The 71,883-nt window shown below is 40.5% G+C and overlaps 1 protein-coding gene across 12 annotated transcripts; it reads left to right on the plus strand.

The window, feature by feature from the left end:
- The first annotated feature begins 1,639 nt into the window (after positions 1-1,639).
- SUSD1 (sushi domain containing 1) lies at positions 1,640-48,532 on the plus strand. 12 transcript variants are annotated; one of them, XR_010069145.1, is made up of 17 exons: positions 1,640-1,966; positions 3,727-3,858; positions 4,979-5,134; positions 5,730-5,882; positions 7,188-7,364; positions 9,833-10,012; positions 12,011-12,190; positions 22,114-22,208; positions 23,834-24,023; positions 25,035-25,129; positions 26,237-26,423; positions 35,853-35,946; positions 36,755-37,010; positions 41,681-41,720; positions 44,421-44,514; positions 47,076-47,279; positions 47,380-48,531. XR_010069145.1 is itself a non-coding variant. In XM_063320871.1 (16 exons), exons 1-16 carry the CDS (start codon positions 1,894-1,896, stop codon positions 47,212-47,214), a joined length of 2,241 nt encoding a protein of 746 aa, XP_063176941.1. In that variant the 5' UTR covers positions 1,640-1,893; the 3' UTR covers positions 47,215-48,529. The 12 variants fall into 12 exon arrangements, 7 of the variants coding, with proteins under 7 accessions (XP_063176941.1, XP_063176943.1, XP_063176944.1 ...); XR_010069149.1 differs by lacking the exon at positions 47,380-48,531 and having other exon boundaries at positions 36,755-36,996; positions 47,076-47,121; XR_010069146.1 differs by lacking the exons at positions 47,076-47,279; positions 47,380-48,531 and adding an exon at positions 40,232-40,374 and having other exon boundaries at positions 44,421-44,507.
- Positions 48,533-71,883: the final 23,351 nt, after the last annotated feature.

Genomic DNA, 71,883 nt, shown 5'->3' on the forward strand with positions numbered 1-71,883 from the left:
CTGTCACTATAAAGTGCAGGTTAGACAAGTATGTCAGGAATCATCTATGTAGAGTTTATCTTGTTGTGGAGCAGAAAACCAGAAGAGATGACCTCTCATCATCCTTTTGACACTTATTTCACATGACTGTGCTTTGAATTTAGATATGCAAACAACATATATGTAATTTATAGTCTTTGTATTAGTTTAATTATTTGGTATTGAAGTATGTCTTAAACAGACAATTAGTTGCTGTTTAAAACATATTAGACTGGAACAAAACGATGAGGTTTTGTTCCAGTCTAGGTCCTGTATTTTCTTTTAATGATACCCTTCCTTGTTATTTTCTTTAAAGAATGTTTATATTACATTTCATAGCTTGTTCTCTTTATAAATATAGTGATATATTTCTTCAGGCTTGCTGCCAAAAATATTTTCACGTTGGCTGTGTGAGATGTTTATAAACAGTTGTTCCCACTACTTTTTATGAAAGAAACAGTAGAAATCACAGTGGTTAGTGGGTCTGCAACTAGGTGGGCTGCTAAGAGAGAGAAAAAATGTAATTTCTAAACAATTTTTAATACGTTGTGCAGAACAATCCCTCTCTGAATCACTCCTTATAGTGATAAACTCCTTACCACCATGCCTCCAATTTCAGTAATTTAAGATAGAAATATGCGGTACTGACATGTGTAGTGTGTTATTCCAAAACAAGGGTTGCTTGTGACGTAACTGGCCGCTGCTGAAGAATCCCGGCACTTTTTGTCCTGGTCAAGATGAATAAGGGTAACAAAGCTGGTTAAAAATGTATACATGCTTAAGTAGGCAGAATGGTAATTAAAAAACAGTGGAACAGACCAACTTACATAAATAAACCAATGAAGCTGATAGTTTTATGAAAATGGGTTTTGTTTCCATTGAAATTAGACACATTGTTTGGTCTTTTTCGTTATAACACAGCAGACACCAGTAAAAGACAGGGACTTGACTGTGTTAGCATTAATGTAAAGCCACCAGAGCACACAACCAAAACCTCTTCAGGAAGCTCATTAGAGCACATCCACGATGCCTCAATCTACATTTGTGTTAGGCTTCCCCCGTTCACCTCCTCGGCATTCCTCTGTTGTAGCTGTGATACCCGAGCAACTGCACTTGTAGATAAACACAAGTTTACACAGCTTTCTAAAAATGCAGGCTTGCAGGCCCGACTGAGCACCCAGCGCTTCAGGAGGATCACGTTTTAGGAGAAAACCCTTCAGGCGGCACTGCTGGTACTGATTAAAAACATTACGTTTTGGAATCCACCTGTACTGCAGCAAAGGCCTATGATGTGGAAGGCCTCCTTAATCTCAAGCACCGAGGGCCAAGCACAGCTACACCATTTTCACACACTTGTAGACCTGATGTGCCAGCTCCTTGCGGGCCCAAGGACAGAGGGGTCCAGAGCGTCCCTCTGGTACACAGGCGACACGGCTGGGCAGGGGCCAGCACAGCTGCCACCTGCCCACAGGTGCAGCCCTACAGCGGCCTTCCCCGCTCCCAGGAATCATAAATAACCCTTCCCTCCATTTCTTCCCCCACCCCCGGGGCGAGGGCCGGCCGCTACGGACGGCAACAGCCCTTATCAGCGCTGCCAGGCGGCGTCCTGGGGAAGGAAAGGGGTTGTGCCAGGGAAGGGAGAGAGAAAAAAAAAAACAAAACAAAAAAAAGGAAGAAAAGAGAGGGTTTTGCGGGCAAAGGCTCTTCGGCCGAGGGAGGAAAGAGGCCAGGGCGGGGGGGGCCCGAGGGCGCGGCGGCGATAAGGGCCGGGGGCCGCGGCCTGTGGCCCTCCCCTCCCACCTTCCACCCCGCGGGGAGGATGCAGAGGCACCGGGCCCGCGCAGCACCCAGGGGCGCGGAGGCGGCGGCGGGGACATGAGGCCGGGTGTCGGTCGGGCCTTGGGGCCGCTCCTCCTCCTGCTGCTGCTGCAGTGCGCGGGGCGGCGGGGTAAGTGCGGCCCCTCCCCGGGCCGTCAGGGCGGTGCCCCTCGGGCGAGGCGGGGAAGGCGCGAAGGGGAGCGGTGGGAGGGCTGCGGCCAGGCGGTGGGTGTCGGAGGATGTCGGGGGCCTGGCGGTGGTGGCGGAGGCGTCAGGCCTCGGGGCACCGTGTTTGGCCTCGCCGCCCGGTGAGGGCTGTGGCGGCTGCGGGCGAGAGGGGCCCGGCCTGGGCGGGAGTCGCGCCTGAGGGAGCGTCCGGGCTAGGACCGAACCCGTGAGGTTGACTTCAGTGCCGGAGTGAAAAACTGTGTGTTACTGAGGAGAAATAAGTCGCAAAGTTTAGTGTGTAGTAGTAAGGGGGTAGGGCGGGGGGGGGGGGGGGGGGGGAAGAAAACCGTTTTTTATCTCCCAGAGCAGCAATCTGAGGAGGACACGCCCGTGTCTTATCAGAAGATTGAAGCATCATGAGAAAGCTCTTACCATGGCTGTTTTCAAATTTAGTTATCTGATTTACATTATCTACCACTGTATGCCTACGGTTTTTGTTGTCTGTTCTTATAAGGAACACACACAAAAAAGTATATAAAGTTATATAAAAGCATTGAAAATCAGGAGTCCTAATGCACTCAGAAGTGCACCGTGAATAAAACTGGAACACTGTGCGTGCTGAAGGGCAGTTTTATCATGCTGATAAATTTGGTGTGTAAAAAAAGCTGGCTAGAGTGTTCAGCTGCCTTCTCCATCCAGTTACAGTTATGTATTTAGACACCATGAAAAGGCATGCAAGGTGGTGTCAGACCTGCTATATACACACTAAGATTTGTATTCTGCAAGAACCACACCGTCCTTACCAATCTTAGGTGTCTTAGAAGAGTAAGAAAATTCCAAACTGCCGTGTGCAGCATCATGAGACATCATCTTTTGCAGTATCAATTAGTTATTTAAAAACGCTTTGCCTGCATTCAAGCAGTCCATTCTGAGGTTTGTCATTTTGAAAGCCAATGCATGTGCGAAGGTAACAAAAGGAGCTTACAAAAAATGGAGAGAAATGCACATAATGCCCTAAAAGTGTGAATACAATTAAGGGTGTAAGTTTGTATTTTATTCTAGTTTCATATGTATTTATAGCCATACCAAATTACAGTAAATTAGGTTATGTGTCATATGCTGCTAAACTACTTCTAATATAAATTCATTTCTCAAATGACTTTACTATAAGTCATTTTCCTGCTGGCAGCATTCTCCGTGTTGTTTTTATGAATAACATTTATACCATGTACATATTGATGATATAAGATACAAATAGGCTGATAAATAGCCCAAATGCCTGTGTGTAAATAATAGAAACAAAATAACAGAATAAATGATGAAACAGAAATCAAGTCAACAGGGAAATAAAATGAATATGGAGAAAAGATTAATAATATTGGATAGATCTACTTACTGTAAGTCTCTTAAGCCTTACTAACTGCTGAAAAGCTGTTTTGTTTTTTGTCAAAGAATAGATAGGTGGAGAAAACTGTTCAGTATAGTTATTTTGTTTAATCCTTTCTGTTTATTTTTTCATCTTTGGTCTCTGAATATGATGGCTGTGGTTTTCCTGCAAATTTGAAAATGAGGTGGGAGGAGATGGGATTTTGTTTTATGTTTTTTAATCTGGATTTTGTCTTCACTTTACATTCTGTGCCAGCTACCTATACCAAACCACCTTTCTGGTCCTTTCTAAAAGAAAAAAAAAAAAAAAGTAATCGCGTCTTTTTGTTCTTAAAGCAATTGTGAACAGATCAGTTTCAGATGTCTGTGCAACTTGTCACATCCATGCTACATGTCATCAAATTGAAGGAAAAAGCGTCTGCATCTGTAACTATGGATTTGTAGGCAATGGAAGGACCCATTGTCAAGGTAGGCTGCCTTGGCAGGAAACTGTGTAGATTCCTAAAATGTTCTTTCTTGAGTAATATTACTGAATTCTTCAAAACATGGTAAGAGCTTTGTTTTCCTCTTTGTTTTTTTTTTTTTTTTTTTAACGGCTGGCCGTGGACTGTACTGTACTTGTATTTTATATAAGTACTGTTTTGTACTTAGTTGCTTAACTATTTTATTAATTTTCTGTTACATAATGAATGATTTAAATTAATTTTGTCTTAGAAAATATTGGGGTTTATCAAACATTTACTTTTTAAATATCACATATTGGAATGGTTTATTTAATATTTTTTATCCTAGCTTCAGCAAAAAAAAAAATAAATATGGTGGGCTTCACTTTGTTATTCTTTTCAACCTATGCATTTTTAAACTGAAAACTAGATAATAAAACTATTAAGATTTTTGCTTTTTTTTTTGCTGATTGTTCCGGTTATCTCAGATTACTAAGTAACTAAAAATTAATTTCAGAAGTTGAAGGTCTGTTCTTAATAACAGTGTGCATATATACAGAGTTCTTAAGTGCAAATGTCTGTTACATGAAAAGCATTGTTTAGCTTTATTACTGTAGCTGATAGTGTCTTTTTAATACTATCTCATACAAATCAATACATGAACTAAAGGATGATGTCAAGTGCTGCGTCTGAGCGTATGTAATGGCTTACCACTGCTTAAAGGGAAGGTCCTCCACCTCTGAGCTCTTGTGCTCCCATCTCTTCCCCTTCCTTCACAAGCACTGGTAGCTACCAGGCCCTGCACAGAGTTCAGTTGTCTCATTATTGTGGGAGAAGACAAGCTGCATATTTTGCCATGTTAATTTTCTGCCAGTTGAGTGAGGAACTGTAAGGAAGAGCTGAAGCAGAGAGCAGGGCCCTCTGGTTTCAACACCTCTTAGATCAGCTTAAGCAGTGTCATGAAACTTTATTCACAGTTTCATCCAGGGGCAACAGCCACTGTTGGTCTAAATCCTCCAGCTTACTAGCAGTGTTTACATCCCAAATAACTTAGAAAAACAGTAAGGGGAAGTCTGGTTACACAAGGATGAGTGAAGAGGGAAGGGTATTCTACTTTTCTTAATATGTTTTAAATGTGTTGACAGATAAAGATGAATGCCAGATTGGAGCCAGCAAGATCTGTGGAAATCATACACTGTGTCATAATACACACGGAAGTTTTTACTGTGTTTGTGTTGAAGGATACCGAGCCTCCAACAACAACAAGACATTCATTCCCAATGATGGCACAAATTGTACAGGTAGACATCACAAAGAATCTTGAGCATCATGAATCCAGAACTTAATTATCTACTGCACAAGTCTTTTTTTTTTTCCCATTGCGTTCTAACCACTATGAATTAGTTCCATTTTGCATTCTTTGCTGTGTTACAAATCATTGCTTCACAGTCAAATGCAAGCAGTAGTCTTTCCAGGAGCAGCAGCTAGATTAAAGAAAATAAAATGATACTTATCTTTCTGTAACAATGTCCTATTCATGTTTAGTGTAGAATATTAGGCAGTTTCTTATTACAGGAATGAACTGTTGTAACTGATTAAGATATTTGCAGATAGAGGGTATTTCTGGGATTGTTGTAGCAGGAGATAACATTGGAAACTATTTTTCAGGTAAAGCACAAACAATTTAAAAGGTAGCTACCTACAAAATTGAGAGTCTTCTCCTTCTAGATGCTTGAACAGCAGGCAAGGATAAGCTCCTTTGTTTCGCAGAAGAGCCATCAGAAGCTATGTGGAACTTCGTGGAATGCTCTATTTGTTTTAAGCTTGGATCCTACATTAATTAACTGAAAAACCCAACCTATTACAAAGTGCATGTATTTTTCTCTGAATTTTTAGATATAGATGAATGTGAGGAGTCTGGGCTGTGTGGTCACAATGCAAGATGTGTGAATACTGAAGGAAGCTACAGGTGTTACTGCAATGATGGTTATAAATTAGAAAATGGAGAGCATTCTTTTCATCCAGATGAGAACATAGTTTCATGCAAAGGTGAGAGTCTTTGGATGCTGTTTCTGCTAGCAGATAAAATCAGATCTTACACGATATAGTAGTACCTGCTCTGACCTGTGCTGTTAAGTGTGCAGGGCAGAACCCCTCTCTGTGGACTTTGCCTGCTGTGTGATTTTTTTTATTTTTTTTCTTCTTGCGTTCAGTTTGTTCCAGTGATGTTTGGATGGTAAGAGTCGACACCAGAAACGATTTCTGCATGCTCTCAGCAGGGGTTCAGGTGCAGGGTCAGAGAAACTTAACATTGCCATGAAGGTGATGTAGTTTCTGAGTAGGAAGGAAGTGTGGTATAATCCACTTGTAGAATCACACTGCGTGACTGGGAAGGGAAGAGATGAGAAATAGCTGGTAAGAGACGTCAGAAGAATGAAACAGGCTAGGGGAAAGGAATAATAAAATAATAGTTTAGCTATTTATTACATACTGTGCCACCTGCATAAACTGTTCTGTTTATCTTGCCATAAAAAAAAATCAATTTGAAACTGTTTCTCCTTTTGTCTCTAGCATAGGTTCTCACAGATGTGAAGTGCTAGCAGTGTATGCTGTAGCTGTCAGAGTATGTAATGAACTCAGGCATCCCAGGTGGAAGGAACTGCCTCAATTATGTCCAGTTCTCACTTCTGAATTATTGCAAGAACCGTCAGTAAAGCTCACTGCCTGTAGTTTACCCAGTTTTTCCAGCTGGAGTGCTCCTCTTCATCTTGCTGTAATTGCTGATAATCCTGCTTGTCTCACCAACTTCCCCCTCCACATGCTGTGGTAAAGTAGTGTGTCTGTACTGACGGTGTCACTTGCAGAGTAGGACGAGGGAGCCCTGTCAAGCAGCTGTGCTGCAGAAACGTAGCTTTTGTATGCAGGCTAGTTCGGTGAAGTGAAGGAATTGAAGGGCAGACCATTTCATTTCAGCTTATCCACGGCGCTTCACCTTTCTCACGCACAGGGAAATAAAACCTGTGCTTTGGGTCCTGAAATGGTATTGAGGGTTCATTCAGCTATTGGTGCAATGAGGCTGGCATGCAAAGCACCATCACACTGCAGTATCACTTCTTTGGCATTGTAAATGGCTCCGGCTGTATGTTCGTAAAGATGTAGCGGAATACCTGGATCACTGTGTTCCTCCAGCTCTGGCCAGCACAACTGTTCAACTCTTAATCTTCTACCTCTTTGGTGACCCCTCACATTCATCAGATTGGGTGTATTTTGTGTTGTGACTGTTCAGCTCATCTTAAAGTGGTCATGTGTTGTGATTTTTGTACTGTGAGATCTTTTAACCCAATCTCTTTGCAGAAATTGGATGTGGTTCCCCTCCTGAAATGAAGCATGGCTACATTGTGGGGAACTACAGCTTGCTACCAGGAAGTGCGGTTCATTATGAATGTGAAGAAGGGTTTTACAGCAATGAGGGAAAGTTCTCGTATTGCACTGCAAATGAAACTTGGGAACCTGCCACTTTAAGCTGTAAAGGTGAAAAGAGTCTTAAATCTTTCTTAAATTCTTCATTAAGGGGGCTTATGCATGGGAAAGTGTGTTTGTGAAAGACAGTACACTGTTTCCTCAATCTAAAGGATAATTTTTCAAGATCTGGCTATTTGCAAAAAAAAGAAGAAAAAAGAAGGACAGGTTATAAAATTGTGCCACCTCTTGTTAGTGTAATGACATTTTTGGTGCTGGTCCTTGCATTTTTACAGAAACTGCAACATGTCCTCTTGCCTGTGAATCAAGGCCTTTAAAACAACTGGGTTTCTGTAGCATTTCATGGAAAAGGCCACAGAGTTGGAAGGCATTAGTGACCTCTCATGAAAAGAACAATTTTTCTGACAGCTTATGAAGTTTTTTTCCAAAGGTTGACTGTAGATGCAAGAGAGAGGCATCGTACCACCCCTTGTCGCTGGATAGCCTTCACGATTTCAAGAGCATTTGTGCATGAGCAAACACTTTTACATCCCTCAAGTGTTAAATTTCCTGTGAGAGCATCTTTAGAACTTCGACTTGCTTTGGTGTTTTACTTACAAGCGTAGGATTTATTATTCCTGCAAGTAGTTAGAAAGTCTGTAGATTAGTTAAATGACACTTGAAGTGCTAGCTAGTAGAAGCTATACTGTCTAACGATTCTACAGGGGAGAATTGTCATCCTGAAAATTACCACTTGGTGAGAGGAGTTCCTTATCTCAAAATACAAAAGCCTTCTTGGTTTCTAATTCTTTCCTATTTTATTTTTTTCCCCCGTTGATGTACTGTTTGTGTGTGTGTCTATCGGAAGAAAATAAATTACAATAAGGATGCTAAGTCAGTGTGGCTGGGAAAAGTGAAATATTAAATAGCAGTAGAAAATTCATAAGAAAATAAAGACAAAAAAAATATTAAATTACTGGCATCAAAAATAAAAGAATTCAAATAACATTTTTCCCCCAAAATTAATGAAGGACAGTGAATTTGAAAACAAAAAGGAAGTGCTCAAAGTCTCAAGATGGTCCCAAAGAAAGCTTGTGTAATGCAGCCCTTGTGAGTTGTTTATACATTTGTTTTTTATTAATACTTTTCAATGATTGCTTTTTCATGTGATATTTTTTTTTTTTTTAATTTCTATGGTCAAATGGTAGGTCAGGTCAGAGTTTCTGAGCACATGTCTCATGGTTAATTGAAATAAAAGACATCAAATACCAAGAGGCAGCCCATGAGTCTGAAGTGACGAACTTATTTCCTCTTTGTATTGCAAGCTCCTTTCCTGGATTTCAGTTAGGACTTCTCGTTTTGTAAAACCTGCAAGTCTGATTTTTATTTTTTTTTATATTAGGAAAGGCACCTTTAAATAATTCTTTAAACTCTGAGAGCTTCCCTGATAAGTATTTATCACTAATTTAAGAATTTCTTCTGGCCCAGTGTAGTGTTGTCTTTTTCAGGAAAATCAGTAAGTTTGTTGTTTGTCTTCCTTCCTATGGTAATTTAGGAGTTTGTTTTGTATAGTCATGATGAAACTGGCCATTGAATGTAGGTCAAACTTGGTAAGATGTGTGACCTAACATCAGGGTGATGTAAGTGGAGCAGATCCCCTTTTTTTACTTTAAATATAAGTATATGGATTGAAGAGTACAGCTTCCCTTGAATATTAATAGAAGAATTGTCTTGAGATGAAAAGTCAGATAGTTTAGTGGGAAGATCTGATGTATGTGAAGTGGCGTAGTTAAACTGTTGAGTGTGTGCATTGTGTCATGCTAACGTGAAAGCTTTCTAGATGGTTGCTTACCTTAGGAAATGGATATCATATCACACAAATAGCTTTTTTGTGCTACTGGAATTCTTTGTTTTATGCATTTGTAAACGACCACTCAACGTGTTCGTGAATATAGCAACTATTGCAATGCATTTTGAACACTATGTAGACCCTTGCTTTAACAGGAACTTTTTGTGTTGTATGTTGTAACCTTTTCTATGATTTTGCATTTCTCGGGTCCCTGCGCACTTTTAAAAATTTTGATTCCTAAAGGCAGTTTCTGTTCACCTGCCTCCCTCTTGACTGTTGCTCACTGCAAATGGTATGGAACCATCTTCCCACCTGTAATCAGGTTTGTAAAAATGAGAAGGGAGAATCTTAAAGATTAAAAAAAAACACCAACACCCCCCCCCCAAAAAAAAAACCCAGGACATTTTCTGTATACCAGCAGCTAGGTTGAGGAAGGAGTCACAGATTTTAGCATGCCATTCTGAGAGAAAGGCAGAGAGAAGTAACTTTCATTTGAAAGCAGCTCTGGAGTAGCTACAGTGCTTGGAGTGGCGGTGGGGATGTCGGAGGGGACATGAGGGAGCGTTGCCTTACCACAGGAGAAGAGGGTTAGTTTGTAACAAAAGAAATACTCATGGGTTTGCAGACATCATTCTGCAGACTTCTGCTGCTTGACTAACAAGTCTGTCTTCCTCTTTCTTCTTCGCCATAGGTGTGGATTGTGGGGTTCCACCTTCTGTTTTAAATGCGCATCCAGTATCTCTAAGTGGGACCACCTATGGAAGTGAAGTTACTTACAATTGTGATCATGGTTACTTTATTGCAAGCGGCAATCAGACTGCAGTCTGCAATGCTGAAGGGCAGTGGGATGGTGCTGATTTGGTGTGCAAAGGTAAATCAAATCTTGTCTTCAGATTTATTTAGCATAGATACTGTTTCAGCCACCATAAGAATTAGCAGTCATCAGTTAAAGACATCCTCTTTGGGCATTCAGTTTATACAGTCTTCTGGCATATGAAGTTCAGTCACAAAACAAAGGCCATATATTAAACAGGGGTTTTTTTTGTCTGTGTTGCTAATGAAGTTGCAATAAATTGTTAAAAGTTAACATGCTAAGGACAAAATCCCAGTGCGTGGCAAGCATTGGGATTACCATTAGATGAAAACTTAGCCTAAATTGCTGCCATTTTTCTAGCTCAATATCTACTCTGTGGTTGAAGCCACTACCCAGAAATTGAGCCACTATTAGCAGTTAGCGTTCCTTTAAAATTCCCATATTCGGACAATTTCCAGTTCCAAACTATGGTTGCTCAAGCATGCTATTGTTATTTAACATGAGTCATGAATGCCTTTTGTTACTATGATTTGGAAGAATGTAGCCTAACAACCTCCTTGATAAGTACATCCACAGAGGTACATTTAAAACAAAGTATTTTTCCTAACAAGATTTCTAGTGTATTTTAACTCTGAGCTCATAATACTAATTAATGTGACCTCAGGATAATTACAGTCTTTAGTCAATTTTTACATTGTCAGTTTTCACTTTTCCATTCACTGGACGATTAGTATCTTTTCAGCTTGATCCAGCAGGGTCAAGTCTTCTGTTCATTGCAATCAAATGTATTAATTTTTTTGAATGTGCAATTTGTATGTTACAACCACTCTCTACTTTTAGAATCTTCTTTAATATTCTTATTATGGGTTGCCAGTATAAATAGAAGGTTCGCTATGTTACACAGAAATGCACTTCTGCATTTCTGCCTTGCAATCTCATTACGGGATGGCCATGAGCAAATAGCTGGAGTTAAGCAACAGAAATTTTTTTATCTTCTGACATACTGTCCTGTAAGTTAAGCATATTCTTTGCATGTGCATTTGTTATTCTAAAGCTTTTTCTAATGATTTAGAATAGATACGTACATTCATACACATTGGAATATGAAGAGGAAGGTAGTCATGGTGGTGGATGTATTGCCCACTGCAATTCATATGTTAAACTTTTCCTTTAAAGATTGTACAAATCATGATTCTATAAATTTTGGTTTTTACTTCTTTTTTTCCTTTTTTTCTGAGTAGAATTTCAGAATCACCTAAGATTATTTAATAAACAGTTTTAAAAACACTTGTTTTCTGTATATAAGCTTTAGTGAAGGTAAGATTTTAATTCCTACATTGTTTACTTCTTTTAAGTGAAGTGATGCAGAATCTTTTGTTGGGGCGTAACATTCTTTGTGGATTTCAAAGGGAATTTTAACCCTAAGTAGTATTCTTCCATTGATTTGATCTTCGTTCTTTATTCTTTTCTGTTCCCTAATTTTATTATGAAGCCCCTGAAAGCAGCTGAGCAAATGAATTAATTTGTAAGTGCATTACCCCAGCTTTCTAATTATCTCCAAAGTGGTCTGAATAATCCATCATATTTTCCCCCGGAAAATTTTCTACTTTCTTTCTGCTTGTCTGTAGCAGCTTCACCTTTTTTTCAAAGCTTGAATTAAATCCCCTGGCAAAGGAACATAACCTTCTTGATGCTGTTCTTTCGTGTTGTTCCTTGGACTGTGTGTCATTTTTCAGGTCTATTGTTAGTAACAATACATAAAATGAAGGAATAAATAGCATAAGAGAGTGCTGTGAGAAGATAGATTTGTCAAAATTCGCTTAGAGATCCTTATTCTCCATTTCTAAAAGGACAAAGTGCGCCACCCTTTGAGAAAGTCTCCAGTCACAAAATTCTGAGTTCTAAAGGGCTGGCCTGACCTCTAGAAATCACTAGGAAGTGAAAAAAAGTGAAATGTTACTTACTGGGACAATTCATCTGTCTTCCTTAACCACTTTTGATATGCCTTGCCTGTTTTCATTTTCAGGTTTTGTTATCCTGTTTTTTCTGTTCCAGGAACAGACTGCGGCAAACCTTTGCTGATTCCACACACAGAAATGATCTGGGACAACTCGAGCACTCTGTGGAGCAGAGTGTACTATCAGTGTATAGAAGGATATTATTTTAATGGAGACAGGAATTTTTCAGAATGCACAATAGATCAGTCATGGGAGAATATTACATACATATGCAAAGGTAAATATTACTCTAGGACGTTGCTGTGGGATGTGCAATCTAAATAGTTTCTCATTCCTGTTCCAAAGGTAGGAACAGGAGGAAGGCTGAAGGCAGTAAATCCTTTTCTGATTTACGATGTATGGAACATGGTTGTACTTCTGTGTGGAAAGGTCATGGAAGAGAATGTTAGCCATGCAACAGTTTCTAGGGGATGCCACAGATCTTTCTGTAGCTGTCTTGCTTTTTATTTCAAACAGAAAGGGACTAAAGTAATTTGAGTTTCATTGTTGCACTGAGAACCTACAGATTTAAAAGCAAGGGGAATGTCACCGGATGAGCAGAAGATGTTTAACAATATTTTATTGTGGGCCTAATACCCTCAAGTGCACTGTGATGAAAGTAGGGCCAATGGAATTCAAAAGTCCCTTTTCTTTTTTTTTCTTCTCTCATTTTGCCCAAACTCGTTCATGGTTGCCTTTCCGGCCTAGATCTAGTTGCCTGAATTTCAGTCCAGAAGGATTTTCTTATAAAAGAATGAGTCCTGAGAAAGAAAATTTGTAGTGAAGGTGGTGTCATGCTGTGGGCTTGGAGACAGGATGTACTGACATTTTAATAATAGCAAAAAAATAGCAGATGTTTTGGACTATGGCTGTTGTGCTCCTTAGTGTTCTGTGTCCTTAGAAAGACGTGTCACAAGATAGCTCTACGGCTTTCCATCTCTTGTTCCTAAGTAGCAGTGCTGTCTTTTGCAGATGGTAATCTGTCCTTATGTTTTTCAAAAGGACTGGAAGTATGTCTTTGACTGCTACCACTTCACAGACCAAGCCTTTTCACAGAGTTTCCATTTGATGCCTCCCTTGCCTCACTTGATGTCTTGAGCATTTGCTGCAAATATAAAACATCAAGTAAAATGAGCATACAGAAAAGCAGTTCTCTCACTTTTTTTGTAGTGCCCTAATAAAAGTAGAACTGCTCGTGTTAGAAGTCATAATTCATGTTTAATTTAGGCAGTTCGCATAGCTGTACTTTCTAAATTGGTTTTGAAGCAAGCATTGTGTAGAGTGGCTAAATTAATCAGGCATGTCCATCGTTACAATGCTGCGAGTTCTGTCTTGAGCACTCTGAAGCTTTGAAGGGCCTGAACCTGCAGACTGCACCCACAGGATTACCAGTGATTTCAGCAAGAGCTTTGCCAGGGGCCAAAATGTAGACTACAGCTGTAGCTGTTGGATCAGAGGGCCAAAAATGAGTCAGAGTTATGTCAAGTAGAATAGAAAAAAACTTAAAAAAAACCCGTCTTAACTAGTCCAGGCCTCTTTGAAAAAAAATTAAAAAATCATGAATAGGAAGTTAGTACAGAGGTCTCCTGTACTACTCTACAGAGGTCTTCTACAGAGTTTCTTAACTGCTATGTTTTTCACACTTATTAGAGGTAATGAATGACTTTCAAATCTCTGTTTCAGTAATGATGCCTTTCAGATGTATAGGATCCTAAGGGTATGTGTAATTAATTGGTAATTCCCATTAAAATGAGAGAAAATAACTTAGGATAGAAGTTGGAAAACCATTTGTCTTTTCCTACTGCCTGAAAAACCTCGTTAGAAGTAAGGAAGGTAAGAAATTCCCTTGAGTATGTTCCCTTTGGCAGATAGTCACTTCTTCATTTCTTAGGCAGTGATTGCTGTGGAAAGCCCTTGTCTGCTGCATTGTCTGTTGGGCTATATAGTAAATGTGTGTGTGTATATATAAGTACATATTATAGTAGCTGGTTTAAATATTAAAAAATTGCTTAGCAACATTACTGAGAGGCACTGGTTGGATTAAGTCATCAGCAATGAAGTGTGGCAATAGTCAGCTGGATTACAGTCTTCCTTTCCCAACTGTTGATGTGTATACATAAACTCAAGAGACTGAAGTGCAGAAAACATACCAGCAATTAAATACCTGCTGTCCAGTATGCTCAATGTGTGAGTCTCGCCATCCTGTACAGCTTGTCCTAGAACTTCTTTTTGCCCTGCAGAGTAGGGATGTGTGGTTTCATTTCTTTTCATTGCAGAAATAGTGTGCTGTTATTCCAGGCACACATTGTGTTGAGCTCTGATGGGATTTCATGGTAAATCTGGGAAGCTCTTTACGGAATGAAAACAAGATTCCCTTATGGGAATAATGTTTCAGTTTGTTTCAGGGAAGGGCTTTGGCTATGAAGCACTATAGCATGTAGTCTGAAACAAGAAGCTTGGTTTTCCTGTTGTGAATTTCAGCGGAGAAATTGTCACCTTGAGCTTTTTTGATAGTAATCTTAGTGAGAGAGGTTGTTCTGGTTGTGTGCTCAAAATGCAACATAAGGTAACATAAGACTTATAGTTCCATTTTTCTATAAAAGCAAAAAGTATAAAAGGGAGTCATCCCCTTCATGTTACTCTTTTTGAGTGGATTCCACAGATAAGGGTGGTTTGTTTTTTTTATTTATCGTGTCTGTCAGAAGGCCAGAAAAAAAGGTGATTTATGCCTTGGCTATCTATCTGAGATGCTTGTTCCTAAATCTGCACTTGCAGGTGGGACAGTGTTCGATGTATATGGTAAGCTGCTACCAAGTCCATGAAGTGTATCATTTTGAGAAGGGCAGGGAGAGGAACTGGAGGGTGTCTGAAATGAAAATGTATAAATGAGTTGGTTTTATCTTTCATTGAACTTTCATACAAATGTTTCATAGTAAAAGATTAGGAAGGGCTAACATAGATGCTGAAGTAAAATCTTTTCCCCTTGTAATATTTGTAGATTGTCTGTGTGCATGCATGTACAGACATACACAAACACACACACACATAGAGCTTAACTTTTGAGAACTTATTTCTTGGGCATCCAGGGAAAGTTAAGATGAATTATGGAGAATAGAGTGATTACAGGGTAGCCTTACTCTTAATACAATGTGTAGCTCTAAAACTGGTACTTTTTCCAATCTTCGACACAGTTATGAAGGGGTCAGTTCATGCACAGAGAGGGGCAGTGTCTGGTGCAGTTTTCTATGTTAATTGGACAATTGTTAGGGGTATTTTGAAGGGAAATAGTCCCGTTACCTACTGCAGCTCTTTAACCTATTTTCAGAGTCATCTCTTCTACTATTCTTCAGGCTTTTTCCAATTTTCGGGTCCCTAGTCGTAGAGATGTCCTTGTCATGGAGAGTTTTTTCACGGTATCTGATCTGTCCTTTCTATAACAATTGGCTCTAGTCAATGGCTGTAAGCACATAGGCTGGGTTGGCTGCTGCTCATTATCTTGCTCCTAGAAAACACCTTCTCTGTGTTTAGCATCTATTGGTGTGGATAGCAACAATATGGTGTCTATGAAGGATGGTTTGTCCAATTTCCTTATTTTTATCCAAGAAAAAGAAAATGTAAGTCTGCATTACAGAATAAATTCTCAGTATTTAATAACTCCCCAGTACCACTATTCACTATATTATTAGGAATGCATTTATTAAAGTGGTTTTTTATGTATTAAGTGAAATATTGTCCTTGCAAAAGAGGCAAGTGCTGCACGTGGGTGGGAAAAGTCCATTGATACGTAAAAAGGTTGTGGAGGGAATGAATCTGACCTGCATGGAAAGGTAATGCACATTATTGGTAAAACATTCCAAAACTCAGGCAGTGAGAAATAGCTGTTATAGTCAAAAGGTAAAACTGACCTCTGTGTCCCTTTAATGGTGAGTCTGACAGCACAGCAATTGTTACTGGTTGGTTGTGAGAGCCTTCCAAAGCAATGTTAGGCAGTACGGGCTGTCGGCAGATTGTAGGTGTCATGTGTATGGTGTACAGAGAAAAAGATGATCCAGTCCCAACGTATTGTGAAGCTGGAACTCAAATATGGAAAAAAAATAATTCTTCACAGCAATTCACGTTCTTTCTAATCCTGAGCTTGGAGCTTCTGTGTCATAACCTCTTGTGTCCATGCTTGCTTTTTTACGTTACCTTTTATGAAATGCAATGTGAACTGTCCATCTTTGACTAAAGATTGATTTTCTGTTTCAGAATGCTTCATTTTTCTGCGTTATTATTCCCCATCCACAAATAGAGTTTAGCTGCATGTCTTGATCTTTGGAGATTTTGTTGAGGTAATCATGTGGAATTTGGGTATTATGGTACTGAGGAGTATCTTCAAAGCATCAAGAGAATAAGGTGTTGGTGGGTTTTGAGCCATTTCTCAGAAAATGGGTGCACTGAAAATCCTAATGGATGAAGAAGGTGGAGGATGCTTCAGAGATTTGAAGGTTTAGAAGGAAGAGTGGTTTGATGAATCAGTCCAGAGAAGGCATAGCAGATTGTCCACACTGTGCACTTTAAAACATTGCAGAAGAGGAAAAGAATACTTACATCATAAAAAACAAAAAAACCTTGAAAAAAATTAAAAGCAAAATCTGAATCCAGTCAGGAATAAACAGAGCAGGATCATCCTTCAGGTGTAATTTAACTGTAGACCTACAGCAGAGATAATGTCATGCAACTGAGAGGGTCTAGTTCCTTTCTTTTTAATCCAGACTTGTTTTCCCCTTGCTTTCACTTTCCCTTCTTCTCCTATGCTTTATCCGTATTCCCAATGACTGATTTCCCCTCTGGAATGTCAGTTTTTACATCCTCATGTGTGCAGTAAGAGATGGTATAGAAAAGCAGCTGGAATGTTTGTGTGGTGGCAGCATCAGTGATTTCCACACGACACTGAATGAGTTAACCGTTGCTGTCCTAACTTTTATTCCCAGCCATGTGTAAATAATTCATGTCAACAGTTATGAGCTTAATAGAAAAGGTGTCACTCATATCTGTGGGCATTGATTCAAAACCCGTGGTTCTGTAGGAATAAGAATCCTATCAAACAGTTAGGATAATTATAGTCATCCGTGAAAATGATCTGATTTGCCTTAGTTCTTATAGAGGCCTAATTTGATATGTTAAATCCAAATTTCTGGTAATTTCTTTACGTACCTGGAAAAACACAGGTGGAGGTTTGTGTTATGGGAAATTGTACTTAGATCAAAGTGATGCAACCCAGTGACAGTTAAAACGAATGAAAAAGAAAGTGTAGCATTTTACAGGGATGTTTAGGCTTTTGTTTGTTTGTTTGAACCCAAATTAATAATTACACAGTTTGTGGTGGCAAATACCAGTTTTGGGAGCCTCTTTCAGCTGGGGATCATGTGCATTTCTAATCCCAGCCCATGTAATCCTGTCTGGTTTGACACCCTTGATTGATACATCTTTGCTTTGTAGGTATGTTCACAAGTGCATCTCTTACACTTTTGTCAGTATGGTTCAATACATGAATTACTCTGTTCCTGATTGTCTCCTGGTAAGATTTTTCAAACAAAGGAAGTAGTAGATCATTAGCTATCTGTCTGCTCCTTCCTGCCTGACTGTCTCTGCCTACAGCTTTGCAGTTGCTTTGTGGGCTTCCTCTGTAAAATTTAGGACTGAAGGTGAAAACCTGCTGAAATTTTGCAATGCTAGTTAAACTGGAAGCACATGCGTTACTCAAAATGTGAAAAACTTGTAAAAACTTGTCATGCTGCCCTAAAAGGTATAAATACTGAAGATGTCTTTGTAAAATAAATTCCATATGTACTTGTGAAAGCTACTGTGTAAGAGCAGTTTGCCTGTATGGTATGGACAAGTGCTTTCAACAGTCTGAGCAGAAGTTCACTTTGAATTGTTGTTCACTCTCTTTTCATTTCTGTGTCTGAACACGTGTGTGGTGTGTGTTAGCAGCAGATGGCATTTGCACCATCATTCACAGTTTTCACAGAATTGGAACAGGCAAAACCTACAAAAAAGCTAATATTTGGATTTTTTTCTTTCCCCTAAATTGCATGTTTGTGTGGGGATTGGTGGGAAGAGCTCTGTAAGTGAATTTGCACATGTGGATGCTCTTTAGCTACCTGCAGAAGATGAAATGTCAGATTGGAGCTGGTTCTGTCCGCTTTCTGGTAAACACAATTTTTTCATGCAAGTTCAAAAATACTTCACTGATAGGACGTATCTCAAGCTGAGGTCAGTGGTAGTCAAGTGCTCCTTCAACTGAGGACTAGTGGATTGTATATGTGGAAGAAGTTGTGGGTTTAATGACTGTTCAGACATAGAGTTGTCTGTCTGTTACCTTTTTTTTTTTGGAATCAGCAAATAATAACACTGAGTACTGGGACCTGAACTCGAAGAGGCTGATAAACAAAAGGTTAAGGTTGATCCTCACAGCACAGGGTTAAGGCAGAACAGCCTGACAGTACAGGCATTGAGGCACTGGATGTAATTACTATGAAGATTTTCGCCACACACTTAAGCACAGAGAGAGGCCCTCCTTCCTAGCCGAGCTTTTTAAAGTGGAGTAAAGGAGACTCAGACCTCCACTCCTTGTTTTCCTTCTTGGAATGAATTTCTTTGTCTTTCCTAATATGAGTTCTCCGCCCGTCCCCCGTCCCCCCCCAGCACTGACACTCACTGGCACTGTTGCATCACTTTGTTGCTCGCTTTTTGTGTTCTCCTATTTGTGTTCTATTTACAAGCATCTGGCTTTCCTGTCTGCTAACAGCCAAGTAGTATTTGCATATCTCTACCCTCTCACAGATTTGCCATTCCGTATTTGACTCCTCCGGGGTATTTTTCCACCCTTCTGCTCTGGTCTCCAGGCATTTGCATGTTGTTTCTAGGACCCTTTCCCTTGGGACAGGAGGGAGACTGTGAGGGTAAGCTGGAGGTCAGTGGAGCAGCAGTGGCATCCAGTGGCCTTCTCCGTAAATCACAAGTTGAAATTTCTAGTGCTGAATTGTGGGAAGGCTGAGGGTCTTCACTTCTCCTGTCTCATTTGTGAGTCTGAGTGAAAGCTGTTGATCAAAATCAGATATGTTGAAGATCTGGGTGCTACTGTCTGCTAAGACTTCACACTGAGGTCAGGCACATATAGTGCGTTTCACATCAGGAGTTCCCAAGCTCTGGAAGTCACTGTTGAATTTAACAGAAGAACTAATCTGACAGGGAACCTGTTTCCCTCTAGGTTTGAGAATATTTTTTTTCAGAAATACATTTGTGCTGTTATTGGATACTGTGTTTATGCTACTGGAATTAACGTTAAACCAAGCACTTACTGTACAAATGAAAGAACGTGTGATCAGTAAGAGTAAGGGAGAAAAGCAGTCTCTTCTAAGTCTCCAGGACTTTGTTGTGGTGGTCACGTTTTTTCAGCATGTTGCAGCTTTTCATCCTCTTTCACTCCTACCCATTTAGAGTGGAAACCTTGAGAAAAAGTCTGCCAGCTCTTCTGTGGGTAATTGCATGCTGGCCTTGTCCTTCTGAAAGTTCAGAAGGCACGACAGAAAAAATGGCATAATTACAGAAGAAACCGCTACTAGTTCTGCCTTCTTCCTTCCAAGGAGGCCACTGTATAAGATTTTTTTTCCTTGCCTGAATAGCTGGCATAATCACTTTTTTTTGTTGTTTGCTGCTTTATTTTGCTTTATTTTTTTACTGATTGTTTTATAAACTTATGAATCAAGTGCCTGATTATCTGCTGAGCAGTCTGAGAGATTACCTTTTTTTTTCCTCGTTACGCATTTTAATTCAGATGTCATGAATATGCAAACATTTTTCCCTCTGGCTGTGGTCTAATGAGTCTTTTTTGCCATCCGCTCTTTTAATATAAATGTATCTGATTTAAAGAACACAACAGCTGAACATACTCTCTTGCTCTGTGTTGGTACAGAAGCCTTAATACTGTGAAGTTTCTAGACATCACTGTGAAACAGATAATAATAATAAGCAGCAATTAAATACAGTTAATCACACAGTCATTTGTAAGGAAATTTGTTTTTTAGAGGACCCGCAGATTAATCTCTTTCTTCTTCTGCTATGTAGAGGGTTTTCAACAGAATTCCCATATTTAATAGCAGTTTGGAGTGGGGGAATTAAAATTAGTTGAGGGAGAGAGAGTGAGGCATCTGTTTGTTGGACATGTGGAGGGAGATATCATTCAAAGACAGTTTTATGACAGTTTTAATCAAAAAAAAAAAAGGAAAGGAAAAAGAAAAGTGCTGCAAAATACATAGACAGTTACACTTTAGTTCTAAATAACTGCCTACAATTTTAGAGATGGTTGATGTACTCATTTATTTCAGTGACAGCTTCATGTCCATGTGCTACAATGGTGTCCCTGTGAAATGGTAATGAAGTTTACATATGGAGTAAGAGTGCCGGGAACTAATGCTTGCTTTTACACCAGACTGTTAACACCAACTACTTTGTGAATATTTCTGAAGTATGTACCAAGACTGTCCTATAAAACGCCTTCATAGTTTCACCAGTTAGTAAGGGCTTTTCAGCTTAAAAGCTATATGAGCTTGCATTTGTATGACCTTTGTCATGTAGTGAATGTAATAAGAAAATCTGGTATTGGGACAAAGGAATGACGATTTGAAGGCTGGTGAAGGAAAGAAAAGGAGCAAATACGTTCACTGTCAATCTGAGTTGTGACCAGAAGGAGTTTTGTTCTTAGCTCTGGGAGAATACTTGATTATCTTGTCATGTGAAGGCAACTGCTCTGTGTCTGATGACAGCAGTGAGACAACTGCCTAAAAAAAGAACGGATGAGTTGATCTTCCTTGCTGTGCTTTTTCTCTGAGGCATAAGCCAACTCTTAAAAGTGTGTAAATTAACACAGGTATGTTGAGGGATATATCCCTGGTTGCTACAGCTGTATTCCCTACAGGCTTAGTTTTGTGGGCTTCATTCTTTTAATCTAGTGTTTGTTCTGAAAAGTGTTTTACTGTGGCTGTGTTATTTAATTTTATTGATTATAAAACAAGGAAAAATATCAACACCTTTTAAAAAGCAACCCAAACAAATAATGAACCAAAACATTAATTCAGCTCCAAAAATGGTCTTTTCCAGTCTAACACAAAAGGCTTCTTAAAATGATTTAATGCAGGTTTTTGTATTCAGGAGAGCCTTTCTTTCTAAGTTTGTTGGCTTATTGGTAGCGTCTTTTTCTTACAGAGAGCTTTTTAAAATCTGCTTGACTTTTTCAGTTGCAATTTAATGACACTTCTAATCCACGAGGTACAATGGTCTACAAAGTCTTCAAGTTGATTTGTGAGTGTCTCATTCTTTAGAAGACAGACCATTGTGTGTCACGAGATCTAGATGCTGGCACCCAAGTTCAAGGAGAATATAGGACAGGTGGCAGAAGTAGTGGAATTGGGATGTTATTTATCGTTCTTCACTTTTGGTGGTGTAATACTGTCATAAGTACACTTTAATGAAAGACTTTGACCAGGAATGCCTATGCATAGTACCAGTTTAATGTGTTACGACTAAGAGGAATCTCCGAAGCACAGCAAAATGTCTTTTCTTATTCGCGCTTTTGCTGGGATTGGTCACCTGGTATGAAAGATTCTAGTCTTTAGTACAGTATATACTGAAGAGTCTTGTGTAACAAACAATGCTATTGTATATGTATGCTTTTACATATAGAAACATATGAGAAGTCTGATGGAGTTAATAAGGTTGTTCCTTTGCTGTCAGGAAACTGTAATGTGGTTTTAATGTCCTCTTCAAGAGCTATAAAGTCATTAGAATTAAAATTGTTCTACACTAAAATGCAAGCCTAGCAAAGTATTTTGTTTTCATTAGTCATGGTAGTTTATCTAATGCTGGCTGTGTGTTTAAGGTCTTCACAGTCATTAGCTCAGGACATGCTTCTTCAGTTAGCTTTGTATTTTAATTCTAGGAGCTGACACAGTTAAGGGAAAGCTTAGCTACCTAACTTCTGCCTACCTTGTTTTATTTTTCTTGTTTGAAAAAAAACCAAAACAAAACAGAAAAAAAATAAACAATTGCTCCAAATATATTAAGATTTGCATGAGAAGTAATAACTGTTTCATTCTGTATTCATGTTTTTGCTCACAGAGGAGGAATTATTCGGTAATTTGTCCATATTCAATGAAACGTGTTTGAAGTGGCAAAGGAAAACTGGAAGACTGGGAGTGCAGGAAACGTACACAGTAAGTGGGGCAGTATTTGAGATTGGGAGTAGCTTTGTCCTGGTTAATTGTGGTGAGTCAGCAGTGGAGATTTGTTTTGTGAGTTTTATTTGCATGGTAATTTGTCTCACTGCTCCCAGTGAACTGCCTAGAAACCCAAAGGTGTCTGGGTTAGGAAAGAAACAAATCCCTGTCCTGAAGTTAGGTGAAAAACTAAAAAGCCATTGGGGTCCCATTCCAGTAAATCACCGACACACCTGCTTGAAACTATAAGAAGCGTTTCAGCTCAAGTTTATGTTTTAGTTAAATGCTGTTGTAGAGCTCAAGGTCACATTGACATAGAAAACATTGCAAAACTTGAGCTCTTGTCCAGTCTGTGATGCAAACATTTCAAGTAAACAGTGTATCATTTGCACATACTGGATGTAACTTGTTTTAGAAATACAAGGTATATTGAAATACCCTGCCTTGCTCAAGAGATTCAACCATCTTATATTTGAACATTTTAGGATTGTTTTTTAAAGAAAATTGTAAACAACATTGGTAACTACTTTTTTTTTCCATTTTTTTTTCTTGCTATCTATTTATAATCTAGAATAAAAGATAAGATATAAATTCTCAGAAACAAATAGTTCAGTCAGCATTATCGAAAGCCAGAACAGTATGATATGAATTGCCATGCTTTGAGAATGATAGCATCCCAAGAAAGGTTGTTTTTTTGAGCATGTACACATAGGGGAAAAAGAAAAAGGGGATTATTTAGGGTCTCCAGGGTGGGTAGGTTAATGTGAAAAATAGGTTTCAAGATTGGGTAATAAGTTTGGAAAACAATCTGTCTTTCTCCTCCTGTCTTATAAACCAACTTATTTTTACTTTGGGTGCTTTTATTGAGCACTGCTGAGATGGAAAAATCAAGTTCACCATTACTCTTAACAGTTCAAAACCAGTACCAGTTTTTCATGTACCCAGTGGTAACTAGTGAGCTGTGGATCTCCGGTGTAGTGTGCTCTGTGCATGTGCTTTTGTGTGAATTCAGCTGTCTGCAAGACACTTCAGAATAGTCAAAACTGAGGATGATGTGGACATAGACTACATGCAGTAAAGTCCAGAACACAGTGTGGGCTACCTTGAGCTCAACTAGATAAGTTTAGTCTGTCCCTTCATCTCATTCAAACAACAGGTTTTTTTTTTTCACTCCACTGGGACGATCTTAGGGCAGCTTGTCTTTTACTGTTGTTTGGCATTCAGTCTTAGTACTGATTCCGTAGGGCAAGGGGAAAAACTAGAAATAAGAAAGTAGCCAGCAGAGGTAGTTTCCATCTGTGTGCTGTAAACAAGAAGGAACATTTACTTACACCTTACTATTTGTGTTGGAGATGTTTGTAGGGTTCACATTATAGATTCCTTCTATTTATTGTAGAAATACATGAAAAATTATTCATAATTTTAACAGTCAGAAATTAAATATCTAATTTATTAAGCCATCTTGTTGCACCAAAACAGTGAGTCACAAGCCTATTTTTTTGATTGAGCTCATATTCTAAAACAGATGCAATACTAGGTTCTCAAGGCTTAATTGAACTTGTATTCTGAATTTTGGAGAGCCACAACCAATTACACCATCATTTTTGTTAATCCTTTAATAGTTTCACATAGTGGGCCAAAGATGGGATGAGAAGACATTCTCGGAAGATGCGATATTTAATATCACTACAAGCGAAGATAATCCAAAGGTGTGTTTAGATCTCAGCTCTGGCAGTAACTACGTGGTGAATATTACTACCATCTCTTCCACAAACATCACCGTCTCAGTTACAGTGGCAGTTCAGACAAAGGGTAGGTTGTGCTTTGTATTCTCTGTGCTTATAAAAGAACTTAACTATCCTGCAGAATTCACTGTTTTGAGTCTAGCAGGCAGTATAACAGGCTGTCTCCTAGACTATATCATTCTTGATGCTGACTACACACATGTAGCCACCGTCACCATCCTCTTTTTCTGGAAGACATCTTTCTTTCTGCTCACTGTGGCCATTGAGTGTATGAGTAAACAGAGCAGTGGCAGTAAGTCCCCTTCAGAAAGATTTGGCAAACTTGCATCTTCAGGATGTTTGTCTTCTGTGTGAGGCAGGATTGGTGCAGTGGCATTCCTGGCTACACGCTGAAATTTCAGTCCATGGTACAGTGCTTACTGGTTTCCATTCCTTGCCTTGAAAACTGATTCTCTGCCTGTGGGAGAATTCCCAGCTGCTGAGCTGTATGGTACTAATCTAAGTAATGTGAATATTATAGATAATGTTCCTATGTTTAGCAGTGATGAGCAGTGTTCTGGCAGTTTTTCAGTAATTGTAGAGAAGGCATTTTCTAACAGCAGGTTTCTGTAGTATTTTGGTTGTGGAAACTTTAAGCTTGCCTTCTGACATACTAATTCTGATGAGACAGACCTTAAGAAATAATTGCCTTTGCAATCCACAAAAATGCCTTTTCTCTTGTGCTTTTTCCTAAAGGGCATCAACTGTGACAAATTGTTCTATGATAACTTTATTTCCATCAGAAGGTCTAAAGCCCTGGGTCTTTCTGTTATTATAACCTCCGTAGGTCTGGACAAATAAATCCTATCTTGATTTGCTGAATAGCCTGCTTGGGTTTATCTGAAAGACATTTTTCCTGGAATATGTTCATTTATTTACTGTATTTGTTCATTCAAAAAGAAATAAGATTCTGCCTCCTTCTCAGAATAGAATTAAAATAAAAACCTTTTTATTTTTTATTTTCAGCTACTCATTCAATTAAGATGAAGAAACTGAAGTTTTTGTAATAAGTTATTCCCTTTTTTTATTGTCTCTACAGTAAAGGAAGCTTTCAATAATGTATTAATTTTTAATGAGACCTGCTTGAAATGGCGGAGAAGTGTCAGGGGAACTGATGTGGAAGACAGATACTCAGTAAGTGACAATCTGTATTTTGAATCTAGAAAACCATTTACATCTATCACCTATGTGAAAAAAGCCCCTGTAACTTTTCAAACACTTGCTGCTGGCAGTGTTCCTTATCCTAATAATGTCTCTCATGAAAACACAGAGAGTAAGCTTCCATAGCAACCTTCAAAAAAGAAAGAAACCACCATGCTCTTTTGTAGTTTCCTGCTTCTAGCTTATTTTCCACCCTGTTCTACTCTATTTTGCCTTCCCTATCTGTACGTTCAACTTTGTCAGGCCTCAGACAGCTCTGTTCCAATTCCACGGAGTCAGTCCACTGTGTCTTGTGACATGCCTTCAGTCTTCCCTCATCCCAGCAGGGCATTTCTGTCTCTGCCAGACTCTTGACCACCTGCTGTTGTCTCAGATCTCTGTGTGCTAAGAGGTGCTCAGAGGTTATGTAAAGGCGTGGTATGTCTTTAAAGGAAAATTAGCACATCATTAAAATACAGTGAGCATTTTAGTTTTCATTAATAGAGAAATGATCAGGAGAGGTCTTAAGTTAATAACTTCATGATCATTTGGCACATCAACAACAAAACAAACACATACAAAATCCAACTGAAACAATAAAAAAACCAAGGTTCTGTAAATACGCCTGGAAACATAGCTGTCCGTAGGCAGGTCCTGGAGGATACTTGGCATTTTAACATAGGTCAAAATTACTTGATTTTGACTTGATCCTCAGGGTCAAACCAGAGAGGTGTTCATGTGAGCTTACTTTTAGAACTAATCACTTTGCACTATGAGAAAATAATACAATGAAAGTGCACTATTACTGGAAGCCTGTATGTTTGCAGGAAATCAAGAATTGGGGGAAATTACAGTACTAATAAAAAAATAGGATAGACTAGGAGGAGGAGAGGTGAAAGAACTAGGACAATGCCAGAGCTGATCTAGAGGACTGCAGTTGTCGAATTTTGGAAGCATTTGAATTTGAGTAACTGTCAGCACCAACGTTTTTGGTACTCTGTATGCAGTGATGTATTTTTCTGCTTTTTCTCGTACATGACATGACTGAGTGCAGATATATGAAAACATTGCAATTTCTATGCCTTGATTGTTTTGTTACAGTTTCATGTGCAGGGCCAGCGCTGGTATCAGAAGGAGTTCTTTCATGAAATGACTTTCAACCTCACCACACACAAGCAGGCTCCAGAAGTTTGTTTTGATTTGCAGCCAGGCACCAATTACTCAGTTAATATTTCCATGGTAGCTTTGAATTTTTCACTGCTCGTTTCCATGACAACACAAATCACAGGTAGGTCCTGCCATTTATTTTATAAATTTACAAAAGCATCTGTTGGGTGCAGGAAGCTCAAGTGAAACAGCATTGTTGATCTGTGTCATGTAGTGGGTTAGCAAAGTGCTCTTTCCATACTTAGAATTGTTCATTGTTTGATTTCACAGATCTCATAGGACTGACAGTCCAGCAATAGAAGGGGGAGAGAAATGCGGGTACAATGTTTTGAAGTGTCATTTTGGCGCAGCAGGGAAAAGATACTTCGGTGGGTTAGACACGAGATGAGTAGATAGGGGAGCTGCATTAAATTCCCTGCCGTATTAGAGACTAAGTCACTTTTTTTAGTACAAGTTCTCACCACTGTTAAATGTAGATAATAGCAAAACTGCACTTCATGTGAGTATTCAAGACGACAGATATCACGAAAGTTTGCAAGGATCCAAAGTACAGAGAGTCCTGCAACTACCTCAGACAGATACTTTCATCTGCAATTGTTAAAGTACAAAACCTAAAAGGCATTTGAGTGATTCTGTAGGGAAGAGTCTCAGCTTCACTATTTAGCAAGATACTTGTGTGGCGCTAAGGTGCTGTGATAAAAAACAGACGTCACTTTTTAGCTCGTTTTTGTTTAGAACAAACAGTTCTGAACAGTTTTGCACCATCCCAATACTGTCAGACTTTCTGAATTAGGTTATTACTGTTACACTGTTAAGTGCAGTGTTTGGTGCTGGTGTTGTTCTTCCCATTGGGGCCACAAATTGGAATTCCAAAGAAACAAGCTCTCTGAGTGTGTAAAATTCTGTTCAGCCACTAGATGGAACCGGTTCTCTTCTGACTGCTCATGAAGAATGAGATTTGTGGTGGTTTTGAAATTGATAGTATTACAGTATTTGTAATAGTAAATCTAAGGTTTTTAAGCTTCATGAAAGGCAAAACATCTCTCGTTTCCTAAAGCTACTGCTTAGGATATACAATGACCAGGGTTTTTTTTAATTTAAATGCAATTACAGTAATGATTTGATAATACATTTTCAGAAGCTTCCTAGCTGTCACTCAGAAGTAGCATCCAGGAGTTCCTAAGTACATGTAGTTTTGTAAAAACTAGTAAGCTGTCTCAGAATTTGGTTGAGTGAGGTAATTTTTCAATACATACTCAGAGTAAAGGTGTAGCCCTTTACACTGTTGTCCTGTGGTATTTCCTAAACTCTGCAGGATTGCATCAAGTCAGTTGCTCATTAGAGCTACAGAGAACACTTTGCAGCAGGTGCTTGTGAAATGGTATTTGTGCCTTAGCAGCTGGCATGTTTCCCTCTCTGCTGAGGTAGTGCTTAACAAATGCATATACATAGCCCCAGAAAAGGTCTTTGTGTAAAAGTTAGGTCATTTCTGTTTTGAAAGATCCTGCTACACAAGCCATTTTATATCTGGTAGCTACTTTTTTCAATAAGCAATAATAGGTAGGTGTTGCTCTGTTATTAGCAATCTTCATGCAAAACTTGCCGTGCAAACACTCCATGTTGTGCCTTTTTAATAGAAGCCAGAGAATAAAAGTAGATCTTTTTGCAGTTGAAATTGAGTGAAAATTAAAAAGCCAACAGTGATCATGCTGGAAAGCTCACCAAGTAATGATAATTTAAATAAGACTTTAAATTTGTTGCTGTTTCAGTTTATCTAAAATGAAAAGGATACAGTTAAAATAATTTTTCTGGCAGTGTCCCTTTGAGTTCTGTGCCTTATGTTTCGGGAATCACATTATCTGTACAAGCAATTTAATTTATATAAAAACTATTTATAATTTTAGAGTAGGTGTATAATTTGCTTCTTCATTTGTCCGTTATTTTGTAATCATGTACGTTGTTGAACCAGAAGGTTGTGTTTCCAGGATGGGTGGAATGATCTCAATTTTTCTGCCAGTTTAAGTCTGAAAACTGGTTTTTGGCTCTGGGGGCTTTCTGGCTAAATGGTACTGCTTACATGCAAGATATGCCTTAAGCCCAGAGGCTCTAAGGAAGCTGACTTATGAAAGTGTTTTACTGTTAATGTACTGGAGGTGGCCTCATTTGTTGTCTAAGGTTCCATACAGCATCCTTTAACAAATGCACAGTCAGTCGGTCTGTTTCCCCAGCTGGGGGTGAATCTAGATGTTGTATCTCCTTCGCTTCCATACACCTCCCACATTTTGAGAGTTCGGGAAATCTTAACTGTGGAGTTTCACCTACTCTGAAGAGACATGTCCCAAACGGTTGGCTGAACACTGCCTAACAAGCTTAATTTCCTGACAAGGATAGTAATCTGTGTAAATAAATAAAAAAAACAACTGTTGCAGAATACAATAAGCATGTATAATGCTAGCGATAAGTTTGGGTCTTCTTTCAAAAAGCAAGATTTGTAAATGCGCGTTAAGAAAGCTACTTCTATATCCTGAATATCTATATTTATATCTATGTATCCCCTAAATGAGGATTTGTTATATCCATAGTATTTCTAAAGAAAAAAAGCAAGAACTGGGGACTTAAAAGCCTGCATTTCTCCCTGGCAAGTAGCATCCTTTAAAAATAGTTCTTTGCTGAGCACAAGGTTGGTTTTGCCCATCATCTTGTGGATGGTAAATACAGCCAAGTAAATGCTTCATGGATCATTGAAATTCTGCTCCTTTCACACTTCCAGTAGCAGGCATTTTGCACAGTCTTTCATGTCATCTTAGCTTATTTTAGACAAGCTCTCAGCACCTGTATACTTGAGATAGGAAATCGAGTCAATTATGAAAAATGATTAGTGATTATATTGTAGTTGTAAAAAGATGGTAGCAAGACTGTCTTTTAAGCAAGAAGGGAGTTCATGTCTGTTTCCAGGGAAGGAAAGGAGTATCTTGTGGGTATACTTTCTCATTCATTATTTCTGTTGGGATTACACTATTTACAGGTGGCTCTGTTCATTAGCCTTTTTGAAGATCATTTATTAAGGCATGCTCAGGCAAGGCATTGTTTTGTTATCTGGTTTCACGTAAGAGTTTAAGAAGACTGAATTTTGTAACTGCTTCCTAGTGTTTGAAGACCAGGATAATAGAGAAAGAGCTAATGCTCTTTGGCTTTTGTTTTTAATATCCTAAGTAAGAGTAACTTCTTCAGTTGAGTCACATTAAAATACTATTGATATTTGAGTCTGTTTGCAAGGTTTGCTTTGGGATAGATGTGTTATGTGTTATGTTGGATGTGACAAAATTGTGGTCTTTGTGAAGTCATGAATGCCTGCTTATTTATGGTGTCTGGCTAGGTTTTTTTACTTTAGAGCAGTTTAGTTTCTGTCTGTAAGACAGAAAATTTTCTGGACACTAGAAATATCTCTTTCATGCCTGAATTGCTGAATTACATTTCCTACTTGTAAAAATAATTAATATTAGATTCAATGATGATTTCACATTACTCTTCCTCCTCTCAACTTTTTGCTTAGAACCCAGGTGTGTTTTGAGTTTATTCTATGGTTACTGTTCACACTTGCTGCCATTTCTTACACGTTTGTACGTGCACTTTCTGGTGGGTTTGACCTTGAGCCTGTGTAGTTCAGACAGTTGTAAGAGTTCCTATGTTTCTCAGCTGCTATTCTTTTTGTTTTAGTCCAGGATATACATGCAGGCCACAGACTCTTGTGTCTGTATCCTCTCTGTCTTTGTATGAACACGTAAGTCAGAAAGTTGACTCACAAGCAGGGAGTCTAGAAAGTGATTTGAATTAGAAGAATGAATTCCATCACATGCTAAGTATATTCTTCCAGAGCCCTGCACTTTCATCACGGTATTTGAAAAACAAATTACATTACAGATCAGGTTGTGATGTCTAATTTGTTTGCCCACCCATGGATGTACGCACACACACACATAAAAGATACATTATTGTTCTGCTCTATTGTATAATGGAAAAGATTTACACTTGTTCTTTCATAAAGGGACTTCTTTAAGGTCTGGCAAAGGAGGGAAAACCCAAATCTACTTTCCAATGAGGAAGTGAAAGACTGTTGGAGATGTGGTGATTTGACAGATCTTACTCTGACAGCACATCATGTGTCTCCAGAGAGACAGTCCATTTCAGTGTGCAGCTTCAGACCACGAGTATTGCAAAGAAAGGAGTTTCTGAATTATGTAATGGGGAAAGGGGAGCGATTGAAACCTGATTTTTTGTTTGCTTTTTTTAACGTAGGGAGGAAATTAGCTGCCAGTCCTTTAAACACTTTCATACATATATTGATGCATGCACTTTGTATTTTTATGCAGAGGCTATTCAAATGCATGATGTTTAAGTTCATATGAACTCTACGTCTTTGTCATTATGACCTCCTTCATAGCAATAATTTTTTCATAAGTACTTGTGAAACCATGAATGTTCTGATCACCTCTATCATTATGTTTACAGAGCACTTGATATAGGTGGTAAAGTCTATGCTTTATAGTCAGTGCTTTACATGCTGAACAAAATTCTTTGCTTTTTCAGTGGGTGTTCTTTAGTACTTCAGTTCTTCAGGTACTCCTTTAAAAATTTATAGTGATGTATCTGTCTCAGTCTTTATGTTGTTCTCACCTAGTTCATGTAATTAGCATTAAGTAAAATAAATGAAATGCAAAACGGAAAAAAAAACCAATATAAGAATAGGCTACAATGGGGAAGAAGATAGATCGTAAGGTCTTTTCAGCTATGAATTTACACATGAACAGATCACACATTCACGCTGCTAGTATATCCATTTTTAAGATACGATCTTTAAAGAAGATTTAAATTATCATTTTCTGTAGAAGTGGTCTTGATTTATTCAACCTCCTTCCTTCCATCCCATCATTCCTTCTTTAAGAAATGTCTTTCTCCAAGTTAAAAATCACTTCACTTTGTTAAAACAATTATACTGTAATATGTACAGTAAACTTAATTACACTTCAGACAGTAATACAAATGGTAAAAACCCTTGTCTATTCTATCAATATTTCTACCTTTTTTTTTTTTAATTTTACAGCAGTATTCTTGACTTCCTTGTTTTAAAATTCAGTAAAAAACTTTTTGGACATAAAGCCCTCAAAGCCTTAAGAAAAATCCCTGTTTGCAGGAAACTAAGATCATGCAAATGTTGTTATTTCAGTGAAGGGTTGTTTCAGTTAGAACTTTGCTCTAAGAGGAATCTTTGATTTGACTTCCCTGAACTTGGGAAGAGTTGCTATCTGGTTTTGGAGTTTGTGGTTCAATTCCATTACTATTTTTAAAGCTTTATCATCATTAGCCGAAAATGATGAAGGGAAGCCATAAAGAGGGCTATGCTGGCACCAAGCAAAGGTTTTTTAATAAGGTACAAATAATTCAGTTTAACAGGTTTTCTGCATATCCATATATAGGGTGGGATAGAAATGGATTCGTGCATTTATTTTTAACGTGTCTGTGTACATGAAACTTAAACCTTTCTTGCCTGGGTTATATATACAAAGGCAAGTAGTACAGTGCTGTCCAGAGTTACAGCTTCAGAGCTGTACAAAAGGTCAGGTGACAGGAAAGGCATTAAACTTTGCTGTTACCACTACTGGAGAATGTCATAAAAGTGCTCATATTCCTTGTATTGCAGCAGTTTACCTCTGAAGTCCACATTCTGCAGCAGTAAACAGTATTGGCAAAAAACAGGGCTTTAAAACAAGAAGTAAACAGCTCATTTCCAGGATTATAGAAAGAAATGCAGCTGTTCCATTGAGAAATCCTTTCATGATAAGTAACAGTGAACTGCTTCCAACATGCTAGCTTTTTCTGAAGAGCGTGATTACAGTATAACACCAAGCAGGCTTTTGCTCCAGCGTTCAGGTGTGTGCTGTTTCCCTGTGCTGTTGCAATGGTAGGCACCTCCTGGTGTGCACTTCATTCCTGTAGCCTGCCTCTGTGTTCAGAGGGAGACTCAGCGGATGGATTCTTATCGTGGAAAATGAGACTGTGTCTGAAATGTCCAAGTGTTAGTAACACAGCACTGCTGTGGCAAGGAAGCGGTTAGAGTGGGACTATCTCTGGATATACTTGCATTTCTTGCTGCATTCTTCTGTGTTTTCCTGGTGCTGCTACAGATATGTTAGTCTGTTCTGCTGGTGAAGTGTTTAAAAAAAAACTCAAAAATGTTTAACAAAGGCAAAGTGCTAACAGCGCCTGAACAGATTGGAAGACTTTGCTTTCTTCTCGCAGCCTGCCTAGTGCAAGTCCTCATCTCTTTGTAGCATTACCCTTTTCCCTCCACCTGTTCTAGATGGTGTTAAGTTAGTATATTTTCCACGTGGATTTTTAAATCTGGAACTTATGTTGACCTCACAGAAGACTTTTTTTTTCTTTTTTTTTCTTTTAAATATTAAATTTCTGGAGAGATGCTTCTTTTACTAAAAGTTTGTAGTGGCCAAATACTGCATATGGAATAACTGCTTCAGAGTTTCCTTCCTGGTCACTGAAGCAAAAATGAAATCCATTCCTGTTATTTATTACTATTATTAATATTAATTATTACCATTACATTAAATATATTATAGCATTATAATTAACATTAATACTACTTCACATTGTTGCAAGTTGTTCACTTTTCTTAAAACAGGGAGGTTGTCTTCAGCGTGCTTGATGTTTGTAGTAACTTGGGTTTTTTACCAGCAACTAAAAATGGCAAAAGACTCCAAGCTTTAAAAGCACTGTGTGTTTTTTCAGATAACTGCTCTCTTTTGACCACTTACTAGGGCTGTCACTGCTGGATGGCTATTTATTTTCATGTTTTGCATTTTTCCTGTCGAATTACAGAAAATTAAAAAAAGTAATTCTTAGGAACTTAGCAGTCTTTTTGTCCCCTGTTCCCCTTGCACTGCTTATCTGAAAAAAAAAGATGCAAAAACGTTGCATGCAGTGTACATTCTGGGTAGCATTAAAGAAGAAAATCACAAGTTTTTCTTGGAAATGGGAAACTTCTCAAGACAAATTAATAACGATGTCTCCTGGTAGCATTGGATGCCTAAGAAAGGAAGATAGGAGAAATGTACCAGATAAATCTACCCTGACACATACATGTTCTTGTCACTCTCTTCACTAGCAATGTCTGCGCTGAAGAACCGTTGAAGTTAAGGGAGGGTTTACAGGTCTTAAGTTCTGTTTGCTTTGGTTTGCAAGGTGCAAAAGACATAAAGGTTGGCTGTCAAATATTACTTGTTCATTTATTTTGTTCAGATAGAAATACTATCTATACATTTTATAATATCTGCAGTTGCAGAAGTATTGAAAAGACCGTCTGAAGTAAATACCATTTCCTGTTCTTGCAGCCAGACATGCAGTACACTTCGTTAACTCAGAAGACTATGTGAAAGGGTTTTCTGCCCTGTCTGTTAGAGGGAAACCACTGTAGAACATTAAGGCTTTGCTATATATAAATCTTATTCTCTTTTCAATCTTAAACATTTGTAGCTATTTTTTTCGCTAGTAGTTCACCCAGACCCTGATTTTTGAAGACAACCTGGTAGAGGGGAACTACCATCATGATTCATTTGGCTAAGTAGGCTCTCAGGAGGTTCTCTTGAGGATGATCTTTGCAAAGGGCAAGGTAGGATTTTTATTGCCAGGGGTGCTTGTATGGCCTGTTGTCTTTATTTTGGGCGTACAGTGCTTAAATTGTTCCTTTCCTGTGTTTCATCTGTTTAAAGCAGAGATCATGTAGGCTTTCAAATTCCTTTTTCACTGTCTACAAAGACAAGATTTGTTTCCCTTACATAAGACAATTTCTCCTTTATTTGGATCTTTCTTGTAGTCATCCTCTGCACTGGTTTCACTTAGCTCTGTTGGACTAATGTTTGCAGCTGCAGACACTGTGAAATAATCACACCTGGGCTTTTTGTACCTCTGGTGGTACTATTCTGGTGTTACAGAAATCTGTTTCTTATGCTTTTTAGAGCAGCCTTGTCCTTTTTTTTTTTTTTGTTACCATTTTGAGATGTACTAATATACTCTTCCTACTACTCAAAAGAATTTAGAACAAGTAGCAGAAAAATTCTTGCTAGTAGCAAGAGGTTATCTTGTACTTTATACTGGTAAATTTTTATCCTGTTTTTGCAAAATAACAGCTGTAAAGGTGATTCAGTTCTTCTTGCATGATGTCTCCATACTGCTCAGGTTTACAATGTCTAACATGGTTTGAGGAGCAAAATTCATCTGTATGCAGATTTTGCACCATGATTGTTTACAAAATGCCAGACTTAGTACTTACTTTTTTTTAGTCTTGGAGGAACTCCTCTAATAACCTTCCTGCAGCCCAGCAGTTCCACTTCCAACATCCTGTATTTTGCTAGCTCTCAGTTTACCAGTTTTTTACGCACTTTACAGTTTTTTCTAACAAGCCTCATTTTCTCCTGCTGAACTAAGGAATTTCTATGTTTCAACATACATGTGCAGCTATCTGTATTCCAGCTGTTTGAAAAATCCATGCTTTTCAGCAAGATCTTGCCTGACATGACTTAACTTTGGCAATCTGCATTGGCTTTATTTTGTTTGTCACCATGACATTGATTATTCTTTCTGACAGTGCTCTGAGGCCTTGGTTTTCTGTATACAAATACTGCATTTGTTACTCTTAGTCAGATGCCATCTCAGCAGCTTGATATACCAGTTTTCAAACAGCCTAGCAATACCTGTGAATATCTGCGCTAGTTATTTCTGACTTCTGGGATGGACAGAGTCTGTGCTTCACACTCTGCTGCCTCGGTTGTGCACACTGAAGCTCTTTTCATTTTTGCTTCCAGGCATACAGTGGTATTTTTCATTATCATAGCACCAGTCTCTGTGTGTGTGCAGATGTCATCATTGCCATTGAAATCAGAGGCAGAAGTGTTTGTTCAGGGTTGGCCTTGATGCAAATTTCCACTAAAGCAAATTAGAGCTCTGTACCCATATTGAAATCCAATTTAAGGGGCTGGATATTGCTAGCTGAGTGTGAGCAGTAACTAAGGAAGTTGCTTTCTTGAAAGCGTTTTTGGCGCTAATAGATTCTCCTTTATTCATTTTATTTCTCCTGGTGAGCTGAGTGCCTGGAGTTTGGGGGGTTTTTGTGGGTATTTTTTTTTTTTTGTTCTCCTTGACCATTTCAGTTAGTCTAATAAATAATACTGTTTATTCCAACAAATCTTTCCTGTCTCATTTCTCTGTAGTCTACCATCATTTTTGGGCATCTCTGTTTTGTTTGTTTGTTTGTTTTCCAAGCTAGCAGATATGTTTCAATTTGGGGGTTTGAGCTGGGGCTGCCATGCCATCATGCTTCTATTTGTTCTGTGTTTTTCTTGACCAGACTCTGTGTTGTCTGCAGACTTTAGCGTCAGTGGTTTGAGACTCAGTTAACAGAGGGGAAAAAATAGCTAGGAACCCTCACGCCTGAAATATTTGTAAAACCTCTCTGAAGCACTGGTATCTGTTTACTTTTTAGATCCCCCTTTCCCAGATGTAGAATTTGTTGCAGTAAAAGGTTCTGCACCCTTGCTCCGACTCCGGAAAGCAGAAGATCGAAATGGACCGATCAGGTTTGTCTCTGTGCACTCTTCACCCTTTCAAAAAACATTCTGCAGATTTATGTAACTTACATATTGGAATGTTTTGTGGGGGTTAGATTATTTTTGTTAGCGATGGGAGAAAACTTGAGCTGTAACTCCCAGTTTCTCCTCCCTTAGCAGAGTAATATTTGGCCTCAGACTCTTCCCTGCTTTCTGGAACAAAATTCTGTTTTTGATAATTCTGAGATTTCACTGTTGGTTTTGGTCTTTTTTCCTTCATCCACGGTGAAGTCACAGTAGATTTTTATTGATGGATCCAAGCACAGCTCTACCCATGTGATTTTTTTATTTTCCAACAAACTCATGCAGCCAGTACTTGTTTTTTTTTTTCTAGGAGCCAGACGAAATGGTGAACATTGTCTGTATTTACGCCTATTCTGAATATTTCATATTAGTTACAGAGAAAGTCTTGTTTCTGGTAAATTTTTAGAGGCCAATGATGTATTGTTTCGTAAATGAACTTACGCGTTAGATGAGAAGAGTAAGAGATAGCCTGCAATAACTTAGTTTGATGCTCTTCTGAACATGAAGAAACAGGTGAAGTTAATGGGCATGTGATGAGGAGAACCAGCTCTAAGCTGTGCATACAGTGCTTTTGGTTCAAAATGCAATGGAACACAGAGAAAGATACTTTAATATAAGAAGTGTTTGTCTTGGACATTGGTAATAAAAACCACTTAAAAGGCTACAAATAGAAAAGACAATGTGAATTAATGAATGTCTGATGCTTCGTACACTGAAGTGAGGGCTAACATTTACTTTTTTTGTTTCACTCCAGTCTTTATCAAGTGATTGTGCTTCCTCTGGGTTTGCAAAGCACTTTTATTTGTGACTCCTTTGCTGCTGCAACTTTCTTTAGTAATACCACTGAGGCTAAAGGATACGTGGCAGCTGAATTTCGGGCGAAGGATGTTGCTGATAACATGTCAATTGCTCTTGGAGACAGACATTACTACGGGAAGTTTTATAATGCCCCTTTAAAGCTGGGAGAAGAATATTGTGTTTTTTTGAGAATAATAAGTGAGTGGAATAAGGTAATGGATGTTTTAAAACCTTTTCTTGACACATTTTGAATGAAATGTTGCTGGGTAAACAAGAGGAAGATGTTAGCTTTGTATTAAATTTTTTATGATGTTGCAAGGATCTGTTAGTTGACAGAATTAGATTAAGTCTGAAGCTCTCTAAATAACTCTTGTAATTCCTTACAGATATTTATGTCATTATAATGTTGGAGCAACTCTGGATTCCACAAGGCAAACAATGGAAAAAAAAAACTAAAAACGAATGACCATCGCTGCCCTCAGTAATTGAGGTTGTCTTTACTGGGCTAGAATTTAGTGAAAGAGATTAGTATGAGAATCTGAAAATTACTCCTTAGCAATAAAAAATCACCCATTGTAGTTTTTAATTGAATATTTCATAACAAAATATTCCAGTTCTCCAAATGACAAGGAAGAACATATTTTATCATGTGTGTTACCTTCCACGTAGCAATGAATCTCAACTCAAGCTCCTTTGGGAAAGCCTTGTGGAAAAAAGGGCATTACTATCATTTTTTTTTTTTTTTCATTTTAAAGTAAATACTTATTTTAATTAGAAAAGTAAATATGTATTTTAATTAGATACAAAGACTTTCTGAAAGGTGCATCTCAGCTGTTTCATGCTCCAGTGTCTTACTTCTCATGATGTCCTTACGCCACTTGTTTTCCAGTCATTATCTATCTGAGGGGTCAAGAGCTTGTAATGTTTTCATAAGTCTTAGTAGTAGGAGGCTTTTCTCATATGGGCCAGGGGATAGACTTTTCATGTGCAGACAATTCCTGAATGTCAAATGTAAATAAAAACAGAATAAAGCAACCCCTACTGAAGAAAAAAACCACCTAAACAGTGCCTCACCCTGCCACCCAAAAAAATTAAAATGGAGTTTTGTGGCTTTGTGTCTACAGCACGAAGCAAGGAGGCATGCAAAAACTGATCTGTGAGTCACTTATAAATAATTCTCTACAATTTTGGAAGCCCACACCCAAATCTCAGTAAGTGGAAACAGCTTCTATTAGGAAATGTAACTCTGCCTGAGTCCAAAGTGAGTGAAGTAAAACAAGTACACGTAATAGCCATTACTGGCATCTGTGTGCAGCCTGTGTTTTGTGTGGTACCTACTTTAACAATAGTCTGAGAAGATTTTATAGCACAGATAAGGTGGTTTCTGATCCTGATATGAGTCTGTTGTTTGTCATAGATTTTTAATTAATTGTGTGAGGGAATAAGTAGGGAAATGACATTTGAAGGGATTCAGTTCATAAATAATGTTAAGTTAGCCCAAAATACCCTGGAATTTGGACAACAAACTGTATTTTTTAGAAAAATTTACTCTGTGGAACAGGACTGTTAGTGAGTCAAATGTATACAAGTTTAGCCTCTTCAAGCATTCCTAAATAAATCCTTGAATTCAGTTTATATATCCTTGGATTTTATACATTGATTTCCCTAGCTCTTTCCCTTCAATATTTTCTGATACTTGGGAACACTTCCTGTTCTTGCTTGTATTGAGTCTTTTCTTGCACAGAACAGTGCTTATGCATCTCTGCCAGTTGTTCGTTAAACTGATTCTAAGTTACATTATTCTTTCATATAGATTATTTCCTGTTGTTTCGTCTCTAGCATTGCCAGAAGTATTTAATGGAATATTATTACTGTTACTTGTAGAAGTCACTCTTCACTTCCTTCCATTTAGAATGGATCAGCTCCTTAATATACACTTTCCTGCATGGCTTTTGTTACTTGTTGAAGTACACAAAGTTACATACAAAGTTTATAAATCATTGTTAGGGTTGCAAATACCAAACAGCTTTGGTTCCCAGCTCTGCTTCTTTGAAATGGAACATAGATCTGTGACTCAAAAGTAGTGGTTTATCTTCAATTCCCATGCTATTGTATTTTGTGCAATTGTTGATATTAACAGGTTAAAGACATTCAGAATTATAAATTATGGGTTGTTGGGTTTTGAGAATTTATGAAAATCTTATTACTTAAGTAACTGAATTTGGATTCAAGAGTTAGTATTTAAAAGTCTGCTTTTTAAAAAATCTGTCCTTTTATTTGCCCTCAATTATTAATGCACATTAAATCAGCATTTCTGTACTGTATTTTACTTGTGAACATATTTCCATTTGAATACAGACACATTAGAAATATATGTCATAGACTGTTAACTAATGTTCTCATTATTATACTTTAATGTTCTGGCATCCTCCAGTGTCTCTTCTGGCTCCATGCCCCTTCATACTGAGAATGGTACAATTTGTATCATACATGCTGCAAAATCATTGCTTGGTTCTGACTTTTCAGTGCCATTATTCCTCAACATACCTGTGGGAAGGGTGGGAAAATCAGTTCAGATTAAGTTACGTGGACACAGTTAAGAAAAGTTAGCTGTTCCATTTTATTGAGTCCATATTCCTTTATCCCTTTCTCAGATTTGGAGGTCCTGAGAAAGGTGTCTGCTGTGCAGTTTTTACTTTCTGTTTATTTTTCAAGATGGAGGATTTGAAGTGCATATTTCATTTGTGCAGGACATTCAGGTGTGTTAAAAGGCTGGTCAGGTGATCTTGAGGCGATCATTGGAGGCATGTACATGGAAAGCAGTGAGGAAGTCAGAGATAATGGAAATTACCATTTTTAATACTAATGAATTTGGCAATTTGAATATAGAGATGATGGAGACCAAGAGAGGATTTGGGAACAAATGAAAATTTACTGTCATTATCATAAAAATCTTACATAACAGGAACAACTTGTCCACCTTTAGAATTGTCCTTCTCCATGAGGGATACTGCTAATTAAATAACTGAAACCCATCTGGTATCTATTTTAATCTCCAGTGATTACTTTATGGATTCCGTGCTGTGCAGGGAGCCAAGGGTCATAGTGAAGGGCAAGAACTAAAAAAGGTGTTTGGAGTTTAAACTTAATTTCTTTAGCATAGCTTTTGTTCAGTGTCGGCATTGGCTTTTTTGGATCAAACTGTTGATGTGTGTGACAGAAGTGAGAGTGGGCCTCTGAAAGGTGAAGATGACACACCATCTTTTCAGGAAAAAAGCTACGAGCTTTTGGAAAATTGGAATCAAAATGACCCCTACTGTGACAAAAGTCTTTAATTAGCCTAATAAGAAATAATTTTTATTGTTTTTTATTATTACTGTTTTTATTTTTTGAAGGCGTACATGCATGGCAAAATGTTTTCTCTTTTCTCCAGAACTCCTTTAAGTGTGCAGCTGTGGAAGGGGTTTCTATCTCCTGTTTAGCTGGCTGTGAATAACCAGGTTGAAGTATGGACTTTGAGATCTATGGATACTCAAGTATTTGGAGGAGTAATTTCACTGATAGCTTTCTGGAAAGGTGCTAATTCATCAGAGGATGGGATTTATAATTTGATTTAGTATAAACTACAGATCAGTGAACTTTGCTGCTGAGATTATTGGGAGCTCTGTAACGTCTCTGATAGACAGGAGTTGACTGATTTCCTGCAAACTACAGTATACCATGGAGCTGGCTATTTCAAGATGATGGCACTCATACCAGTGCCCCCATAATCAGGCATTTGCTTGAGTTTTTAAATCCACCCCTTGTTCTTTATTTTCCCTCTCCTAAGAGGATTTTCTTTGTTAGTGTTTTGTCTTTTTAAATAACCAGAAAATTCCCTATAAAAAACGAGTGTAAGAGATTCCACAGTTCAGCATGCAGACACACAAAAGTAAGATTAAGCATGCAAATGTGCCTTCGTCCTTTTGTGCAAGTACTTCAAAATGCAGCCTTCAATTTCCTAGAAACCTACTGTTATGCAGAGCAACATAATACGCATTTTGCCAAAGCATGAAAAACATACATGTATGTATTCTATGAAAGTCTGTGAAAGTCATTTAGCGGGAAAGTATGTGTAGAAGCACTGCAAAAATAGACTTCACAGCAATTATACAATAGACAATCAAACTTAGAATAGAACATCTTGTGTATGTGCGAGTCTGAAGTGCTGGGGGAAGAAAGCTCTACAGGGACCAAAGCTTATTGAAAAAAAAAAAAAAACAAAAAAACCAAACCAAAACAAAAAAAAACCAAACAAAACCAAAACAAAAACAAACAAAAAAACCCAACCAAACCCAAACTTGCTAACCAATTGCCAAAGCAGACCCCTGATAAAGATTTATTCAACTCCTGTGACCATTAACTACTGTAAGTATTCTATAAAAATTGTTAAAAATTGCCAAGCAAATTGTCATAACTGAAAAACCCCCTACATCTAGTATTTGAAAAACATTCCATTTAGTACCTATTTTGACATATATATTCTACATGGGGATAGAGTTAATACAGGGTATACAGCCTTATCGTAGCATTTCACAAATGAATTCTTATCCAAGCAGCTTCAAAGATCCTTTCATGTTACTTGCATGCCTAGGTTGTAGAAAGAAAGGAAGAGTGATGATCTAGAAGACTAGAGCCAGCCTTTCATCAAAGCTCTATCTCTAATCTTGTCTTTATGGTTTATAATCTTTTCAGACAAGCTAGAGTCTGCTACCAGGGGGATAACAAACTCCATTCCCAATAGTGATAAAATACAGTTGTTGTGGATGGCTGCTCTTGCAGAGTGTTAGTGATAATAAATTTCTCTCATGAGAAACAGTGATTTTTATGTTTTCATTTTCAGGTGAGAACACAGTCCTGTGCTGTTTGGGCACAAATTAAAAGTAAGTCAATTTTTCCTTGAAAGAGAAAATAGAAGTTGTCATGGCTTTGGCAGCATAAGCTAATAATTTCAGTGTCTGTTTCTTCATTTGCCATTAATGGTCAGTTGACTTTGAGGATTTTGTTAGATCCAGAAAATTTGCCCTGCATTTTAGTATTCCACTCTAATGGATTCACTAATCCATTCTAAAATGGATTCTCTAATTCCTATGTTACAATATTACCCTTTCTATGCATCACATCCAAATCTTCAGAGCAATTTTTATGCACAAAGAATTTGAAGCACAGAAGATGTGAAATTTTAGAAGCCTATTTTAAAGTAGTTCTATATTGGCTTAAATATATCTTTTTTAAAAAGACATTTTCTAGCTTTCAGAAGCTAGAATGTTTTATGTTCAGGTGATCCTTGGAGAATTAAGACCTGTTGTGAACTTAAGAAAATAAAAGACACCATGCAAAAATGAAAAATATTGCTAATTTTTGTAGTTGTGAGCACAGTTTCTGAAAAGTATAATGACATAACTTTAGAAGCCAGTGAATTTCTCGGCATGGCTTTATCCTTGTTTTACTTTTTGGCTATAAAATGTTTCTAGTGAATGAGTTTACCTCACAGTAGTTTGGAGTCCAGTAGAGATCAAGTTGCCCTCCCTTCCACTGTGGTAGAAAGTACTTTCTTCACTCATTTCATCATGTTTCAGCAAAAAGCAAACATTCACCTCCCCTGACAAAGAAGGTGGCACAACTGGAGTCCCCTGTAAACTCTAAATGTTGCTTTTGAGTTGAAAGACTGACAAATTTGAGTCAGGAAATCCAGTGACACTGCAAAGTGAGACAGTACTTTGGAATTATAATAAATCATGTAGTGCATGGAGTGCTTGAGGTGCATCTCCTCTGCTGTTCACAAACCCCGCATCTGACTACTGCTGTTACTGATCTTCTGGTGACAACTGTCTGTGTATTTCTAGGTTGCATTTAGTTGCCTCCTCTTGTGACCTAGTTCATTTACCATCACGTTTAGAAAATCTAATTTACCATCACATTTAGAATATCTAATCAATTTGTGGTTGTGGAGATTTGGCTAAGATCAAGGATTTGCTAGGTTTAAGGGCTCTATTGCTAGAGCAGCATAGGCAAGAGCTGTAAAATAACTCTAGAAAGACATAAATCCGCCCTCTTCTGAATTTGTCATTTATCAGCTTGTAGGGCATTGTCAGAGACTGTCTTAGGTATAGGTGGATTTTGGTTTTGTGATTAAAAGAATGGGCGTTGGAAGATGGGAGTAGGACAGGACAGTCCTTTGACTTTCTGTTATTAATTTTTTGCCTTTATATTGAATGGACTTCTAGCCAAATGGTGTCCTTGGCCCTAATGTACTGCTGCTGGAGAGGCTGAGAGTACTTTTGGCTCACTGAATCCATTAAGGGGTGTTTCTTAATTCAACTTGTGTGGAAGGCAAATCTGTAAATTAAATCTAAACCAAATTGCCCTGTTTCAGATGCCATCTAGACAAAGCTACACATTACATGATAAATCATGGTCATAAAAAGTTGTAGAAAGCTGTTAAAAGCACACTTCCTTTTACCAAAACTGAACATGTTTGTAGGTTGAACAGATTTTCCCTGTAGGGTCCCTGTCTGAAATTCTTTATTTTGACAGACTTATAGTAAGTTTACAGGTGAAAGATGCTGCACAGATACAAGCCTTGCTTCACTGAGCAGTGTTAGGCAAAGATGATAAACTCGTCAGCTTCTCCATATGGCTTTGTATGATTTTTTTTGTGCTTCAGATCAATTGTTGAGGATGTTTTGGTGAATGCTCATCTATGCATTCATATGAGCCAAATAAGGGTTCAGTTTAAGTAATAGAAGTTGCTTTTCTGATGTTTGGGCACTTGGATTCTCATTGTGGACGTATACATTTAAGTGTATATGTGCCATTTTTGCAAGAATTTAAAGTTTTGCTAAAATGTGGCTCATGCTTACACAATTTAACACCAAGTAGGGTAGTGGAATCTTGCAGGAATAAGATCCTACATCCTAGATGTCTGTGGGAAATACAGTAAGAAATAGTTAACTGTTAACTAGTGCTGAAAATGGGATGGAGCTGGCTGGAAGGGATTGAGTTTCTATTTTGTCAGGTTACCTTCACCAGTAGTTCTTAATAACTCTGGTTTTGACAGTGAAATGTAAGCCTTCTGTTCTGTCCCTGGGTAGCTTACGGTATTATGGGCTTGGGTAAGGCTGTCGTTGCCAGGTTTATTTCTATTCTGTTGCTTGGGGGAAAAAAAAAAAAGAATGGGGAAGACAATTCAGGCAATTCTTAAAAATTCTTAAAAATTTTGAAGGAGATGCATCAAGCCATTTAATAAAGCAGTAGGATTTTCTGGCACCAGAGACCACCTTGGCATATGATTTAGACTGAAATTCCCAAGGGTGCGCGGGGAAAATGTTGACATTGAGTATCTGAATTAGAAGGAAGAAGGCAGGAAACTGAGTGATGGAAAAGTACAATCACTTTTGGGAAATACACCATTTAATCTTACTTCCTCAACTGGACAGTAACTACTAGATAGTCAGCTCCCTTACTACTTGACTGAGCAGTAAGTCCAGTATTTTACCTTTGAGCAGACTCAGTTGGTCAGTCACCAGACTGAAGGTACACTATTTGGTATTTGTCTGAATTGTTTGATATTTTTCTTTCAGATTTATCACCCACTCTGCAATACATGACTGCTGTTGGATTAGGGTCAGTTGCTGCTGTCTGCCTTATACTGTTCCTGTCATTCTCAGCAGCACGGTATGTATTGTTATTAACTCCAGGTTTGTAGTCCTTCTGCACAAGACTTATGTGTTTTTCTTTTCAGATATGCCAGTCTGCTTGGTTTAGGTCTTTTGGGTGGTTAGAAACTGTTACCAAGAGTTCCTTCAGTGGCTGCTAGCACTGTCCATTGCTTGAACTGACGCGCTCTATATCTTTGCAATCACTGGCTAAACATCTGAAAAGTATGGGGCTCATCTTAATAAAGGAAGGATTCAGACAGTGAGTAGCATGAGGAATTTAGTTCAGAGGTGTTTTGATTTAATGGTAAATAAATAAATAAAGTTTATATCCTGTGTTACTCTAAAAGTGAAGTCATACCAACAGAAATGTTGATGTACTTTTCTTATGTAAGGACCTAATTTCTAGTCTTCCCAACTTTATTTAAAAGGCCTAAAAGGATTGTTTTTCAGTAGCAGTTGATCTTTAGCTAAAGGCTACAAATAAAACGTTAGAAAATTTTAAGAAATTGATTTCTTTCTGTTTTGTGATCCTGCATTCAGGGGCAGTAACTTTATAACTATCCTTCTTTCAACGTAAACCAAATACATGCCTCTAAGTAATTGTAAATGTCTATGTATGTGTAAAATCTGACTGAAAATTATGACTTTGTTCTTGCTTTAATATGTTTATCTCTAAGAATAGTCTTGTGACTTATGTCCCTGGAAAGGTCAGGAGCCTCCAGCTTGGGGGCTGTGAAGTACAGAGCATTGATCAGTTAAACTGCTTATTTGGCATTCAGAAATAGAAGGAGCTAGTCTTACACAGGGCTGGAGAAAGTACGATTATTTGGATTATTTGTAGTTGTCTAAATTTGAAATCAATTCTTACAATCTAAATTCCAAAATAAAGGTTCCATGGGATCTTTCTTTAAGTAATTAAAGAAGGGGATCGCAGGATTCTTTTGGCAATAGGATGCAGTGGTAAACTTGAGCTTGCAGTCTTGATTGATTGTTTTTTTGAAAAACATTGTCAGAGTCAGCTTTGACATTTGAGGCAGAAGGGACTATAACTGCCTTGATGTCTAAACTAGCACTCCTGGCAGAGGGCTTATTGCAGGAGAAAGGGCAGCCCTGGGCTGTCATGGTATGAAAGGCTTCTCAGTTATTTCAGGTTCTCTGGCAAAAATGTGACAGAAGGATATAAATACTTTATAAAACTGTGTCAAATCAATTAGCATCATGATGATAGGAGAACTATTTAAGATAATAGACAGTACTAGTACTTGGCAGAAATTAAAGCTCCCCCATCCCACTAAGAGACAGAGAACGGAAAAAACAGATGTCATTTGTGACAAGGGCCTTCACAGTGCTCACAAGAAACAGTAGCTGCAATTTCCATTAATAACAGATACTCTTTTCGTTTTAAATAAGCATCAGTTTAATGCATTTCTGAGTAAGAAGGTAATTTGAAAAAACACGTGAAGTCAGCCTTCTGCCCTGTCCACTGTAAGGCCATAGTCCTGTTTTAGGCATGGTACTTCAAGGCAGATGTGGCCCATCAGGAGAAAGAGACAGAGGAATTTAACGAGGGAGACATGAGATCTGTCTGATCCAACTGTGAGTAGCGTAATCTACAAGTAGGTTGCTTAGCCTGGCAGAGAAGACTGACAGGAAGTATGATATACAAATATACAAAAAGCCATTATAGAAAGACCAGCTTCCTCTCATCCATAGCGCACGTGGTACGTGTAGCATCCATGGGCAGTATACCCGTGTGCTTCTGAGCAGGAGGAAAGGAAGGCATGGGAACAGATTGCTGCTAGTGCTGTGAAACCATGGCTTCTGGGTGGTCTGCTAGAGCAGGTTAAACAAACATTTGTCGGGAATGACACAGCTACAGCTGGTCTTGACATTGTGTTAGGTGAATGGTCTTGGATTATTTCTTGGGGTCCTTGTAAGCTCTCCTGTTCTGCAGCTTCTGTCACAAAGAACCACTGTATTCAAATGCTCACCAGTTTGCCACATGTCTGCTGCCTCGGGGATTATATTACCGCAGTGGGACAGATTGTGAATTCCCACTAGCATAGTTGCTGACAGCAGCTTTAACTGTCCCTCAGTGAGTAAAAGTCTGACACTGGATTCACAAAGCGCACAGCCTGACTGCTGATGTCCTTAGATATTATTAACTTTTTTCATTTAAAAAATGCATTGGCCTACAGTTACTATTAAGGTGCCTTGTCACACATTGACTTGCCTTCATTCTTCCTAATCCTTTGCTTCTTTTTTTTATGTTATGCCCATTCAGATGTGTAAGGATAGTGCCTTTCTGAAGGTCTTCATTGGGCACGAGTGTTGTCAATGCCAAACTTAATGTAAGTCAGATAGTCATCAGGCCCGATGGGAATGTTTCCTACCCATCTCAAACTGGCTGTAATGTTCAGAATTTATACCAGCACCTTAGGTCTTCAAAACACTTTAGGAACTCTGTGACTTATCCCACCAACATCCCACCAGATGCAAGTTCTGTCAGGTCTATGCTTGTCTCTTGAACGTTTTTTAAGTATTTCTTTTTAACTGGAATTTTTTCTCTTTCTCCAGCTCCTGTCTCCACAGTACAGTGCACTCCCCACCTGCTGCTTTAGCCTGTGAGGCTGTACATTTATCTGCTACAGTGGACGTGGCACAAAGGGGGATTACATCAACATTCCTAGAGACTGAAAATGTCTCTCTTCTTTAACGTGTTATCCCCTGAAGTCAGCGTAGAGAAAGTGCACTCTTCTTACCAAAGCCAGCATCTGTTGGGTATGGATATATCTGCATGGCACGTATGTAGTATAGCATGGGCAGTTGAAATGTATTTGTTACTGGAAGTGAGATGTTTATTATCTCCCCTTGTTTCCAGATGGTGTGGTATGTAAAGGACAACCTTCCCTCACACAAACAGGTTTGTGTCAGAGACATTAGCATGTGTCCTGTGTGTTGGCCACAGGCTTTCAGCTATTCCAGCCCCAGGAATGCCTGATAACGAGCGTTTCTATTGTACTTTATTACATGAATAATCACCTGATCCAGTTAAGACTGTCTGAAGATCAACCGCTATTTTAGATACCTTAGGACGCATAAACTGGCCCTTATAAGAGAGAATACAGATCAACCATTATGTCAGATAAAGTGCCTATTGTATTTCTAAGTATAAAAATGGAAGACTTTCATCAGTCACTTACGGGTAATGGTACTTCAATAACAAGTACAGAGTCATTAGCCATGAAATTGTTACATTTAAATAGTGTCAGCAACAGATGTGTTCCAGAGATACTGCAATCATTGCTCATAGCAATTAGCAATAATTGCAAATAATACACCGACTTATAAAACTGCAGTTTGCCAAAAAGCTGAGTAGCCTTAATGGCATGTGAAACTAATTTAAATAAGGAGCTACCTGTGTTAAGTGCAGATTTGTTAATTTCTGTTCTATAATTATAGCTGAGTAAAGCCATTAAATCCTTGTCTGGTTAACGAGCTGGTGTGTAACATCTGGTTAGAGTCATTTAATAAAATACAATTAACCAATTTCCTATGACATTAATATTTTTCCTTCTGTAAGAAAGAATCAAGTGCCTTTCATTAATTCCACTCCTGTTCAGAAGTTGCTTTGGGATATATTAGCAAAATCATTCAGTTAACTGATGAAATAAAGACACGAGAGTTTTGGGTTTTACTCAGTGTTGTCATTTTTTCCAAGTTATGTTTTGTGTTTCACCACTTTTGAAATATGATACCCCTTTTTGGAATTCTAAAGGTTTCTGATTCTTGCTGGCTTTATAGTTTTAGATGTTCTGTATCTCTGGGTTGTGTAATTCCTTTTTTGGTGCTTAAAAAGGGTATTTCAAAGTGTAACAACAGACTTCATGGTTGGTAGCGGAGAGGAATCACAATCAGAGTTACAGGAGAGAGCTTTTAACTGCTACGTCTAACTAGGGTGCTTATATCAGTTCTGGGCAGTAGCAGTACTTTGGTATCATTTCTGTTACCCAGCATTTCCACTGCTTACTGAAGTCTGCCCTTCATGTTAGTAAGTTTTCAGTAGTTAGTAGCTGAGTAAGAACACCTTTGCATTAGTGATTAAGAGTTGGTAATGTTTTTCTTCAGTGACTGAGAAAGAACAACTTAACTGTTCATACTGGGCTACTGTTACTTAATTTTTCAGTTTCTCCTGCGGAATTCATTCTCACACATTCTGCTTGTAATTCCCTTCCTCAATAGAATAGCTTGCCAAGGTTTGGCGTAGCGGTACAAACTGTAGCACATCATTCTGGTTCATTCTCCTGCTGCCCTGATCCTGTGAGAGTTTGTGAGCAGCTGTTCCTGAATAACGGAGAGCTGGAGAGGCAGGAAATGATTTAAAGAGGACAGACATGCTGTCCTCCATGAAAGAAAACTTATTTCATCTTTTACTAAGACCAGCAGTGTTCCAGTACATTATGCAAGACCAGGAACATAAAGGCCATCTTGTCAGTAGGTGTCGTTGGAAAGTTGGAGGTCTTCATGTAACTTTCAACAAGTAATTCCTGTTCATTGTGCCTCTTCTTTACCTAGCTTGTCTTTCATAACGTAAAGTTTTCAGAGCAAGGTTTCTTCTTACTGAACAGCCACACTTCTGCTGGGACTTAAATAATGTATTTAATGACTTACTGGGATGTCTCTGCACCGCAGAGCAGTGCAGCATATTAATACACAGGAATGGACTGATAACAGAGAAGCAATGAGTCAGGACTCCCTGCTATCTTAAGTTCTCCAAAATAGCTACAGTCCTGCAAGTTTCCCCTCTTTGCCTCCTTTGTCACTCTTGGCAAACCTACCTCTGGCTGTGAGCCTGTTTTCATCTGTCGTGTATTTATCTTTCTTCCATCTACATCTGTTTCAGTTTAATGTGGGAAGCATAGAAAAATAATTTAGCCTTGCCCTCCTCAGATAATTGTGCAGTTGTTAACAGTTCGTTTTTTAGAGCCACTCTCTTTCAGAAACATTGCACTGTTGCTCCCGAGCTTTCCAGTTATATTTGTTGAATTATTTTTTAAGGAAAGTAAGAAGATTTAAACAGTAGGAAGTGAAAAAGTAGCTAGAGTAAAAGAAGGTTCTTAAAAGTTCTACTCAGAACAACTATTTTAAGACTGGACAAAAAGAACAACATGAAATTGCTGTGGCTGTACTTACTTTTGTCTGTTACAGAAAGAAGCTTGTACAGTGAAATTAATGGGGTTTAAGAGTACTGATAATGAAGGCCAGTTCTCTGACATTTCATTAGAAGGAAATACAGCATTATGCTAGAAAGGGTTTCACTGAAAATACGAGCTTTTAGACTTCTGATCAGATAGTTCATTTACAAAAATACTTCTTAGGAGCAGATAGTCCTAACCGGTGACACTTTGAATGGGGCCTTGGAGTGACAAGTGTCCATCCGTAGGGGTACTTCGGTTACACAGATTTGTAATCCCTATACTCAAGTTCACGGAATGATCTAGCAGCTCTGTGTTTTATACGTAGCATCCTGCGGAACTAATTGCCACATTGATGTAATCACATCCTCATGATTCAAGAAATTCTAGAGACATTTCTAATGATCCTTCACGGGTGTTCCTTCAGTTAACACTGAAATTCTCCTTTTTCTTCCAATGTTTTTTGCACTGCTTCCTTGGATGTGTGTTCCACACTCAGGCCAAGGTAAGGTAAAGCCAACCGAAGCTGCTCTGCTTTTACTGCTGATCTATACCCATGCATGGTGCTATATTAAGATGTGCTATATTGAGAAACTGTTTGGTTTAGATACATGCCAATGTCTGCATTATCTCCATAGCGTTATCATCTGTAGAGGAAACAGGAAATCAGTAGCCCTGGATAAACAATTCTGTGTAAGCTTAAGTTAAACTATTTTTTATCTGTTATTCTGTAATAGTGAGATAACATCCAGGCTACTGCAAAAATCCAGCTTTATACAGGTAATTTTGATGGTCTCTGTGAAATGAAAAACCTTTTATTGTAAAGTACAGTTTCTACCAAATGTTGCTGATGGGTCCTTTAAATCATTTGGTGAGATTTCTTTGTTCTGGACATGATAGAGACAGAAGCCATCCGGGCTTGTTTGTTTGTTTCAGTGTTTATAGTCTCAATAAATTGTATGTACGGGGCTAGATACGTGGGCCAGTATGTGTCAGATTTAACAGTTCTCAGTCACTATTCCGGTTCCCAAGGTCTTGCACTATTTTGCAGAGCCATTTCACATTCAGCAGAATTCAGCCAGAGGTCAGCCTAAGGTGGCAGACCCATGATCTCTACCTCAGATGGAAGTATTTCTGTTCCTAGTGACAGCATTGCTAGGAAGTTATGAAAGTCTCTGAAAAATTTAAATATTGCATTGCTTTCAAGAACACAACCGGTGCCTTATGATGACATTCTGAGGAGCCTCTGTGAAATTAGTTGGTGATCTCAGTGCTGAGCTCTACTGGAAAGGAGCAAGTGTCAGCATTGCAAAAGCACCTCCACAACTGCAGTTCCTGGCAGCGGGAGAAATGACTCGGTGGACAGCACAGACACTTCTTCCTTTTGGCTCTGACGGAGAGCTCCAAGTCAGAGTAGGCAGAAAGCGATGATGCTATTTGCGGTATGGCTATTATGGAGCTATTTCTATTTTGAAGCTCACAAAAACGGCACCTTTGTGGTCACGAAAAAGGGGGACTTTGCATGAAGTTCAGTATTTCACCCCGCCCTTCCCCAGATGTTTGTGTGAATTTTTTCCAGAAATACTGCTTTTGTTCCTGCAGTCTCACAGATGAATAAGGAAGAGTGACCCTTTATTGGTGCTTCCCCACCTCAAGGCAGCCCAACTGATGTATTTCAGTTGCAGTTCATGTTTTATGTTCTCTGATGTCCTCGTTGGGTCACCACATTGTGAAAAACTGCATACATTATATCTGTATAATATATATGTGTGTACATATGTGTAGCTTGTTCTGTTTCTTCCATTTCACTTAAGAAGTAACTGAAGATATAGTCAGAATTTCACAGCAAGGGTTGGGGAAGTTCAGTTTCTGCCCCCAGGAGTATAAAAAATATTAATAGACTGGGGAGCAACAGAGAAGGGATTATAGAAATAAAGTCAGTTCTTAACAGAAGGTGATTTCCAAAGGCCCACATTTTCCTGAGCAGCTTTTTAGCCCTGAATGTTTTAGCTGGACTTTAGAGACAGCTCATATACAAGCCTCTCCTGCAGCCATCCTGGGAGAAGTGAAAAGAGGGCAAAATGGGTTGAAGTAGTCTGGTGAAGATGTTGCAAGTTAATGGGCATAAATTTCTGTGCCAATATGTTGGATAAAGCCTAACATAGTAAGAACAGAAGGGTGATATAAGCAGTTCTCAGCTTTCACTTTTAGCTGTGTAAAATGACCAACTAAGTTTGGGTCTTGGCTAATGAACATGTTAGGAAGTTCCATTTTGTTTTACATTCCTGTGAATTCTCACCCATTTTACTGCCTTACTCCCTTTATTCTTCATGGCTTTAATCTGCCAGATGGTCACTTTTATTTCAATAAAACAGGCTCAAAATTGGGCCATACAATTGGCTTTCTGCCCAAGATTATAATGAAATTCCCTTGAAATTATGGAATTATCCACGTTCTCACCCTGTGCCAGTGAACATTGTTCTTTCTAAATTTAGTGCAATGATATGTATTTACTTTAGTTTAGAATCCACTCGTATGTTTTAACTCAAGACAGAAAGAGGCCAGAGAGAGGAGTACATTGTGCATTTTCGCAAAGAGATTGATAGCAGTAGCTGTAAAAATGTTCCCTAGTATGGCAACAGCAGTGTCCAAAGACTCTTCAGCAGTACTATTATTTATCCACTGTTTGTCTACACAGGAGGTCAGTGTGAAGCAAGGTGGAAGGGAATTTCGAGCTGCGCATTGCTTTTGTGGTGATTCCCTTGTTCAAAGATGCAATTTCATCCTATTTTTTTTTTTCCTTCTTACAAGATTTTTCTGTTGGTCAGTCCAACAGCATTTGAGATTAAACAGGATTGCTTGAGTTAGTTTAGGATCTTAGTCATCTGTTCTGCTTTCTTCTTGGTGTTCTGGGAGTTTGTTTTTTCATCCCACATCTCTCCTGGTAATTACCACAGCAGGACCGATTCATACTTTTCAAACAGATCAAGCCGTTTGAACACATTTTCATGTACTGGCTTTGGGCGTTTTGCAATGAAAAGCCATGCCGTCTTTGACAAAGTATAAAAAGTATCTCATCGGATAATATGACTTAATGCAAGCACCAGTTCTGGCTTTGCCCAGGTTCACCCTCCAAAACAAAAGGCAGAGCTCGTGCATTAAAAAGGGTTTGCATTTAGAGAGACAAAGGCTTAAATGACAGTGATTTTGTAATCACAGGAGTGATGATCCCAGAATAATTGGTAGTGTGTCAGCAAGCAAGAATACTACCTTTAATATGAGAAGTGATCCGATTAAATCCCATTTAGATGTCACTGTTTCGTATTTGTACATAAACATGTCCTAGCGAATGATAGTAAGTCAGTATGATAGTGAAATACTTCTGCCTCCAGGCTCTTTGTCTGGTACCTGGAATTTCCCTTCTCAGATGTTTTCCCCTAAGTCTGTCTCGGGTATTGAGTAATTGCTTCCTCTGTTTAGTCATATCCTAAAATGCTCTCGCATGGGTAAAATCTTTGCAGTCAGGATATGCTTCTCCGTAAGAATAACAGCCTGGTGAAAACTGTGTAAAGTGGTTAGGTACAGTGTGTGGAAACTGCAGTACCTAAAAGAGACATGATTTCACTACACTGGCCCCCCACTCAGATGCTTTTTTTTTCTTTTTTTTTTTTTTAAGATTTCCAATCCCTTTTGAAAATCTTAGCTCTGCAGTCTCTAAGAACCTGGAGCACTTATCCTGAATTTCACTTCTATATCCCTTTCCATTGTTAAGGTATGCTGTAGTGTGAGCAGCATGTGGGTTGAGGTTTACAGTCACACAATCATAGAATATCTCAAGTTGGAAGGGAGCCATAAGGATCATTGAGTCCAACTCCCTGCTCCTCACACAGAGCTACCTAAAACTAACCCATATGACTAAGAGCACCGTCCAGTGAACTCTGGGAACTCTTGAACTCTGATAGACTTGGTGCCATGACAATGACTGACCGCCCTTTCAGTGAAGAACCTTTTCCTAATGTCCTACTGAACTTCCTCTGACGCAGCTTGATTCCATTCCCTCACCAGAGAGAGATCAGCACTGCCCCCTCTGCTGCCCCCCTGCTGCCTTCCATTGTGTGTTGGGATCAGTTTGTCCAAGTTCATTTGTGTTAGTTGAATGTTCTCTCTGCGTTACTTACTGTAAGTAACTTTCACAGTTTTACTGATTTCCAAAGAAAGACCCTGTTACAAACTCTGTCCATTTCCCAATAAAAATGTCTTTGTCTGTAGCACGTTGAAGAGCAACAGGAATCACAAAACCATCGTGTTGCAAGTTTGGGGAAAGCAGGCAGTTGAGAAGGTCTAGGATCCAGCCTCTATTCTTGTCACCAGAGACACCAGGGAATCTATTGCACAAGTAAAGGATGTTATAAATGCTCTGTCCGTGCTTTAGGAAACAAGCAATACAGAAGAATCCACTGCACAGTCAATTCTCTATACCACTTGCGTGCAAACAATGATGAAAATCTTTTACTGCTTAGTATGTGATTAGTCTCCTGTGTCTGCTAAGAGCTGAGCTTATTTAACAGCAATCCTCAAGTTCTGCTAGAAATTCAGGTCAATCACAAGATACAAACCCAAGGAAAACCAGGCGTGGTTGAGCCCAGTGTTCACAGGTCTGTTTGTTATCTAAACTCTTTCAGCATGCCTGCACGCTCTTCTCTGCAGACAGATTTAAACAATTATAGAGCAGTGGTTTTTTTTCAGTACTCATTTGCAGTCTTTTAATTGTTAAAACCTTTTACAAGCATTGGAAAAATCAGTGGAACTGAAGAAGGCTGTCATAGAGAATCACAGAAGTGTTTTTCACTAGAAAAGAGCAGTGATGTTCTCTGAACTCAGCTCTCTGAATAGAAGAGAAAAAAATCAATGCAAGTGCAGGCTTTCCTTAAGTAGGTCTTATCTGATAGCTGCTGGTCCAGAATGATGATACCTAAGCAGAAGATCATCACAGGTAGACTCAGGCTTCCTCAAGGAACATGTTTTCCCAGTGCTCTGGTGTTCTGGGAAAGATGGACACAAACAATGTCCAGGGAATGTGGAGGGCGTAGAACAAGGTTTATGCAAAAAATCTTGGTGTTCACAGGAGTAGAGGAAGATGATAGGTTTATGCAGGTGTGCTGTAATGAACTGATCAGTGTAGAAGATTTTAAATGTGAAGCAAGATAACGATTAGATTCAATCACTTAAGAGAAGCCTTTGAGTCTTAGGCTTTTACAGTGGGCTTTTAAAGGTGACCTCTTAAACTCAACTATTCATGCTCTTACACATTTCTGTTCTTTCCAGAACTGTGCTGAGTCTGCAGGTACCTGTGTCTCTAAGGTTCTGTATTGGAGGCTGCTGATTACAGGTCCTTGTGTGTGTTAGCTGCAATTTATTGCTGGTTTTGCAGCTTAAAGTTTATATGCTAATTCCGCTGTTGCCAGGCTCTAGGAAAAATTTGCTGCTTTTTAGTGAGAAATGAGTAATCTGGGAGAAGTTTCCACTTCAGTCTTAGCCTTTCTCACAGCTGTAGACTCTGGCTACTGGCTGTTGGGAAATCACAGGCTACAGATACAAGTCTTGAAACTGCAGAAGCAGCAGGTTTCTCTCTGGCTGTTCCTGAGCGCAAATCACTGTAATCAGTTCTTGTTTTTCCAAGTAAACAAGCAACTTTCAAAACCGGTATAAATCTTTCTCTTCCTGTGTTTGACATCCTTAAGCAAACATGCTGTTCTTTGACTTTCACTTTGTTACCATTTTATCTTGTATTCATTTTCTTCTACGTTATATGCTGCATTTGTTTCCCTTTGTCTTTTTCACAACGGAATCACCATTGTGTGGAAGCATATGATTGCATTGTTTTCCTCTTTGTAGGGAGGGGGAGCTTTTTTCTTTTGGAAAAAAAAATATTAAAATTAATCAGTTAAACCACTAGGAAATACATTGTATTTAAAAGGTCTTCCAATCTGAGGTTAGAGATTGGGATTTCAAATGTGCTTGCTCTGGCATTTGCTTTTTTGCACTGTTCCTCTCAGATTTCAAACCAAGGCAGAAAAGGTGTGTGGATACACTTTAAACGTGGAACATTCTGTCCAGCAGCAGGAAAACCAGAGAAAGAGGAAAAACGTGCCTCTTAACTTAGTATCATTTCAATCCTTGTTTTACAATCTGACACAAACAAAACTTCCTTTATTCTTGACAATAAATGATTCATCTAAGAAAAAGTCCTAGGGAGAATTCATATTTTAAAAGTACAGCGAAGAGGCAAACTGTCCCAAACTGCTTGGGAATACCCTCCCAGAAGATATTGCCTCTTCTCTGTTGGAATTTTGCAAAGGAATTGCTTCCTCTGCTGCCAGGCGTTGGATCTGCCTTTGTCATGGTTCCCTGCAGACTCTTAGGACATTTGCCATCGCATTTAAGAATCTATTTTTCAGAATCATAGGATCTGCTGCGTATCAAGCTTTTGCGTTTCTCCATGGCACTCTGAACAGACGGTCTGTGACTCAAGACCAGTACTCATGGCTGTTAATGTTTCTAGCATCTAGCGTGTTTGTCAGAAAGAGGTCTCAGATACTCGCTTTAGAGATAATCTTCACCAATAGATTTTTTTTTTAATCCAGGGATCAGTGAATGAAATGTGAAGCAAATGACAGAACCACTCTGTTCACTCCAACTTCAGGCTGCCAAAGGCTGCCTTGCCGACAGCGGCTTTCATGTATGTCAGTAGGGAGGCATTACCAGCAAATTAGAGATCCAACTAAATAAAGGGGAAGTGGCCTGATACACGTTAGAGGAATTATTGTGTGTAATTTTTGAGCTTTTTAAGAAAAACACTGTTCATGTCAAGACTGAGGATTTCTGTCCACACAGTCTCCTTCTAAGAGACGATTGAATGTATGCCATTATTTTGAAGCTGCGGTTTGTAAAAGTGTCTTGACTGGCTCAGGGAGAGACTTCGTTTCCTTCTTTAGATTTCTTTTCAAAAGTCTGTACCTTTCACTCCTCGCTTCCCTTGATAAAAATCAGAAAACTTGATTAAGAAGGAAAAGAATAAGGTAAACAAGATCTTAAGATACTGCTGAAGTAAGTTAGGGTTTGCACCGCGGCAGCGCTGGTAAGTTTCGTTTGGAAGGTAGGTCTGGAGCATGTACCGTTAGCAAAAGGAGAGTCCTAGTGTTTTTGGTGTGGGACTTGGATACATGTCTGTGGTCAGGGTTTGCACATTTGCTTATGCTGTTCTGTGCAATCGAGGCTCTGGCACCCCTTTGAATCATTTATGGATTCATCCATTTGAAAAATACTTACAAAAAAACATACCTTGACAGAGGTTTTTAAAAACAAATATGGAGCTTTGTTTAAAAAGCCTTGTTAAATCAACCAATTTTGCTTTAAAAAAAAAAAAGGAAACACAGATGGTATGGGCAAACTGCATTTCTAGGCATTGCAATATTCATTTTTTTCTTTGTTATTAAAACTGCTGCTTTTCCTTTATACTTGGGGAAAATCTTGTCAGTACTGAGTCCTCTTTCTTCCCTTACAATAAAACTCCTTTTATGATGTTTCCTGTGCTGGTTCGCTGTAGTTAATTATCTTAGAGTGCATCTCACTGGGATGAAGAACCATATCTCTGGTTCTCAATGTAGACAATCATCTTACTCCCGCGCCTGTCAGTCTATTCCCTGCCTTCATTACCTGTTCTTTACTCAACATCTTTTTCCTGAAGAGCTCAAAACACTGTACCATAAGAAAGCATGAGGAACAGAGAAGTTAGAGGTTGCACTGGCTGCCACAGAGTGAATTGGTAAAAACATAAATCTGGAACTGTTGTAGTTTGACTCTCAGTTTTGTGTCATGAGCACTGATTTGGGCAATGCTACCCCTTTCTCCTCTGATAACCATCTTTTATGGCTTAGGAGGTACCTGTCTGTGGTCAAGACAGGTCATGCTACTGTCTGTATCATCAGTAGCATGATACAGACTGGTTTTACATTACTTTGGTGAATGAGGTGGTTACATGAGGTGCTTGCTAATATAGGGGTACTTCACATGGATTTTTAGCCACCTTTGTGTGCATGATTCGAGCGATACATTTTGAGTTGGTAGAATATAACAGTATTCCATGCTGTAGGAATTCATGCATTATTTATATTTTAACTGGTGAAAATGATCTGTGTGAATGTTACGCTGAAGGGTGCTATGGCTATGAAGAAAAATACTAAATTATTGTGTACTCTGTAGCTATGTGCCTGATACTGGTTCTGGGCAAGAGGAGGAGGTGAAAAGCCTCTACTAAATATGTTAGCTTGCTCATTAAAGAAACTACAAGTAGAGCAACCTGTCTGCATTCTGTAAACGTGGTGTCAACAGCAGCCAGCGTTACCTGCGCAGTTCCCCTCGGCCGTGGTGTGGTCTGTGCGGTTTCTGTTGCTTTGAGTCGGACACGAGCTGAACCCGCAGTACCCTGGTTTCCACAGCTCCAAAAGGGTAGTGAGAGGCAGAACAAGACAGTACTCGCTGTAGATAACTCCACTGGGACTTCAGTGGGGTTATCTGCTCTCACTGATACTTTGCTCGTGTATGGTACAAGCTAACAGAGACTAGAAATACCAGCAGCATCTGCTAGCAGGGCCCTGGGCTTCGAGCATACTGTTGTGATCTGAATGCTGTGGCTACTGTATGACAAACATCTGAAGCTCCTTTGGGCCCAAGGAGGAGTAAGGACAATAAACGCAGCCAACTTTAGTGAGACTGTAGTTTTTCCTTTCACTTGCGTTATGAGAAACACCTCATTGACAACTGCAAAATAGTGCTAAGCTGTGGGCTGACAATCATCTTTTCGGTCCACAGTGAAGTCACGGGTGGAAAATACAGACATGTTCTAGGGGAAAGGACAATTATTACTGAAGGAAACTTTGGAGGGAGGCCAGGGAAAACAAACTCTATCACAAGAACATGAGTAAGGAAAGGAATGACTTGCACAAGAGATAAAGGAAAAAAAGCAGACAGAATCTGGGAAGAGATGAATGCACCACTTCTGCTTTCTGTGCTGTTTGGTTTGGTTTTTTTTTGCAATGTCCATCATAGGCAGCTGTGTTCAGTTGTCAATGTGAGGGGGTAGCCAGATGGGTCATTTGCAAGTCAGCAGCATGTGCATGGTGGTTGCAACATCATGGTCGCTCTGGGTGTGCTGGTGGAGGGAGCAGGAGAAATTGTATTTCCGCAGCAAAACATTTACCTACAGAGAGAAAATGGTGCAGCAGGACAAGTGGGGTCGGCTGAAGCAGCCTTTGGGTTAGGGGTCAGATCATAGTTTCTCCTGAAAACATTTTTTTCCCTTCCAGAAATATGGAAAGTCTGCCCCTAACTAAATTTTGCAGAGCTCAGGGGGAAGCAGGCACCACTAGGCAGCTTTCTAGCCTGGCTGTTTGGGCATCCATCAAAAGTCAGATCTGCTCTTTGTCCTGTTGAGAGCGGGAGCTTCACCTTCCTTTAGGAAGAAGTTCTTTCCAGTGAGGGTGGTGAGACACTGGCACAGGTTGCCCAGAGAGGTGCGGGAGGCCCCATCCCTGGAGACATTCAAGGCCAGGCTTGATGGGGCTCTGAGCAACCTGATCTAGTTAAAGATGTCCCTGTTTACTGCAGGGGGGTCGGACTAGATGGCCTTTAAAGGTCCCTTCCAACCCAACACCTTCTATGATTCTATGAACATAGAATCATAGGATCTTCATGGTTGGAAAGGACCTTCGAGATCATTGAGTCCAACCATACACACACAAAAAAAACCCCCAAACAAACAAAAAAACCCACCCCTACAGTCTCTGCCACTAGAGCATGCCCTGAAGTGCCACATCTAGATGTTTCTTAAACACCTCTAGGGATGGTGACTCAACCACCTCCCTGGGCAGGCTGTTCCAGTGCCTGACCACTCTTTCAGTAAAGTAATTCCTCCTAATATCTAATCTAAACCTCCCCTGCCGCAACTTCAGACCATTTCCTCTGGTCCTGTCATTATTTACTCAGGAAAAGAGGCCAACACCCACCTCTCCCCAACCTCCTTTCAGGTAGCTGTAGGGGGCAATGAGGTCTCCCCTCAGCCTCCTCTTCTCCAAGCTAAACATGCCCAGCTCCCTCAGCCTCTCCTGAGGTCTATGCCCTGGTCTGCAGACCCCTCACCAGCCTGGTAGCTCTCCTCTGGACACGCTCCAGCACTTCAGTGTCCCCCTTGTACAGAGGGGCCCAGAACTGAACACAGCACTCGAGGTGAGGCCTCACCAGTGCCGAGTACAGAGGCACCATCACTTCCCTGCTCCTGCTGGCCACGCTATTCCTGATACAAGCCAGAATGCTGTCGGCCTTCTTGGCCACCTGGGCACACTGCTGGCTCATGTGAAGCTGGCTGTCCACCAGCGCCCCCAGGTCCTTTTCTGCTGGGCAGCTTTCCAGCCACTCTTCCCCAAGCCTGGAGCATTGCTTGGGGTTGTTGTGACCGAAATGCAGGACCCGGCACTTGGCCTTATTAAACCTCATACAGTTGGCCTTGGCCCATCGATCCAGCCTGTCCAGGTCCCTCTGTAGAGCCTTCCTACCCTCAAGCAGATCAACAGTCCCACCTAGTTTGGTGTCATCTGCAAACTCACTGAGGGTGCACTCAACCCCCTCATCCAGATCATTGATAAAGATATTAAACAAAACTGGCCCCAAAACTGAGCCCTGAGGGACACCCCTGGTGACCGGCCACCAAGAGGATTTCACCCCATTAATCACAACTCTCTGGGCATGGCCATCCAGCCAGTTTTTCACCCAGCGAAGAGTACACTTGTCTATGCCATGATTTGCCAGCTTCTCCAGGAGAATGTTGTGGGGGACGGTGTCAAAGGCTTTACCGAAATCCAGATAGACAACGTCCACAGCCTTCCCCGCATCCAGGGGGGAACTCCCCCTGCAGAACGCCGTGAATACCATAATCCTAGACGCTTTCATAGTAACTGTAGAAAGTGCATCCCCATCCACCCAGCAAATCATGTTCCAATGCCTTCCATGCTTTTTTTAAAGCATGCTTTTTTTCCCACCATGCTTTTTTTAAAGAAACAAGGCTTTCTGCTGCTGTTGGTTTACACATATTATTTTTTTTACTTTTTTTCTTTTTCTTGAGTAAGTAGTGTGTTTGCACCATTTTTATACCCAAGCGCACAGCCAGTGCCTGTGCGCTAGCAATCTGCAGGTGCAATGAAGCCGTGATCTGAAGGTGGGCAGGAGCTGTACGACAGCTGCGTGGCTGAGCCTGTGTGAGGTAGCACGGGAAGACTGGCTGCAGCCTCTGGTGCTCGTGGGACCAATGTCTTCTTGTATTCCCTCATGGAACTCCACCATCCCTCACCTGGTTTTTGTCTGGCACAGTAGACCCTCTTCCCCTTTCACAACTCAATGTTTTTTAGTAAAATAGAGTTTCAGAATATTGTAAGTTGAAATAAAGTATATCTTCTTGTTGTTTTTGTTTTGTTTGAGAGATTCCAGTGAACTGGAAAAACAGCTCCTGCTTTGGCACTACTGACTTGTAGTGGCCTTGCTCCCACCACGTAGGGTCTCCCTGAGACTGTGACTTCGATTTGTCCAAGTGCTGGCAAAAGTGAGAAATGTAGATGATTAAAATATGGTACAGCTAGGTTTCACAGCCTCACGTTATTTTTCCCAGATTTTAAATGGGCATTGGTAGATACATACACCAGGGTTTCTACTGGCTTCGGAATTGTTTATCAAGCACAACGATTATTTTGTAACAAAAATAATCCTTTCCCAATGAAGGATCATGGTTTTACAGAAAGGGTGCTGAAATAATTAAATAGACAGACATTTTGTCAGGTGCAAACTTTATGAAAGCCTAGTGATTTCAAACCACCTTTTTTCACAGTGTTCCCCACATAAGGGAACAGCTGGAGAGAGGAAGGTGTCACCTCAGAACACCATAGTACCCCTTCCACCTCTGTGCTTTAATCCTCATGTCCAAAGACAAGCCCTCAGCCTGAGATGCCCTGTTGGGATTTTTATCTGTGAGGTGTTGATTCTCCAAGGCATTTAGGGGCTAGCAGTTCTTCTGGGGAGTAGACCAATGCCCATAAACATCTAACTGGGTAGCTACACCCTTACAAATTAGGCTTCCTGAGGATGGAGATGTCTGGAGCTGTTCTGGATGAGTAGGAGAGGAAGGGGCAATAGCTGCTCCTACAGTGAGCTATGGATGAGGAAAAGGTGGCTCTGATGAGAAACAACACAGTGGCTTCAGGGGGCCTCTGCTGGAGCCCCACAGGGCTGTGGAGAAGTCCCCTGGCCCACCACCAGCAAAGGTGAACATGACAGTAACTGGAGAGGCACTTCTGGGCTGGAGTGTCACTCCAGCAATGCTCTCCCGAGGAAGTGGAGCTGCCAACCAACCAAGTGGACCAAGCCAACCAAGAGCGCAGGCTTCACCAGCATCCAACTGTGAGATGCAGGAAAGTCCTTGAGGAGTATTTGTTTAATGGGTGTTTGTGCTGGCAGATGAGTAATCCGCTGTAGCCACAGGCATTGAAAGAATGGGTGTTTGCCAGTCTCTGTGAGTTGCATATATAAATATACACTTCTATGTGTATTGATTCTGCGTTTTCTTGCCTCTGATAAAAGGTTTTCCTGTTACATAAACAGGCTTTTCACTGCATAAAATTACTTTCAGCCCCTAAAGTCATATAAATTGTAGCACAAGAAGGGGCAGTGTGGCTTTCTAACTCCTCCATCAGCGTTTCTATCAGCATGTCACATCACCACACCCCTAAGAACATAGCTGCACTGCCGAAAGCTTGTCGAGAGGGCTGGAAGCATACCTGCGCTGCCGTGGAGGTGCAGTTGTAGCTGGGAGAGCTCCAGGTTCCAGTACGCCTCCAGGTCGTGGCCCAGTGAACTGATCAGATGTCCCTTGATGCAGATTTCTCAGGGAGGTGGGAGATACTTCGCGTTTTGTTCTGCTCCTCAGCATTGTCAAGGGGAAACTTTGTGTCTTGCCAGAAACTCCCTGAAGGCATCCCCTGCAAATTCAAAGCCTGCTTCTTGTTTGATAGAACACTTGCTGAGAAACACTCGGTCTTTCCACTCCAGGTTGCCATGGCACAGCTTTTCTTCGATAACCTCTGGACCATTTTGCCTTCTTTGCTTTTCTTGATGAAATTGTGGAAGTCTCAATGGCATCTACAAACAACAGAAAGTTTTACAGGAACTGAAAGCATCAGTACTTGGTACAGCTACTGCACCCAGGCCGGAAAACTGAAGGCCTGGGAAGTTCTGGTGTTACAAGGCAAGAATGACTTACTACTTGCTCTCCAGCAGGAAAGGGTCAAGCAAACAAAGAACAGCCCAAAGTGTATGAGCCAAAGCACAACCATAAAAAGAACACTTCCCTTTAGCTCTTGGGATGATGCCCAAACCACAGAAATGTTTCCTTAGGGGTCAATTTTTTTTAAATTCAGTTCTTGATTTTTAGCCTTCCAGTGTCCCTTCACATGCATCTACACGGAGAAGGGATGAATGGTGGATACCATCGCAGCCCTGTGTCCTGCACTAGTTTTGCTTGTGATGTATGTATGTGGCTTCCTTTGCCATGTGTTTGATTGCACAGCACCTGCAGTTTATTTTTCATTGCAACACCTCTATATGGTGCAGAACTGCACTTAGAGATGCTGTTGTACTAGAGGGAGGATGGTAGGGTGAATGCAGGGAGCTTAGTTGCTGAGATACTTTTAGCCATTTTCTTACAAGTAACCTCTAAAAAGGCTGAACTAAAGAGGACAGGTATTGTTAAAGCACGTACTAGAAAGAGATGCTTGTGAGTCCTCTGCTGCCACTGTGGAGCTGTTCCGTAAGCTTTCACCTCCTTAGGGTAAGTGTTATACCCTCATGTCTCCATTCCCCCTGGGTGCAATATGTGTGATTATCACTGTTCTTCCACTGAGACCCCGGCAGGGTTAAGGCATTCCCGTATATGCAGATTTTTCACAGAGTAAACACTGGCTTGGGAACATTAACATCATCTTTATTGTTTCAGTGCTGCAGGTCTGGCAACAACACAAGTAGGCTGATGAGCCCACTGGCTGCCACAGATGAGCTCTAAAATAGGAATCAGGCTTGAGGTCGGGTACATGGCGCAAAACGCTGTCAAAAGCGGGACTGCAGACCCTCTGGGTTAGGATACGCAGGGTCATCACGTAGGTGTTTTGCTATTTAGAAACACAGAGAGATCATTGAATCTTCTGCACCCAGCAAAGGGAATATTTTTTAGGAAAACCCTATTAATAGCCGCAAGCTATGTAGTGCAGATATTAAGACTCCTGAAGCGTTTCTTCCAAGACACATCCCGACCGGGGCCCCAGAAATTGTATTTTTCCCTTGAGAGGCGCTGCCTCAGCGAAAACTCAGGTCCAAAACATGCATCCCGGCAGACTCACAGGAGAGTCTTAGATTTTCTTCACGTGGTGAGGATGCCTGGAATACTCGTGGAGGCCCGTAGAGCCTGATCACCCCCGTCTGCCTTGCTGCAAAGCAGCTCTGCTGGAAGAGGGTCGATTCCTCCACACGACCCTTGTGTCTGGTGCCTGGGCTCCCTGCCCCCTCCCGCTGCTCCCCCTGAACTCTCAGGGACCAGGCACATCTTTGCGGTTTGGTCTGGCAGAAATAATTTTCAAACAAATGTGCACGTGTGTTCCAAGCTGTTTTGAAGCCATATGAAGCTGGATTCCCATTCTGCCTTAGAGTGCCTGTAATTTTATCCCAGCACCACCAAATTTTCCATAAACTTAAAAATCCCTATCTTTGAGATTTCTCTTCTGCCTTCTTTTTTTTTTTTTTGAATTGTTTTGATAAATCTGATGTAGTTTAGTTCAGGAAATACTACCGGGTGAGCATATCTGACAGATCTGCAGAGGGATAGACTGCTTAATCCTGAGTATGGGTGAGAAAGGGTTTTAGCTAAAGCCATCGGGAGAAGAGGAGACTTGGTCCTCTTCAAAGTGCAGCCAGTCTTGGCTTTCAGCATGAAGGCTGAAAACACACTTGTTGTATCTTCATCAGTTCATCCATCATCACAGGGAAGTTGCTAACTCCTTTTCACTAATCTGAAAACAAAACCCAGTATGGATTTGGTTTGTTTGGGCCTTTTTTGTTCAATTTATTTAGAGCTCAGCCCACATTCAGTTGTGTCTGGCAACAGAACTGGTCGTCTCTGGAAATCCCACTCATGTGATTCCCTCTGCTGACTGCAGCCTTTGTTCTCCTGATCTGCGGACGAACATCACACCATCCCATCCATCACAGGAAAGGTATGAATTCAATGAGGCAGACAGTAGAAATGGAAAGGGAACTAGTGCTCGGCGCTGTGCTGCCAGCCAGTAACAACAGCTCTGCCTGCAGTGGTGAGCTCTGCCTCCTGTGGGTTTGGCTCCTGTGCTGTGCGAGACTGGGCTCTGCTTTACAAAACGCCCTTTCTCTTGGGGAAAATACTCCCCAAGGCGGGATGTCTTTGAAGTAAAGTGGTCCTCGGGAAGGAAGGAAAGATGAAAGCAGGGAGATGTGGTTTAGGGGATCTTGACTGGGACCTCTCAGTGTTCAACATACTGTCAAGTGACCTGCCAGCCATGCCCACAAGTTAGTGTAAATCACAGCCACGCAGCCGAGGTGAAGCCAGCTTGTGCACCATCAAATGTTTCCTGTGTCAGAGCAAGGGCCTGACATGGTATTGATTCAGGCTGCCGACCACATCTGGGCATCGAGGAGAAGTACGAGAGGATGCTGAATAGGGAAGAGCTCTGAGAACAGCTTCGTGGGCTCCTTCCTCCGCAAAGCCCAGGGGCTGCCGAGGGGCAGACAAGGGGTGGAGATTCCTCTGTAGTGTCACGGGTAAGAGAAACAGGAGGTTCGTTTCGGGGCTGCGATGTCTCCCTTCCTCAGATTGTGAGGAGTGAGGAACCTTTTGAAGCAGAAAAACAAGCCAAAGCAAAAGCATCCTGCAGGAGCCGCAGTTTCACACGGCTGCTTTCCAGCTGAGCACCCTTCAGCGATTCTGTTTTCACTCCCTGTCCTTTAGCAACACGAATCAGCTCTGCAAGGACGTTCCTCAGAAATCCTGTCACAGTCATATAGCACGGTGTTTGACAAAGGTGCTGTTTTCCTGAGCTCTGCAAAGACAAACTATTCACACAGGGCCCTCAAAGGCGAAGCGGAACGGAGCCCATTTGGGTCTATGGCTAGAAGTAAACTCTGTGTGCTGGGAAATCCTGGGGCAGCATCAATGCCATATCAAATCATGATCTTCTTCAGCCCAGTGTAACTCCTAAGTCGTCAGGACATAATAATGGGAGCACCTGCAGGCAGCGATGCAACTGCAAAGAGCATTTATTTAACCATCCGAAGGAAAAACAGTCTAAATTATGGTAAGAGCAGCCACACTTGGTCCTGTTTCCAATACAAGGCTAATGCCTGTGCCTGTAACACAAGGACTTTTGATTTACATCTGCAAAACTCAAGCTGGGCCAACACCTTCATGTAGGTATTTCATACCGAAATACCTGTTGCCCACCTGAGGTCAGGGTTTGCCCAGGGCAGGCAGAGTCAGGGGAGCGTTACGGCTTGGCAGAGGAATGACCATGGGAGCATCATCCATAGCCACGCTGTCAGGCTGGATTTTTTCAGGGAAAGGGCTTGCACAGGGTACGTGGTGCTTTGCACACAGAAGGTGACCCTGCCTGCCTTGGCATCGTTGCTCGGTGTACATCGTTTGGGGTTTATTAACACAGAGGGTCATGGGCTAATGGGCGTGGTGTTCCAGGAGGTTGGGTATAGCCTAAAATTTCTCAGAGACGGAGCTAGTCAGCATCTCTTGGGAGATGTGTAATGTGCCTTTAAGTGTGTGTTTTCTGCGAGCCTTTTAAACCCCAAATCTCTGTGTACTTAGCTACATACTTGGTATCTGCCAGCAGGCAGCAAGCTAATGAGTTTTCCTAAAAAAGGAAGAGTTGACAGTATTGAAAAGGGAGAATATATGAGTTTATGAGAAAAAAAATTAAAGAGAAGATAAAAGAACTGCTGAATTGTTCATGTCATGATAATTATATAAAGGCATTCAAACTTAGCAGTTTCTCTAAAAATGGTGTGACTTGCTGAGCCTTCCCAGGGTTTCCCCAGGGGAGCTGACACCACGCAGTCACTGCTGTGGCTTTGCAGCTGCCAGGTCGCAGACCACAGCCAGTCGTGGGGATGTCACCCAGGGCTGCTGAAGAGGGAAGCAGAATCACAGAATCACAGAATGGTAGGGTTGGAAGGGACCTCTGGAGATCATCTAGTCCAACCTCCTGCCAGAGCAGGGTCACCCAGAGCAGGTTGCACAGGAACGCATCCAGGTGGGTTTGGAATGTCTCCAGAGTTAGAGACTCCACCACCTCTCTGGGCAGCCTGTGCCAGGGCTCTGCCACCCTCAAAGGAAAGAAGTTCCTCCTCCTGTTTAGGTGGAACTTCCTATGCTCAAGTTTGTGCCCATTACCTCTTGTCCTGTCCCTGGACACCACTGAAAAGAGCCTGGCCCCATCCTCCTGACACCCACCCTGTAAGTATTTATAAATGTTTATAAGATCCCCCCTCAGTCGTCTTTTTTTCCAGATGGAAAAAAATCCCTCAGCCTTTCTTCCTAAGAGAGGTGTTCCAGTCCCCGAATCATCTTGGTAGCCCTTTGCTGTACCCTCTCCAGCAGTTCCCTGTCCTTCTTGAACCGGGGAGCCCAGAACTGGACACAGTACTCCAGGTGCGGCCTCACCAGGGCAGAGTAGAGGGGGAGGATGACCTCCCTCCACCTGCTGGCCGAAGAAAATGGAAAACAAGAGCCTCCCTCGAGGGGAAGAGCCCCCTGGCCACACATGGATTTTTTTTTTTGCCAGCAATTCTATGATCGGGGAGCTGCGGGGAAGTTTCAGATGGTGTGTTTAGGGGGCAGGGAGGCGGGATGGGGATCACAGGACAATAGCCGAGCACGTGGGGGCTGCCTCTGACCCACGTCCCACACCGAGGGCTGAGGGTCTGTCTTGCAGCAAGCCCTGAAAATCTTGTGCCTAGCACATGAAGGAGTGTGAGTCAGAGAGTGTTTATCAGCCACGGTACCACTGCTGACGTGTCACAAATTTAAACAGCTCTCTCTGGAGCCTGCTAGCATTGCTCAGGCTGCCAGATACTCCTGCCTTAAAAAATAAATCCTCCTACATCGTGCTTTTTCTTGTGCAGGCCATTTTAGATTGCGTTTTGGCCACATGTGGAGGCAGACGAGCAGGCAGAGCAATGCTCTGAGGTTTCCAGGGGCTGGTGCAGGGAGGAGGGGGCTTGCAGCAAGCCTTGGAAAAGCGGAGCGAGATGAGAGCCAGACAGCAGCAGCCGCCGACTGCCCCGAGATGATAAGAAATACTAGCAGATGGCCAGGCAGGGATGAGTCTTGCTCATGTGTTTGATATCCAGCTGCAAAACAGAAAAAAAGGGAAAAAAGGGAAAAAAGGGAAAAAAGGGAAAAAAAGGAAAAAAGGGGAAAAAAAGGAAAAAAAGGGGGGAAAAAAGGAAAAAAAAAGGGAAAAAAAGGAAAATGCGGAGTGACCTCCCTAGGTCCGTGGCAGGGAGGCATGGGTCAAAGCAGTCCAAGGGCAGGACTGGAAAGCAGACACATGGCTAGTTTGTCATCCCATTTCTGTTCACTCCACGCCTGATTTTTTAACCTAATTTTGCTGCCATGTATTTGTGTGAGACAGTTTGATCCCTGTCTCCTGGCTCATCTCTACCTGAACATTTCTATGGTTTGTCATCTGCTGCCACCTCCTCTGGTTCTTCCTGTGGCACCTTTCCCTTGTGATCTTTGAACATAGGAAGTTCCACCTAAACATGAGGAGGAACTTCTTTCCTTTGAGGGTGGCAGAGCACTGGCACAGGCTGCCCAGAGAGGTGGTGGAGTCTCCGTCTCTGGAGATATTCAAAACCCGCCTGGACGCGTTCCTGTGTAACCTGCTCTGGGTGACCCTGCTCTGGCAGGGGGTTGGACGAAGTGATCTCCAGAGGTCCCTTCCAACCCCTGTCATTCTGTCATTCTGTGATCCCTAGGAACAAAAGTCTAGCACATAAAATACAGCCTATGAAACACTGGAGTTCTCACTTGTGCTGTTCTGCAGGCGCAGTGAGAGTTGTTCATGGCCTGCCAGCAGCACGGGAGCTGGGGGCTGTTTGCTCGGGGGGGTGGGTTAGGGGCACACTTGGTGTTTCCATGAGCATGGACCTGGTGTGACAGCGCCCGAACCTCAGCTGAAGAGGTCTGCGCTGGGATCCTGCAAACAACCACCACTGCTCCTGTCCCACTTCCAAAGACGACGCCAGGGCCTGGCCAGGGAGGCAGGAGGGGTGCAGCACCGCGCTGGATTTGCAGGGTGGGTGCCCAGCCCTGCATTGGGCTTCCCTCGTCCCCTGCCCGTGCCCACTGCTCTGCAGCACTGCCTTCGACCCTGCCCTTGGCAGCCCTTGCACCACTTGGAGCTGGCGAGAGGGAACGCGCGGTACGGGGGACTGGCAGCTCTTCACCTGCACCAAGGCAAAGGCACCAGCACAACACCTGGCTGTGGGAGAGGAGGAAAGTTTGGTCAGGGGAAACTCATCAAGGGACTTTTTCAACTAAGATACATAAACACCGCTTTTTTTTCTTTTTTTTTTTTTTCCTTTTTCTTTTTTTCTCTTCTGCAAACTATTCACCCAAAGTAAACAGCATGGAAATCAGTCTAATTCCTTGTAGTGGCAGGTTAGGGAAGAGTTTCCTGGTTGCAGCTTTCACGCTGACAGAGAGGCAATCACAGGCACTGGCGTTTTCATACAGCAAGAACCAGAAGACCTGGAGCTCCTAGCACAGCTCCTGGCGAAGGAGCATGGTACACAGCTGGGAGTAAGCTGCAGGAGGGAAAAAACATGGTACGCTGCTCCACAATGGAGTTTGCAGGGCATGAAGGCAAGCAGGATGGTCAGACCTAGCCACATGGGGATTGCAACAACTGCCCGGATGGTTTGCACCTTCCCTGCTGAGGATTCAAATCCCACTTCTGCTCCTCTGTGCTGAGAAACAGCAATTTTCAAAGATTCCTGAGTGACTATCAGTTTTTAAAGCAAGGCAGAGTGTAAACAGAAAGAGCTTCCCTGCTTCCTCACAAAGTGGGCGGGGGGAACAAGTTTTTTAGATTTATTATTATTCTTAACTGCTTTAGTAGGCCTTGCTGTATGACACAGGTAACATTAAAAACAATGCAAGACAGCACTATCAGCAGCTTAGCAAAAAAGGAAGTCTAACTGTAAGCAACTTAGTTCTAGTAAACTATTGGGATATAAGTCATCAGCTTGATGACATCAAGCTGAGTGGTCTGGTTGACACACCTGAGGGGCAGGATGCCATCCAGAGGCACCTGGACAAGCTTGAGAAGTGGGCCCATGTGACCCTCATGAAGTTCAACAAGCCCAAGTGCAGGGTCCTGTGCCTGGGTTGGGGCAATTCCAAGCATCAACATAGGCTGGGGCATGGCAGGATGGAGAGCAGCCCTGCCAAGAAGGACTTGGAGGTACTGGTGGGTGAAAAGCTGGACATGAGCTGGCAATGTGTGCTTGCAGCCTAGAAAGCCTATAGCATCCTGGGCTTCATCCCCAGCAGTGTGGCCAGCAGGTCAAGGGAGGTGATTCTCCCTCTCTACTCTGCTCTGGTGAGACCCCACCTGGAGTACTGTGTCCAGCTCTGGGTCCCCCAACATAAGGACATGGACCTGTTGGAGCAGGTCCAGAGGAGGGCCACAAAGATGATCCGAGGGCTGGAGCACCTCTGCTATAAGGACAGGCTGGGAGAGTTGGGGTTGTTCAGCCTGAAGAAGTGAAGGCTCCGGGGAGACCTTATAGTGACCTTCCAGTACCTGAAGGGGTCCTACAGGAAAGCTGGGGAGGGACTCTTGATCAGAGAGTGTAGCAGCAGGACAAGGGGTAACAGTTTTAAACTGAAAGAGGGTAGATTTAGATTAGACATTAGGAAGAAATTCTTTACTGTGAGGGTGGTGAAATGCTGGAACACGTTGCTCAGGGAGGTGGTAACCCCATCCCTGGAAACATTCAAGGTCAGGCTGGACGGGGCTTTGAGCAACCTGATCTAGTGGAAGGTGTCCCTGTTCGTTGCAGGAGGGTTGGACTAGATGACCTTTAAGGGTGCCTTCTAACCCAAACTATTCTATGACTCTATGACAACTGATAAAATGTCAGAAATCAGAATTAAAAGATGAGTGGGATCTTTCTACAGGCAGACCTCAAAAAGCCACGGTCACCCAGAGCTGATCACAGTATCTCTTCCAGTGGGTAGGATGAGGATCGGTGCCCTGTGTGAGAAACTCTGCTGCCAAGGCACACAGCTGAATTTAAAATTAAATCAAGAAGTCTGTTTTTGCTGTTGCGTGGCCTTGCTGGGATTGTTATTTCCTGAGTTAGATACATGAAATTAGTTTATAATATATTCATTAATAGTTGATACCTGTTTTGTGAAGAGTGTACAAGGCATAATTCAGGAAGAGACTGGAGTGGAACACGTGAGGGTGCTCCCTTCCAGAAGATCCCCAACATAGGAAAAACTCAGGAGATGGTAGAAAACAGACAAAACAGCCAGAGTTTTAAAGTAACAATGTGGAGCAGGAAGCCAAGGTAATGTCTACAGAAAAATTATCACAGTCCAAAGGTTTTGTCAGTATTGGTGTTTCTAAATTTGATGAAGGAGTAAAAATATGGTCAACTTGAAGAGCCTTACGAATTTGTGAGTTGTATGTTGCATTGGTTTGGGAAAAGATGCTGAAAAGAAAGAAACCTGTAAACTTCTGAAATATGGTGTAGACAAATAGGCCCATTTTGAAATGTCTTAACACTTCTGAGCAGAAACTGAATGAGTGCTTTAGAAAGGTTAATATTATAACTTTGAAATGCCACAGAGAGATTGAGCAATTTCCAGCCCATAACACTGCATTATGCTTAGTTGATGGCCACAATCAGTCCTCGTTTATGCCAGAGCGTAGTGACACAAGGTCATGAGTGTGCTGCAATCAGAGGTAGACTTTCTTTCTCCCAAA

This window comes from Chroicocephalus ridibundus, chromosome Z, assembly GCF_963924245.1.
Source record: "Chroicocephalus ridibundus chromosome Z, bChrRid1.1, whole genome shotgun sequence".
NCBI lineage: Eukaryota > Metazoa > Chordata > Aves > Charadriiformes > Laridae > Chroicocephalus > Chroicocephalus ridibundus.

Coding starts and splice junctions, on each gene's coding strand:
- SUSD1 (XM_063320871.1), top strand. CDS start 1,894: ATGAGGCCGGGTGTCGGTCGGGCCTTGGGGCCGCTCCTCCTCCTGCTG. Junction 3,859..4,978: donor TGGAAGGACCCATTGTCAAG/GTAGGCTGCCTT, acceptor ATGTGTTGACAG/ATAAAGATGAATGCCAGATT. Junction 10,013..12,010: donor TGCTGATTTGGTGTGCAAAG/GTAAATCAAATC, acceptor TTTCTGTTCCAG/GAACAGACTGCGGCAAACCT.